A 72,089-nucleotide genomic window follows, 5' to 3' on the forward strand; every position below is an offset into this window, starting at 1 on the left:
TTTATCTGTTCTGGATGGTAGTCCTTGTTGTTAGTAGATAATTGCATCATTATGGAATAGCTCCCTTCTATTACAATACAATGGAAAGGTTCAAGTTGGTTCTTGAAATTATTTGATCTAACTTGTCCCAGATGTTTGTCTGTACTTGTTCCTAAAAGCAAACACTTCTCCCCTAATATTGCATTCCTCAGGATCCTCTGCATTGCAGAGGATCCTGAGGAAGTTTGTGCTGTACGCTGATGTTCCTAAAAGCAAACACTTCTGCGGACCCCTAGCCCGCGGATGCTTTTCGGGGTACCAGGAAGCTCCTTGGCCTTACACCTGTTTGTTCAAGACCCGGTGTGCTCACGGCGTGGCTTGGACAATCGCCATGCCAGCCGCTAGACTTTGTCATCGGGGGGGGGAGAGTGCAGTGATAAGTTTCTTTTGGCCTCCATGATGTGATGGATGCGATTATTTTGCAGATTGTATGGCTGCAGAAACGGCATTTCGTTTGGACCTCCACAAATGACAATTAAATTGACTCTTGACTCTTGACTCTTGACTCTTAATGAGTACCAGGAATTGGCCTTCCTGTTTGTTGCTGCTCACCTTGTATGTCTGAGGTCAACAGTTGAACTCATGAGAAGCGATATTTTGCAGAGTTGAGAACGACAATGAGTTGCACAAATCTCCCATACATTGTGCTCGATGGGCTGAAGGGCCTGTTTCCACGTCGTATCATTAAAGTCTAAAGTGAAAATATATATATAGAAACATAGAAACATAGTAATTAGGTGCAGGAGTAGAGGCCATTCGGCCCTTCGAGCCTGCACCGCCATTCAATATGATCATGGCTGATCATCCAACTCAGTATCCCGTACCTGCCTTCTCTCCATACCCCCCTGATCCCCTTAGCCACAAGGGCCACATCTAACTCCCTCTTAAATATAGCCAATGAACTGGCCTCAACTACCCTCTGTGGCAGAGAGTTCCAGAGATTCACCACTCTCTGTGTGTGAAAAAAAGTTCTTCTCATCTCGGTTTTAAAGGATTTCCTCCTTATCCTTAAGCTGTGACCCCTTGTCCTGGACTTCCCCAACATCGGGAACAATCTTCCTGCATCTAGCCTGTCCAACCCCTTAAGAATTTTGTAAGTTTCTATAAGATCCCCTCTCAATCTCCTAAATTCTAGAGAGTATAAACCAAGTCTATCCAGTCTTTCTTCATAAGACAGTCCTGACATCCCAGGAATCAGTCTGGTGAACCTTCTCTGCACTCCCTCTATGGCAATAATGTCCTTCCTCAGATTTGGAGACATTGTAGACATGGAGATATCTTGAGCGTAACCGTGGAGAAGTTGAAATAAAAGCTACTTTGGAAGCGACAACGTTGACAATGAACAGAGGAGGATTGTACGAATGTCTCCAAGAAGGAGAGATGTAGAGAAATGGAGACTCAGGCAGGGATTACGGAATTCTAAAGTGCAACACAGTGGCGCAACGGTAGAGCTACTGCCTTAGAACGCTAGAGACACGCGTTAAATCTCGACTGTGGGTGCTTGCCTGTACGGAGTTTGTACGTTCGCCCCGTGACCTGCGTGGGTTTTCTCCGAGACCGTCGGTTTGCTCCCACACTCCAAAGACGAACGGGTTTGGAGTTTTAATTGGTTTGTTGTAAAGTGTAAATTGCCGCTAGTGTGTGCAGGGTAGTGTTAACGTGTGGGGATCAGCTGAATTCATGGCCGCCAGTCACAGATGGATGAAAAGGAGAATGTACAAAGGATGGATTATGGAAGATTGCTGAAGGGTTGTAGAAGCAGGGGAGATTATAGAACTGGGAAAGTGGGAGCTGTGGAGTGATAAGCATTTTACAATTTGGACATTGGACCTTCTTCCTCTCCATTATCCAGTTTCTAAATGGTCCTTCCATAACGTTGGGTACTGTTTAATTCACCTTTACCCCTTGAGGACATTGGACTTTGTCTAAGGAACTGATGCTTGCAATGCTGAGAACTTAGTACGGGTGTCAGAGGTTATGGGGAGAAGGCAGGAGAATTGGGTTAGGAGGGAGAGATAGATCAGCCATGATTGAATGGTGGAATAGACTTGATGGGCTGAATGGCCTAATTCTACTCTCTGCAACTATATTCTGCCCTCTGCATCTTCCCCTTTGGTCTACCGACTGTACTTGAGTTTGAACTTAATGTATCTATGTATTGTATATCTGATATACGTTTGACTTTAGAGATAGAGTGCGGAAACAGGCCTTTCGGCCCACCGAGTCTGCGCCAACCAGCAATCACCCCGTACAACTCGCACTATCCTACACACTAGGGACAATTTACAGATGCCAATTAACCTACAAACCTGTACGTCTTTGGAGTGTGGGAGGAAACCGGAGCACCCGGAGAAAACCCACGTGGTCACAGGGAGAACATGCAAGTGCCTGTTTCCACACTCTAAACTGAAACTAAATGTGCTGGAGTAACTCAGTGGGTCAGGGAGCAAAAACCTCATTTTTATGTTCTCCAGAGATGCTGCCTGGTCCAGCACTTAGTGTCCTTGTTTGGAGAAAATTTCTGTTCATCGTGTATTGGATGTCCTACAATTAATGTAACCTCTGATACATTGGATCCAATGTGTTAACATCCACATCAAATATCTCTGGTTAGTGGAGGGGTTGAGAGAGGTGGACTTCTTCTTCTTGCGTATGGTGTGCACAGCCTAAAGTTGTAGGGCAACTTGTTCTATTTGATCTTATTTGATTGTGCACGTCGGGTTGATTGCATTAGTCGAAACAGGGTGGACCACGTGAAGGTTGCAATCTCCCACCCCAGAGAGATGGTTATGACTTAGGATTGGATTCCTCCTTGTACATGTTGAGTGTGAATTGGGAAGTTCATATGTAGGGACTGTTTCATAGAGCATAGCATGGAGAAAGGATCTTCATATAGTGACGCCACAGTTAAATCATACTAAACATAAGCACAATCATAATGATTATTGTGTAAAATATAATTGATTTCTTCTGAGGCAGAAGAAACACTCGCCATGTTTCCTGTGCCAGTTTATACCTTTCAAGTATTAAGTTCTCAACAACATTGTCATTAGGGCGGCACGGTGGCGCAGTGTGTGGAGTTGCTGCCTTACAGCACCAGTGATCCGGGCGGTGTTGATCCTGACTATGGGTGCTGTCTGTACGAAGTCTTTAAGTTCTCTTTGTGACGGCGTGGGTTTTCTCCGGGTGCTCTGGTTTCCTCCCACATTCCAAAGTCGAACAGGTTTAAAGGTTTAAGAAGCAACTGCAGATGCTGGAGAATCGAAGGTTACACAAAAAAGCTGTAGAAACTCAGCGGGTGCAGCAGCATCTATGGAGCGAAGGAAATAGGCGACGTTTCAGGCCGAAACCCTTCTTCAGGTTTAAAGGTTAATTGGCATCGGTAAAATTATAAAATTGTCCCTAGTGTGTAGGATTGTTTCAGTGTACAGATTGATCGCTGGTCGGCATGGACTCAATGGGCTGAAGGGCCTGTTTCTGCACAGTGTCTCCAAAGATTAATGGTATAAAGTCATATCTTGCCCTAAAAGTCCCGTTGTATTGGTAGCTGCTCTGGGTTGCAGATGTAGTGGATGGCCTGGCCTGGCCTGGCGATGCTGTCAGTGTCCTCCACTGTCACAGGTCACTCCTGATCTGTGTGCTCGTCTGACAAGGGTGGCACGGTGGCACAGTGGTAGAATTGCTGCCTTATAGTGCCGGAGACCCGGGTTCGATCCTGACTACGGGTGCTGTCTGTACGGAGTTTGCACGTTCTCCCCGTGACCACGTGGGTTTTCTCAGAGATCTTTGGTTTCACATCACACTCCAAATTGCCTTGGTACAAAATGTAAATTGTCCCTAGTGTGTAGGATAGTGTGTGGGGATTGCTCAGTGGGCCGAAGGGCCTGTTTTCGCACTGTATCTCTAAAACTAAAAATGTAGGGCTTCCAGCAGAGTAAGCAGAAGGTTGACACCAGTTCACCAGAGGTCAAGTTCTCAGATTCGGAGTTCGATGGGGCAGACTACAGAGAGAATCTGATAGGTCGGTAACAGCAGGTACCTGAAAATACTTGGGGCATTGGGAATCCTGGCAACGTGCTTGTATTTATTGTCATAAAGAACTTTGAGGCTACATCAACCGGCAGATACTGGTTAATACACAAAATGGCACAAAGTGCCGGAGTAACATACAGTAGCAGGTCAGGCAGCATCTCAGGAGAACATGGATCGGTGGTGTTTTGGGTCGAGACTCTTCTTCAGACTGATGGGAAGGAGGGGGGGGGGGGGGGGATAGGAGATAGAAGATAAAATGCTGGAGTAACTCAGCGGGACAGACAGCACAACAGTCTGACTGTCTTCCTGATTACATTTTACATTGCTTGCCTCATTGCAACCTTCCCCTCGCTAATCTATTCCCAATTTTCCTTGAACCTCGTCTCCTTTGATTTCTCGTTTTCTCACCTTACCCTCCCATATCTCCCGTTTCCCTCTCCCCCGAGTCTTCGTCCGAAGAGTGGTCGCATCCCGAAAGGTCACCCATTCCTTCTCTTCAGAGATGCTGCCTGCCCCGCTGAGTTACTCCAGCATTTGGTGTCGTCGATCTTTGGATTACAGAGGCGCTGTTCTGAGATCATAAAGCAGCCTGCAGTCCTCAAAGAGATGGGTGTTACTACATTCACCAACAATACTAACCTTAGCTCCTCGCAACAATGACGGAAAGGAACAACCATCTGTAGAATCACAGCAGCAGCTGGAAGAAAACAGCTGGAGCTGACCGACAGAAGGTGTTTGGTTCTCTCTGAAGCTGTGTTGGAGGCTTCTCTCCATCACTGGAAACCTTTCTGCTTGTGCATGTTGAGAGGAAGGCGCTATATGGTGGGATGAACTACAAAAGGGCAGTGCTGGTGACATGGTGACCTGTTCCACTACACCACGCAGATGTTCACTGCTTGTCCTAACATTCCCACCATCTGTCACGGGTCACCACAGCCCTGTGTCGCATGCCACGGCTGCCATTTTGAAAACTAAGGGCCATTTTACGATGCACCTGGCAGCCGGTACAAAGCGGTTACCTCAGGCTTACATAACCTCAACTAAACTTCCGAGTTTCTCCAGAGAGCACTTGTGCATTATGGAATATTGATTAAATTAAAAGGCTTGGTTAGTTTTTGTTGCATATCTACAGTTGTAACATTAGCTTGCTTACCACAGTGAGATTACGTTGGTCACAGCCTTCCTTGCAGGCGTTGTTTGCTTGAAGGGAAAAAGTTCATAATGTTATAAGCGATAGGAGCAGAATTATGCCATTCGGCCCGGCAAGTCTACTCTGCCATTCAATCTTTCCTTCTCAACCCCAGTCTCCTGCCTTCTCCCCGTAATCCCTGAAACCAGTACACAGAAACATAGAAACATAGAAATTAGGTGCAGGAGTAGGCCATTCGGCCCTTCGAGCCTGCACCGCCATTCAATATGATCATGGCTGATCATCCAACTCAGTATCCCGTACCTGCCTTCTCTCCATACCCTCTGATCCCCTTGGCCACAAGGGCCACATCTAACTCCCTCTTAAATGTAGCCAATGAACTGGCATCAACTACCCTCTGTGGCAGAGAGTTCCAGAGATTCACCACTCTCTGTGTGAAAAAAGTTCTCCTCATCTCGGTTTTAAAGGATTTCCCCCTTATCCTTAAGCTGTGACCCCTTGTCCTGGACTTCCCCAACATCGGGAACAATCTTCCTGCATCTAGCCTGTCCAACCCCTTCGGGAGCCCCCTTCGGGAATCGGGAATCTGTATACCCCTGGCTTAAAGATGTTCATTGACTTGACCTCCATAGCCATCTGGGGCAATGAACTCCACAGATTCACTGCCCTGTGACTAAAATAATTCCTCCTCATCTCCTTCCTGAAGGAACGTCCTTTAATTCTGAGGCTATGATCTCTGGTTCTCTCCCACTAGTGGTAACATCCTCTCCACAATCACTCTATCCAGGCCTGGGATGTGTAGTGAGTCTCTATGTACTTCAGCCTCTCTTCCGTTCAGGTCTGTGCATCATGGGAACTTCCGAACGATATTGTTATTGACAGGTTGACATCTTCTCCAGCTGTTTGAGGGGACAGATCAATCAATCCTCTCAGCTGGACGCAGCACTGCATGCTCTGTTATGGCTTGGTTTTTATCTGTTCTCCCACTCACTGAATGACCATGTCTTTAGAGGGGGTGGATTTCTGTCAAGAACGTCAGCCCTAGCCGGTCCCTGCTGGGCCAGGCCTAAAGATTCAGGCTTGTGCTCCACAGATTGGATCTTCCTTGCACAAAGCTTTGCACAAGGCCTGGGGCAGCACGGTGGCACAGCGGTAGAGTTGCTACCTCACAGCACTAGAGGCCCGGGTTCGATCCTGACTACAGGTGCCGTCTGTACGGAGATTATACGTTCTCCCCGTGACCTGCGTGTGCTTTCTCCGGGATCTCCGGTTTCATCCCACACCCCAATGCCGAACAGCTTTGTCGGTTAATTGTGTTGGTATAATTGCAAATTGTTCCCTGTGTGTGTTGGATAGCAATAGCCAATAGACAATAGGTGCAGGAGTAGGCCATTCAGCCCTTCGAGCCAGTACCGCCATTCAATGTGATCATGACTGATCATCCACAATCATTAACGTGTGGGGGTCGCTGGTCGTTGTGGACTCGATGGGCTGAAGGGCCTGTTTCCACGCTGTATCTCTAAACTAAACTAAACTTTCCAGATGCAACCGTCTGCCATTTCATTCATTTGCACAGAAATCTGAGCCCAGGGTTTTAAATGTTTCTTTCCACGTCCGTGCTGTAACAATTTATTCCTTGAATGAAGTTGCTCCTGGCATATGGTGTTCACCTGGAAATATCCTATAAGGTATCAAGACTGTCAAGTGGGATCCTATTAAATCTCATAAAATTTGGCATCAATCTTAGACATTTACAATTTGTCCTAAGGAGTCCTCTTGATCTTTATTCCCCTAAAAACTGTGAATGAATTCTCACAGGTTTGGCATCAATTTATCCCAAAGAGTTCAATTGATTTTTCCTTCCTTAAATTCTATGTATGAATTCTTGCAGGTTTTTATGGGCTTCCTAAATAGACTAGACGATAGATATTTTTATAAGGGTGAAGAATGATGATGAACAGATTTCACCTTAAAATAATACTTTAACAAGACCGTTAAACATCCATAATTTAGCTCATGATGAGGGTATAATGCTGTTAATAGCCACTTTAATGTACACAAAACCTTACTAAAGTTATACTATTCCCTGTTAATTGCAAGGACAATATATTACATTGATATTGTATAACGTAGGCATAGTAACTTCAAGTAATTTTCCAATTTGTTCCTGTTTCTATTATCCCACTTGTTGCTCCTCACTGGCTGTATGTGATTTAGAATAAGATGTTTAGTTACTACTTACCCCTCAATAACCAGACCCGAAACATCGCCAATTCCTTTTCTCCATAGATGCTGCCTCACCCACTGAGTTTCTCCAGCATTTTTTGTCGACCTTCGATTTTTCCAGCATCTGCAGTTCTTTCTTAAACTAAAATGAATATGCAAGTAGACATGTCGACTTCTGGGATACAGTGCGGAAACAGGCCCTTTGGCCCACCGAGCCTGCGCTGACCAGGGATCACCCCGTGCGCTCACACTATCCTACACACTAGGGGCGATTTATACTTTTTACCGAAGCCAATTAATGTACAACTGTGCGTAACTGGGACCAACCTCGTCCAACTGGGACCGACCTCGAGGCTCCAGAGGCAGAGCCAGGACTTACCAACGCGAGGCTGGCCGACTTCGGGGCTGTGGTTGCGGTGCGACCCAACTTCCCACCCGACTTTGGAGCCTCGGAGGCTCGGCCGCGGGCCCAGTGGACGACATCGTCGGGAGCTCACAGGGTGGTGACCTGTTTTTCCGGAGCTCCCGCAACTACAGCTGCGTCCGCTGGACTGGAGGGCGGCAGCTTCGGCAGATTCGACCGCCCCGGGCCGCGGAGTTTGAACCGGCCCGTTTGCGGAGCACGGATTCAGCCGTGGGACTTGCACACCATCACCCGGAGGGGTCGCAACATCGGAGGCTTGGATTGCCTCGGCGCAGAGGGAGAGCAAGGAGGGAAGAGACAATGACTTTGGGACTTTAAACTGTGTTGAGTGTTTGTTTTGTTATTATTCTATGTTATGACTGCATATTTTACTAAACCATTTAATAAAATTGAATCCAAAAAAATCCAAAAAATAGCCATCCAAAAACATTGTTAGGAGTGTGGGAGGAAACCAGAGCGCCCAGAAAAAACCCACATGGTCAAGGGGAGAAAGTACAAACTCTGTACAGACAGCACCCGTAGACAGGATCAAACCCGGGTCTTGTGCTGTAAGGTTGCTTCTCTACCGCGTCACCCTGTAATGTGAATGTGAATGTAAATGTAGTATACACTCAGAAACACACAGACTCACAGACTCACAGACTCACAGACTCACAGACACAGACACAGATACAGACACACACGTACCCTCATATATACGTATATTATAAATATAAGTAAGATCAAATTGTTGATCTTACTTATCCGCTCCCTCATCCGCATGTGCCGGCACCTCCCTAGCTGACGACCTGAACTCCTTCTACGCTCGTTTCGAGAGGGGCAACACCACTCCAGGTCTGCCGACTATCGACAATACCAACAGCGGGCTGGCTACCGAAGCTGAAGGGAGGAATATGCACACATTCTCGCTGTCCGAGCACGACGTGAGGAGGGCACTGACACGGGTGAACACAAGAAAAGCTGCAGGCCCCGATGGCATCTCGGGGCGAGTACTCAAGTCCTGTGCTACGCAGCTAGCTCCAGTGCTCACTACATTATTCAAACTCTCCCTGGACAAGTCCGTGGTCCCTGCCTGCTTCAAAAAATCCATCATTGTACCGGTACCAAAAAATGCCTCCCCAGCCTGCCTGAATGACTACCGTCCGGTGGCCCTTACCTCGGTAGTCATGAAATGCTTTGAGAGGCTGGTGAAGAATCACATCTGCGCCTTCCTCCCTCGGAACATGGACCCGTTGCAGTTTGCATACCGTCCGAACAGGTCCACGGACGATGCGGTCTCCCAGGTCTTGCACACCGCTCTCTCCAATCTGGACAGCCAGAAGGGGGGCTACGTGAGGATGCTGTTCATAGACTACAGTTCAGCCTTCAACACGATAGTCCCCACCAGACTGGCCGGGAAGCTACTGGAATTGGGGCTCAACACCTCCCTGTGTGCCTGGGTCCTGGACTTTCTCACCGCCAGGCCCCAGGTAGTCAAGATGGGAGAGAATACATCGAAGTCCCTCACCCTGAGCACAGGATCGCCCCAGGGTTGCGTCCTCAGCCCCCTATTGTACTCCCTGTACACACATGACTGTGTGGCTAGGTTCAGCTCCAATTCAATAATTAAGTTTGCTGATGACACTGTGGTGGTGGGCCTGATCTCAGACAATGATGAGAGGGCCTACCGGGAGGAGGTGGCTGGTCTAGCACTCTGGTGCCAGGAGAACAGCCTCCTCTTGAACATCAAAAAAACGAAGGAGCTGATCATGGACTTTAGGAGGGCACATCATCCGAGGACGTACACTCCATTGAGTATAAATGGGGATCCTGTGGATAGGGTGAACTGTTTTAAATATCTGGGAGTCCACATCTCTGAGGATATGACATGGTCATCACACGCCTCAGCACTGGTGAGTAAGGCAAGGCAGCGCCTTTACCACCTCAGGCAATTGAGGAAATTCAGAGTGTCTCCGAGGATCCTCCAGTGCTTCTACGCAGCGGCGGTGGAAAGCATCTTGTCCGGGAACATTACCATCTGGTTCGGGAATTGCTCTGCCAAGGACAAGAAGGCTCTGCAGAGAGTAGTGCGTTCGGCCGAACGCACTATGGGAACTTCACTCACCCCCCTGCAGGAACTATACAACAGGAGGTGCAACTCCAGAGCAAACAAAATCAGACCTCTTCCACCCCTGCAACGGACTGTTCCAGCCGCTACGGTCAGGCAAACGCCTCCGTTGCCACGCAGTGAGAACGGAGAGGTTGAGAAGGAGTTTCTTCCCAGAGGCAATTCGGACTGTAAACGCCTTTCTCACCAGGGACTAACTGTACAGAACGTTTTTCCTTCTATTATTTATTATGTAAAATAATATGTGTGTTATGATTGTGTTTATAATTTGTTTGGTTGTTTTGTTGTTCCGCGAGCATTGCCACTTTCATTTCACTGCACATCTCGTATGTGTATGTGACAAATAAACTTGACTTGACTTGACTTGATTGACAACTGGCACCAGGTATGGTCTTAACCTGTTGCAGGTATCAATTGATTCACCACTCATTTACTAACAATCATGTGATCAGATCATAAAAAGGCATTTAAAACTGCAACAATTAAGTTGCATGGGTGAAAGGATTATGCAATGTACAGATAATAGGCTCATTCCATGTTTGATAATTGGGAAATCCATCTCAAATATTATACTCCAATATTTTAGAACTTGCTTTTCAAGTGTGACTTTTGTTGTGAAGGATGATTTTAGACCCCTCCCACGAATGCTGAAGTCAACATGACACTGAGCACTCATGGGCAGGTGCCAAAAAATGCTGCTGCATAACTCTAACCAAAAATGCTGCTGCATTGGGATACTGATTTGGATGATCAGCCATGATCACATTGAATGACGGTGCAGGCTTGAAGGGCCAAATGGCCTACTCCTGCACCTATTTTCTATGTATCTATGTATAACTCGCTCTGAGGAAGTGGACAGAAATCACCCTTCTCTCCTCTTTACCCTTGTGGTCCAGTTAAATAAAAAGTTTCATACTGTCTGTGCTGTATGGGCTGGCACAGTGGTGCAGCGGTAGAATCATTGCCCTACAGCTCCAGAGTCATGAGTTTGATCCTTGCTACGGATGCTGTCTGTGTGGAGTTTGCACGTACTCCATGTGAACACGTGGGGTTTCGCTGGTTGCCCTCCCGTTTCCTCTCCAAATATGTACAGTTTCGTAGGTTAATTGGCTTCTGTAAGTTGTAATTTGGCCTTAGTGTGTAGGAGTGTGCTAGTGTACGAGATGATCACTGGTCAGTGCGGACTCGGTGGGCCGAATGGCCTATTTCCACACTGCATATCTAAAGTCTAAAGTCTAAACTAGTGTATGGGTGATCGTTGGTCGGCACGGACTTGGTGGGCTGAAGGGCCTCTTTCCACGCTGTATCTCTAAAACTAAACTATACATCCAACAGAAATTGTACTGGTTTTATTGAGTTGCCATCTATTTAATCTTCCTCTTGACAATAAGACCGAGATAATGAATTTGCTGTATATACACCATCAAATGAATAAGTACAATTTTTAAATTGCGATTCTGTGGAAAAAAAACATCTCCCAAAGTTTTCGTCAGGTTCAAACTGCAGATTGCCTTGTCTCTTGTATACTCAAGAAACATTTTCTGTCTCTGCGATTCATAACATTTTTGATTACTTTTCTCGTATGTAAGCCAAGGCTTGTGAGGCCTGGGTGAGTGAGTGGCTATCTAAGAATACAATATGCATATTCAGAAAATCAGCCTATACAAACATAATATAGAGAGCTGCGGAGGGGTGAGGGCACGGTGGAGAGAGGGGGATCAACTCGTGGTCCATGGGGAATCAGTAACGATGGCAGATAAGGGATGAAATATTTTATCTGTCCTGGGAATTGTTACCCCTCCCTCTCTCTCTCTCTCTCAGGTATTTTTCAAAGCGATCGGCAAATCTTGTTGAATTTCACATTTTGCAAATCACATTACCTCGTATTAAACAGCAAAGCGCGGCATAAAGACGTGATCCATTATTAATGGTAACCTCTGACTAAGTGAAAAAAAACCATAAATAAAATGTAAAGTTATTGCATTTTGAAAGCGGCCTGACAGTAATCCGTGAGTGTACAAAGAAAAATACAGTGCATTTTCAGAGCAAGTCGCTTATGCTTCATAAACAAGGCAAAGTATGTTGCCAGCACTATCATGCATTTGAAAGCACAAAGACTTTTTGTTTCTTGTAAGCGGCTTGAAACAAGTCAAAAATTCCATCCTTCTGTGATTGCCAGCTCCAGTTCCTTGAGTAGTGTGCTGAATAATTTATCATCATTGTTCAAATGTACCACATAAGATCTTTTCTAAAGACGAGGGTCATCTTTTCTGACTTCCCGACGCAGATGCATTTTTTTAAGTTTGTTTAATTATAGGAGCAGAAACAGAGATTCTGTTAAACTCGTTGCTAGATCTACCACGTACGGAGCTTGGTCTGAATGAGAATATTCTAATTCATTCACTTTTACTCGGTTGAGGTAGTGTGTCTGTGCATGTCTCCGGCACTGTTCACACAAATACTGTGACATCCCCTGGCAGAATGCGCTAAACAGCTTCTTATGATATCTTAAACTGAAAAGCGTACGCAGTCTGTTAGCTGAAACAATCGTGGGACTGCCATGCATTTCATTTTCGTGAATTCTTGCTAGGTTTGCTTCTGACGGAGGAATCTCACTTGCTTAATTTTCGTGGCATATGGCAAGTTGCACAAAGAATCCAAGATAAAGGACACGTGGACCTCAAGAGATTTATGATGGAATAAATGCAAAGAGACTGGTCATTCATAAAAGCATCATTTTTTAAATTATTATGAGATCAGCGACGACATATCCATCAGACAAGAAAACGCACTGTTAAATCTGACAAAGATCACACCGGCACTTTTCTCTCCCCTCTAAGGCAAATTTCCATCAAATTTGATTTGAAGTCTAAGTCAACAGCTTCATAGTAATATTTCTGCTAGAGAAACAAATGCACCACAATCACAATGACATTAATTTTGTCTTCATTTTAAATAGTCAACGTGAAATTATTTTTCATCGATTTCAAATCTTCAAATTGATTTCCAAAATGGTCACACACAATGGCGCAGCTGTTGCCTCGCAGCACCAGAGACCCCGGTTCGATCCTGACCCTGGGCGCTGTCTGTGTGGAGATTGCACGTTCTCCCTGTGACTGCTTGGGCCTCCCCCCAAGTACGCTTTCCCCCCACATTCCAAAGTTGTGTCGGCTGATTGGCTGCTGTAAATTGACCCTGAAGAGTGGGGAGTGGATGAGAAAGAGGGATAACATCGAACTAGTGTGAAAGGGTGATGTGGACTTGATGGGCCGAATGGCCTGTTTCAGTGCTGTATCACTAAACTAAACTCTAAACATAAACTAAACTGTTTACTAACAAGCTACTTGATGGTATCATGACAGGAAGTTTCATGGAAGGGGCCTGAAGAGATGTTTGTTGTATGTACAATTCTGCTCTCTAATTCCATATGGATGATGCAAAATGGTGATAAGGAAGAAAACTGATGTTATAGTTATGGAGAGAGAGAGGAATAGAGAGTTATGGAGGATAGGAACAGGCCACTCGGCCCACCTCATCTATACTGACCAAAATGCCACATCTAAGCTCATAGCATTTGCCCATGTTTGGCCCATATTTCTCCAAATGCTTTTTTAGAGATACAGCATGGAAACAATGCCTTCGGCCCACCGAGTCCACACCGACCAGCGATCCCCGCACATTAACGCTTCCTACACTAGGGACAATTTTTACATTTACGCCAAGCCAATTAACCAACAAACCTGTTCGGCTTTGGAGAGTGGGAGGAAACCGAAGATCTCGGAGAAAAACCCACGCGGATCGAGGGGAGAACGTACAAACTCCGTACAGACAAGCGCCCGTGGTCAGGATTGCTGTGAGGCTGTAAGCGCTGTAAGGCAAAAACTGTACCGCTGCTCCAGTGTGCCACCCTAATGGGAATTTGAGTACACAACGAACAGTGGCACGTAGGCTGAGTATTAAATATCCCATTAGATTTTCTGTTGCATCAAACAGATTGCATATTACATAGCCAATCCTCCGGAATTTATGTATATTTTCCTGGTGAGATTTATCACAATATCTTAGCATTCATGAGTTACATTACATTGATTGTCCAAAATCCTAAGTGCACGATTTAGAATTGTTCTGCTTGCCCCCATATTTTGGTTAAAGACCAATATGAGTGGAATTAATGAACTAGGAGGAGTCTTCACTCAGGGAACTGCAGAGTTCCATCAGTCAGTGGAAAACCATGCGCTGTTTATCAATCCCTGTAAGCCTTCCAAGCAAGAGGAATTGCTGCAAATCAAAATGCTAAAAATGAAATCCTCTGAAGTTTACAGATTCTTATTGAAATTCACAATTCATTAATTAATTCAAAACAGATTCTATAATACTATCTTCATTTTTAGTTGGGTCAAAACTATGTGCAGTAATTATTAGAAATTCTATCCACGCATCGACATTTTAGAGCTCTTATTTTACCCTGTCAAAGCTTAAACGCTCAAAAAGGATGTCTATGATGCTAAAAGGTTCAAAGGTTTATCTTCCAAATTCATCTCTGCCCTTCACAACTGTGACCATCTACACTGCTAGTTATTGTAGAGTTATAGAGTCATACAGCGTGGAAACAGGCTCTTCGGCCCAACTTGGCCATACTGACCCACATATCCCATCTACACTAGAAACATAGAAACATAGAAACATAGAAAAATAGGTTCAGGCCATTCGGCCCTTCGAGCCAGCACCGCCATTCAATATGATCATCTAAAATCAGTACCCCGTTCCTGCTTTTTCTCCATATCTCTTTAGCCCCCAAAAGCTAAATCTGACTCTCTCTTGAAAGCATCCAGTGAATTGGCCTCCACTGCCTTCTGTGGCAGAGAATTCCACAGATTCACAACTCTCTGGATGAAGAAGTTTTACTTCATCTCTGTCCTAAATGGCCTGCCCCTGGTCCCACCTGCCTGCGTTTGGCCCACATCCCTCTAAACCTATCCTATCCATGTACCTGTCTAAATATTTCTTAAACATTCCGATGGTACCAGTACCAGTCTCAACTACTTCCTCCAGCAGCTCGTTCCGTACACTCATGAATAATCATTCTATTATTGTCTGAATTTTTCCTTCTAAAAGAAAATGGAGCTTTCTTTTGTTATTTTGTGTTACCTGAGATTACAAACCTTTTATGTTCATAAGGTCATAAGGAACAGAAGTAAAATTAGGCCATTCGGCCCATCAAGTCGACTCCACCATTCAATCATGGCTGATCTATCTCTCCCCACTAACCCTATTCTCCTGCCTTCTCATCATAACCTCTGACAATAATAAGACTTTCATTTTCAGTACATACGACAATTAAACAGTCTTGGCTCTTGACTCTTGACTGCATGCTGGGCTGTTATTCCATGGTCATCTAAAACCCATCAGTGTCATGCCCAGATGACTGCTGTTCATGTTGGTTCCTTGAACGTGAAAGCTGGCAAAATAGGTAGTCTTTATTTAATATCCATATGCTTGCACCTCCTGTAAGATTGGTTGAGTTAGTTTAGTTTTCTTTATTGTCACGTGTACAGTGGGAAGCTTTTGCTGCATGCTAACCAGTCAGCGGAAAGATAATGCATGATTTTTACTGAACTCCATGCAATGATACAGGATAACCATGTTTGCTGAAGATAAAGTCCAGTAAAGTCTGCTTACAGATGGTCAGAAGTAGAGAGAAGCTTGGGACCACTCTCTAGCTGGTGGGTAGGATGGTTCAGTTGCCTGATAACAGCTGGGAAGAAACTGCCCCTGAATCTGGAGGTGTGAGTTTCCACATTTCTGTATCTCTTGCCTGATGGGAGAGGGGTGAAGTGGGAGCGACCGGGAGGGTGAGACTGGTCCTTGATTATGCTGCCGGCCTTGCCAAGGCAGCGTGAGGTGTAAGTGGAGCCAATGGAAGGGAGGCTGGTTTGTGTGATGGTCCGGGCTGCGTCCACAATTCTCTGAATGGGGTTGACGAGTGGCCATCCCCTCCTATCCCAATCTCCATGCAGGGAGCCCAAGGGGTAGAATTAGAGGAAAAGAATTGGACGACACGGAGGGGAGAGGGTTGTAGGGGGGTGTGGTGTTGGGGGAGAGGGAGATAATGGAAAGAAAGGTTTGCATGAAAGATCCTGTGTAGATGAGAATAGGAGGGGAGGGGGTGGTGAGGTTAAATCCAGTAGTTGATGATACAGTATTTAAAAAAATCAAGTTTAGAAGAAAACTTCCTATTTTCCATTATAATGGAGTAAATTACCATTTAAATCAAACCATCAAATGATGTGGAAAACAATTCATTTAAAACACAAGAGAATCATCCATGTTATAAAATGCACACATTAATATAATAGGCTCTGACACTTTGGACATTGCTAGGTTGAACAACACACTCTGAAGTGAAGCGAATGAACCTTGCAGGTTTATTAATGGTTCTCTTGTGAGGTGGAAGCTTGACAAGTTGGCCATTGCATCCTCCTGATTTTTCATTTACATATCGATTGACATCGGCGAGACCAAACGTAGACTGGGCAAACTTTTCGCTGGACACCTCCGCTCAGTCCGCCTGAACCTATCTGATCTCCCGGTTGCTAAACATTTTAATGCCCCTTTCAATTCCCACACAGACCTTTCTGCCCTAGACCTCCTCCATTGTCAGAGTGAGGCTAAACGCAAATTGGACGAACAGCCTCTGATATTTCGCTTGGGCAGCTTACAATACAATACAATTTTATTTGTCATTTGAACCTCATTGAGGTTCAAATGAAATGTTGTTTCTGCAGTCATACACACAAGAAAAAGACCCAAGACACAACACAATTTACACAGACATCCATCACAGCGCATCTCCTCCTCGCTGTGATGGAAGGCAAAACCTTATCTCTCCCCTGCACTCCCCATTCCCCTCCCGATGTCAGAGTCAAAGCCCCCGGCGGGCGATGGTAATTGTCCCGCGGCCATTAACGCCGCGCCGGGTGATGCAAGGCCGCGCTCCGGGTCTTGTTGTTGGAGCCCCCGGCGGGCGCTAGCAAAGTCCCGCAGCCATTCAAAGCCGCGCCGGGCGATGGTAAGTGTCCCCGCTCCAGGTACTCTTCGACCCCGCAACTCGGGCGGGAGAAGTCGCCGTTGCGGAAGCCCCGAAAAGCGGTCTCCCAGCAGGGACCCGCGGGCTCCCGGTGTCACTGTCCGCCAGACCTGCGGTTGGAGCCTCCGAATCCCCGGGGGTCGGGTCGCAGCCGCGCGTCACCACCGCTCCTCCCGCTCCAAACTCGGCCAGCTCCGCAATGGTGGGTAAGTCCGCAGCTCCGCGACTGGAGCCCCAGGTCGTTCCGGTTGGAGGCCGCTCCACGGTGCTCAGCCCCAACGACAACGGAGACCCGACAGAGAAAAGGTCGGGTTCTCCGTGCAGGGGAAAGATTTTAAAAGTTTCCCCCCCCCCTCACCCCCCACACACATATATACCCCGTCAAAACAAAAATAAAAACTACATTGAAACGAGACAAAAAATAATAAAAAAGACAGACGGACTGCAGAGGCCGCTGCAACGTGAGGAACTCATTCCAGTGGTATGAGTTATGATATCTCTAACTTCAGTTAGTCCTGGCATTCCCTCTCTCTCTCTATCCCTCCCCACCCAAGTCACACCAGCTTCTCGTTTTCACCTATCAAACAGCTAACAATGGCCTATTTCCATTATCATCGTTACCTTTCTGCATATCTTTCATTCATTGTTCTTTATCTCTCTACATCATCGTCTATATCAAAGATCCTATAGCAAGAAAGATAGACCACTCCTTCTAAATGCAATGGGTTGACGTGTAGTACGCAATGGAGCGGAAAGTGGGTCTTTCTTTCATCCATTTCAGTAGCCCGACCCGACCCGACCCGACTCGCAGTGTAACCAACGTTGCGGGAGAACAGTTTGTTTTAATAAGTTATAATTCTGAAAATGAGGAGAAGATTTTTCCCAAATAACTTTTATTTTTACGAGGATGTTTCCGTAACCGGCTTCCGTCTCCGCACTAGTATCCAATGGGATCGTTGGTGCGGAGACGGAAGCCAGTTACGGAAATGGGGCCGAAAATTACCCATGAATCTGCCCATGAACGTACTACATCTTTTTCATCGAGCGATCTATCTTGCTTGCTGTAGGATCTTTGGCCCATATCCCTCGTTTCCCTTATCCCTAACCAGTCTGAAGAAGGGTTTCGGCCCGAAACGTCACCCATTCCTTCTCTCCAGAGATGCTGCCTGTCCTGCTGAGTTACCCCTGCTTTTTGTGTCTATCTTTGGTTTATCTGCAGTTCCTTCCTGCACATAGACGCAATATTGGTTGTTTATCACTTTAAGAAACGTAGCATTTAACGTGACTTTGTTTATGTTTTGATGTTTTTGTGAAGGTTCCTGTAAAGGTTGCGAAACATTTTCCATAGAGAACAGTGTGTGCAATACTTTGTTGTACGATACAAGTATATTTATGATGAACTCTAACCTCTTTGGTCAGAGGGTGGCGAATCTGTAGAATTCATTGCCACAGACAACTGTGGAGGTCAAGTCAGTGGATATATTGAAGGCAGAGATAGATACATTCTTGATTTGTAAGGGTGTCAAGGTCATGGAAGGCAAGAGAATGGGGTTGAGTGGGAAAGATAGATCAGCCATGACGGAGTAGACTTGATGGGCCGAATGGCCTAATTCTGTACCTAGAACATATGCTACATATGAGAATTGAAGACTCTTGACTCATGGAGATAGGTAGGAGATATGGAATGGATATGGAAGCTGAAGAGGAGGAAAAACTTTTTTCATCCAGAGAGTTGTGAATCTGTGGAATTCTCTGCCACAGAAGGCAGTGGAGGCCAAGCCCGAGGCTGAAGACAGCGCAGTAACTCACGTGAGGGTGGCTGGGGAGGTGAACTGGCCCGGGGGGGGGGGGGGGGGGGGTCGCCCCAGCGCAGAGGGAGGGGGGGGGGGGGGGGGGGCCTCCCATAAAGTTTTTTCAAGAGAGAGTTAGGGGATTTAGCTCTCAAGAGAGAGTTGCAGACCTTTAGCTCTACGGGTTACAAGGAGATGGCTGGGTGGACTCAGGGATATGGGGAAATATAAAGCAGGAACGAGGTACTGAATTTGGATGATCAGCCATGATAATTTTGAATGGTGGTGTTGGCTCAAAGGGTCGAATGGCCTACTCCTGCACCTATTTTCTATGTTTCTATATGATAGTGTAGAGCAAGGCTCGTGCTTTGTGTAGGAAGGAACTGCTGATGTCGGTTTATAACAAAGATAGACACAAAGTGCTGGAGTAACTCAACGGGCCAGGCAGCATCAGGTCTGGCATCAGGAGAAAAATAATAGATGATGTTTCAGGTCGGAACCCTTCTTCAGTTTGAATGTTGCGTTGGGGGTGAAATAAACTGGAGGCGGGAAAAGGCCAGAAGAAATCAGGGCCGGCAACGAACGACCTCAGGAAGGGTGGAGCCCACAATGGTCCATTGTTGGCCGGGGAAGAGGTGATAACAGTGGTTGGACAGCTAGGGTGTGGGTGGAGGGGATAGAGGGGAGGGGAGGGGAGGGAATGCAAGGGTTACTTGAAATGAGAAAAATCCACGTTCAACGTTCATAGGCTTGTGCTTTCATCTGGTATTGCCATTTCAGACCCAAAAATGTATGCTTCCCCCATTAAGCCGAATTGGTTCCTGTGGTGCAAAAGCATCCTCTCTATTTGATTTTATAAGGTCTCTGGTGATAGGGAAATGAACGGAATAATTGATCGGCTCAATGCAATGTTCTGATTTACAACTCAATGTGAGTCCCAGTTACATGAATATTTACATGCAGTAAATATAAATTCATGTCAACATCTTGCTTACTTAACTCGAGTGAGCCGGGCAGCTTTAATGTCATTTCTGGCTCACACAAGTGGGCTGCACAGTGGCATCACGGTAGAGTTGCTGCCCATGTTTGATCCTGAGTGCGTGTGCAGTCTGTACAGAGTTTGTACCTTCTCCCCCATAACCTGCGTGGGTTTTCTCCGGGAGCGTCAATATCCTCCCACACTCCAAAGACATCGAAACATAGAAAATAGGTGCAGGAGGAGGCCATTCGGCCCTTCGAGCCAGCACCGCCATTCATTGTGATCATGGCTGATCGTCCCCTATCAATAACTCGTGCCTGCCTTCACCCCATATCCCTCGACTCCACTAGCCCCTAGAGCTCTATCTAACTCTCCCTTAAATCCATCCAGTGACTTGGCCTCTGTGGCAGGGAATTCCATAAATTCACAACTCTCTGGGTGAAAAAGTGTTTTCTCACCTCAGTCTTAAATGACCTCCCCTTTATTCTAAGACCGTGGCCCCTGGTTCTGGACTCGCCCCACCTTGGGAACATTGGGATCATTTTTCCTGCAACGTACAGGTTTGTAGGTTAATTGGCTTGGTCCTAGTGTGCGTAGGATAGTGTTGTGCCCCAGTCCCACAGGCGATTTTTTAGGCAACTACAGGCGACTAGGCTGTTGCCACATAGTCGCCGGGGGGGTCAACTGTACGGTCGTGAGTCGTCTCCTCAGTCGCCCAAAGAATCGCAGCATTTTTCTGGTCGTCGCTGGATTTTGAAATGTTCAAAATTTTTCGGTGACAGTGGGCTTGACGCCAATGAGCGTAGCTTGACTTCTCCTGACATAGGTGCTGTCGTAGGTTGTCGCAGGATGATGTAGGTTGTCGCCGATGCTGACCGGTGAATTCCATTGGCGACTACCTACGCCAACTGGCGACAGGTACCGGCGACTGAATTATCGTACCTTGTCGTAGCTTGTCCGTGGGTGGACGTAGGTTGTCGTAGGTGGAAGCCGGTTGGCGGTAGCTTCCAGTAGCTGGGCGCCAACTAGGTGGTAGGTTGTTGTAGACATTGTCGTAGGGGGGGGGGTCTAGTCGCCGTTTTTTTTGGCGACCTGCTACAACTAGGCCAGTCAATAGACAATAGGAGCAGGAGTAGGCCATTCGGCCCTTCGAGCCAGCACTGCCATTCAATGTGATCATGGCTGATCATCCCCAATCAGTACCCCTAAAAAGTCACCGAAAAAAATCGCCTAATTGGGACAGGCCCATTTATGTACAGGGATCGGTGGGCCGAAGGGCCTGTTTCCACTCTGTATCTCTGAACTAAACTAAACTAAAATTAACTGATGTAAATCTAAATTGATTTCAAGACCTTGCTGAGTTAACTAGAATGAGCTGAGCAGTTTTAAAGTCATTTTGGATTCCTGGTTCACACAAGTTGATGCCTTCAGTGCAAACATCTCTGTAAAGAGTCTGCAGTGGCACAAATTGTTGATTTACTGCTAGATGCAAACGAAGGACAGAGGATCATTAGAACTTTTAGAGAATAGGATAAAATTCGCGGTTGTGACAACAATGCGAAAAAACAGATTGACGTTTCGTTTATTTTAGTTTGGGGAGGCCCTTCGGCCCACCGAGTCTGTAGCAACCAGCGGAAACAGGCCCTTCAGCCCAATTTACAATTTTACCAAAGCCAATTAACCTACAAACCCCTTTGTCTTTGGAGTGTGGGAGGAAACCGGAGCACCTGGGGAAGACCTACGCAGGTTACGGGGAGAACGCACAAACTCCGCACCCGTAGTCGGGATGGAACGGGGGACTTTGGCGCTGTGAGGCAGCAGCTCTACCCGCTGCGCCACCGTGCCGCCCCTAAGATTCTCCGAGGAGATCTACTGAATCTTTTTGTGGGGAAGGTACATGTGTGTTGAGGTCAGGACCAGCATTCCAACGGCAACTGGCAGAAGGCACGGGACTGCCTGCTTTTCCTGATGTCTGTGTTTTCTTTTCGTGCATGTGGTGTGATGACAGATAAAGACATGTGCAAAAGCCGTTCTTGAGGGGGCTCCGCATTCGTCGAGAATATAGCTTAACCTTTTGAGTACTGGATCAGCTTAGCAGTACTCCTGCATAGATCTGCACCAGGGGGTTATTTACTTTCCAAATGCACAACAGATTGGACTAATTTCTGTTTTAAATCAGCTGCAGCGGTTATATTTAAGCAGAGACACATTATCCTTTTTCCTCTGATGTAATTGTTAATTTCAGGTCAATTGCATAAATTTAAAATCACAACCAATCGCAGAGCTCAATATATTTGGGATTGATTTAACAAGAGGGTTATAAGTAGATGGGTTATTTTAATATAATTTTAATAGGCTTTGAAGGAAATACGATCAGGATGAAATCATTTTGCAGATTCCAACTGGGAATAATGCACTTTAACCCATAGTGGTGCACAGGCTGGTCTGCCTCTAGTGCCATATGTTAGGGTTGACAGATATTATCTGGCCAGACGGACTCCTGTAACTCCGACCCAGGACAACGGGCCTTTATGGCCAAGTTAAGACTCTCCATTTTCAACAACTTTGAATGTGCACAGTGGTACAGTGGTAGAGTTGCTGCCTTACAGTGCCAGAGACCCGGGTTTGATCCTGACTACGTGTACTGTCTGTACGGAGTTTGTACATTCTCCATGCAGCTGCGTGGGTTTTGTCCGGGTGCTCCGGTTTCCTCCCACTCTCCGAAGCTGCACAGGTTTGTGGGTTAATTGGCTTCTGCAAAGAAAAATGGTAAAATGTCCCTAAGCGTGTGCGGGATATTGCGAGTGTATCTGGTGATGGCTGGTCGGGCACGGACTCGGTGGGCCGAAGGGCCTGTTTCCACGATGCATCTCTAAAGTCTAAAGTGTAAAGTGAAGGATACAATATGATGCCAAAAACTTACTAAGGTCTGAAGAAGGGAACTTATTATGGTCTGGCCCGAAACGTCGCCTATTTCCTTCGCTCCATAGATGCTGCTGAACCCGCTGAGTTTCTCCAGCAATTTTGTGTACCAGCAGAAAGACAATGCATGATTACAATCGAGCCACTCACAGTTTACAGATACATGATAAAGGGAAGAACATGAATAAAAATGTTTATACAGGATGAAGCCAGTAAAGTCTGATCAAAGATAGTCCGAGGGTCTCCAATGAGGTCGATAGTAGTTCAGGACTGTTCTCTATGGTTCAGTTGCCTGATAACAGCCGGGAAGAAACTGTCCCTGAATCTGGAGGTGTGCGTTTTCACACTTCTATACCTTTTGCCTGATGGGAGAGGGGATAAGAGGAAGTGGCCAGGGTGCGACTTGTGTTGTCCTTGATTACTGCCCTTTGTGTACTACCTCAGTGTAATCTACCCCTCTCACCTACTTTTGTACATAAGTATAACTGTGCCTAGGTACAATAACATTTTTACTGACTGTACGCAAAAAGGGAGATTTCGGGGGTTATGGGGAGAAGGCAGGAGAATGAGGTTGAGAGGGAAAGATAGATAAACCATGATGGAATGGCGGAGTAGATCCGATGGGCCAAACGGCCTACCTCTGCTCCTAGAACTTATGAATTTATCAACTTATTAATCCCATGTATCTTCAATCATGGCTGATCTATCTTTCCCTCTCAACCCTATTCTCCTGCCTTTCCCCGTAACCCATGACAACATTTTTTTTTTGACTAGAAACATAGAAACATAGACAATAGGTGCAGGAGTAGGCCATTCAGTCCTTCGAGCCTGCGCCGCCATTCAATATGATCATGGCTGATCATCCAACTCAGTATCCTGTACCTGCCTTCTCTCCATACCCCCTGATTCCTTTAGCCACAAGGGCCACTTCTAACTCCCTCTTAAATATAGCCAATGAACTGGCCTCAACTACCTTCTGTGGCAGAGAATTCCAGAGATTCACCACTCTCTGTGTGAAAAATGTTTTCCTCATCTCTTGCTTTCTTTCCCGCTTGCTTTCTAGCATCAATAGAAAGCAAGCTAACTGGGCATTTGCCTTATTTGCTGCCTAAAGGATTTAGCTGATTGCTAAAAATTTTTCTTTGTTGTATTTCTCTACCAAATAATTGTCAGTGCACTCAAACGTAATAGTGTCAGACCCTGCGTATGCTTTAGACTTAAGAGATACTGCATGGAATTAGGCCCTTCGACCCAGCGACCAGGAATCACATCGTATACCAACACTATCCTACACACTAGGGACAATTGACAATTTTGCAGAAGCCAATTAACGTACAAACTTGTACGTCTTTGGAAAAAGGCCACGTTCAGCCATTGATTCTACTTTCCCCAATAATATACTATGATCTTGACTACTTCTCCTTCCACTTCTTGCGTATGGCGTGCACAGCCTAAAGTTGTAGGACAACTTGTTCTATTTGATCTTATTTGATTGTGCACACCAGGTTGATTGCATTCGTTGAAACAGGGCGGACCGCGTGAGGGTTGCAATCTCCCACCCCATCTTGACTACGATTGAGGCAGATAGTGGCGTTTAAGAGGCTCTTAGATAGGCGCATGGAAGTGCAAGGAATAGAGGGATATGGACCATGTATGGACAGGTGAGATCAGTGTAACTTGGCATTATGTTCACCCCAAACATTGTGAGCCAAAGGATTCATTCCTACATTACTGTACCATGATCTAACATCTAAAACACAAAGTGCTGGAGGAACTCCACAGGTCAGGCAGCATCTGTGGAGGTTAATGGCTGGGCGACTTTTCAGGTTGAGACCCTTCTTCAGCCTCCTTCTGAATTGATGAGCAGATAGGAAATGCCTTCTGTTGGTCAACAAAATGATTTTGCTCTCTCATTTGAAAATGTAGTCCATTCTTTGCTCGAGAGAACACTGTTGAAAAGTCACACATTTTCTGTTATGGGAATTCCTGTCGTTCAAAGTGCCGGTGTAACTCAACGGCTCTGGAGAAAACGGATGGGCCACGTTTCAGGTCGGGACCCTTCTTCACTCTGAAAGTAACGGGGAGGGAATTGGAGGTTAGATAAGGCTAGAACAAAGCAGGGTCAGCAGCAGAAGACCAAGGAAGGGTGGAGCCCACAATGGTCCATTGTTGGCTGGGGAAGTGGTGATCTCGACGGGATACAAGGAGTGAACGGTGGAACTAGTAGGATGACTAGGTTGAGGGATGGGGGGGAGGAAGGGAAGGCAAGGGTTATGGGCCTGACCCACTTAGGCTATTTTTAGGCGACTGTCGTAGCCGCAGCAGGTCACCAAAAGCACGGCAACTGGACCCCCTTCGACATAAAATTTGAAATAGAATCATTACTTCAACAACAAAAAAACCAAGGTTAACCTACGTCACCCTGGCGACAACTTACGACAGCACCTACGTCAGGCGAAGTCAAGCCACACTCATTGGCGTGAAGCCGACTGTCGCTGACAGTTTTGAACATTTCAAAATCCAGCAGCGACCAGAAAAACGTTACGATTCTTTGGGTGACCGAGGAGACGACCCACGACCGTACAGGCGACACCCCGGCGACCATGTGGCGACAGCGTGGTCGTCTGTAGTCGCCTCAACAATCACCTAAGTGGGACAGGGGCATTACTTGCAATTAGAGAAATCAACGCTGGGTTGTAAGCCGCCGAAACGAAATGTGAGGTGCGCCGATTATTATTTAACTTTGCATTCCACGCACAGGCATAATAAATAATTCCCAAACTGAGCATGAAGGAACACGCTTTGCATAAGAACGTTATTCCTAATATTTGTTTGATGGGCCTTTTACTCAAGTTTACTGTGAGTGCAGCTGCTGTTCAAAAAAATCTACATGTGGCCTAACCCGCAGCGTTTCTATTGTGAACCGACTGCGGTGTCATTGAGTAACATGGAGGTACATTTTACTTCCCCCTTTCCCTCTCTTCTTCCTGGAAAAGGCATCAGTCGACCATGGATAGCACATTATCTTATCCCTCGAACCTGTACGACTGCCTTTGGAGTCTATCTTTGGTGAACGGAGCAATTGGAGGCAGTTTAGCGATACAGCGCGGTAACAGGCCCTTCGGCCCATCCAGTCCACACCGACCAGTGATCCCTGCACATTAACACTCCCCTACACATACTAGGGACATTTTTTAACATTTATACCAAGCCTATTAACCTACAAACCTGTACGTCTTTGGAATGTGGGAGAAAGCTGGAGCGCTTGGAGAAAGCCCACGTGGTCACAGGGAGAACGTGTGAACTCCACGCAGACAGCACCCAGAGTCAGGATCAAATCTGGGTCTCGGGCACCGTGAGGCAGCAGTTCTACCACTGTGCCAACGTGCCACCCTAAATGGTCTTCGTGCATTTTGTCTGACTAGCTTTTGGAACATTCTTCCCAATTTGCAATGAGCTGGACAGAAAGCTCTATCATGTCTTCATCCCGTGCCTTTGGTCAATGCAGCATTGTATGTCCAATTTTTACCTGACCACTTTTTAACACGAACATATTTGATATAATTGAACAGCTTGCTTGACTGTTTCCGTGGTAGTTAACAGCCACACATTGGTATGGTCAGGTAAGCAGACATTTCTTTCATGCAGGGAATTCATGGACTGGATGGGATTTTACAACAATCTGGCCGTGATCATTGGCATCATTTAAAAAAAAAAATCAAATTTAAACTGAATTTGAATTTCTTAACATCAGTAATGGGATTTGAACTCCTATCTCTAGATCAATAATCCAGAGTCCAGTCTGGTACATAGTCTAGAATACATCATGGACCACTAATCAGTGGGATACACACAGGCTTGGACGAGCAGCATTTGGCACCTTCTGCTTTTCGTGTCCATCTTGTTACCAATGTTGACCTTGCTGTCATCGCCCGTCCTGAAGCTTCCGGCGACAATCAGTGGGAGCCGTCACTTGTTGCAATAGATGATGGTGGTAGCAGAATTAGCTCAGGATAATTCCAGTTTCCATCCCCGCCATATGGACGCTTCTGCTATTGGGTGCAGTTGGCACCATTTTGTACTGTTGTAAGAATTTTGACATCTCAGGTTATCTCAGGTGCCGTAGAATGCAGCAGTTTCAGTTTCTGTGTAGTTTATTGTCACGTGTACCGAGGTACAGTGAAAAGCTTTTGTTGCGTGCTAACCAGTCAGCGGAAAGACGATACATGATTACAATCGATACATGATTGCAACCATTCACATTTGACAGATACATGATAAAGGGAATAACGTGAATATTGTTTAGTGCAGAATATAGTCAGTAAAGTCCGATCAAAGATTGTCTGAGCGTCTCCAATGAGGTAGATAGTAGTTCAGGCCTGCTCTCTAGTTGTGGTAGGATGGTTCAGTTGCTTGATAACAGCTGGGAAGAAACTGTCCCTGAATCTGGAGGTGTGCGTTTTCACACTTCTATATCTTTTGCCTGATGGGAGAGGGGAGGAGAGGGAGTGGCCATGGTGTGACTTGTCCTTGATTACTGCATCAGTGTAATCGGAGAGGATGTTTCCACAAGCGGGACAGTCTAGGGGGGGGGGGGGGGGGGGGGGTTATTCTCAGAATACCTATAACTTTTGCCAGATCAAAGGTCAAAGCTGTACATGTAGGAATACAAAAGCAGACACGTCACCCGCTGAGTTACTCCAGCATTTTGTGTCTACCTTCGATCTTATACAGCATCTGCAGTTCTTTCTTACACATGTATTGGTTGGTGGCAGCGCCTAACGGCAGCGGCTTGACTACAGTTGTCCGTCTTTTTTTTATTTTTGTCTTGTTAAATGTATGTTTTGAGCTTAGTTTTTATTATTTTTTAGGCTGTGTATATGTGGGGGGTGGAAGGAGGGGATGTGGGGGAAACCATTTAGTCTCTTCCCTGTACGGGGACCCGACATTTTTCCTGTCGGGTCTCCGGTGTCGGTGGGCCTAACATCGAGGAGCCGGCGGCGGCCTCCGTCCGGGACTAACCTGAGGGCTCCAGTCACGGAGCCTGCGGACCTGACATCGCGGAGCTGGCCGACTTGGGAACGGGAAGAGCTGTGGTGGCGCGCGACTGTGACCCGACTTTGGAGCTTCGGAAGCTCCGGCTGCAGGCCCGGTGGACGGGAACATCGGGAGCTCCAGGTTGAAAGGACACGGAGCGTGGCCTAACATCGTCCGGTGAGGGTTAGTGACCATTGTCCCCGGGGCCTCTAACATCGGAGCCCCAGTTCGCCGCCCTAGACGCTGCAGTTGGACTGCTGGACCGCTGGTTGGCCTGCTTGATCCGCGGGGTTTAAAGGACAGGGAGCTGGGGCCTAACATCACCCGGCGTAGCTAAATGGCAACGGGACTTACCATCTTACCAAGCGGGGGGCTTTAACATCGGAACCCCAGTTCGCCTCGATGCTGCAGTTGGACCGCGGGTGAAGAATAAAGGGAAGAGATACGACTTTGCCTTCCATTACAGTGAGGATGTGTTGGAGACTCACTGTGATGGATGTTTATGTAAATTGTGTTAAGTGTGGGTCGTGGGTTTTTTTGTAATGTAAAAAACTGTAGTAAATGTAATTTCGTTCAAACCTAGGTTTGAATGACAATAAATAGCATCCAACCGATGTAAAAGAAAAATAAAATAAATAAATAAGCTGTGTGACGTGACCATCCGACGGAGACAGTCCGGGGGGGTGGGGGGCACTCAGCAGGGCCGGTTCAGAGCCGCTATAGCTCTGGGAATAAAGCTGTTTCTGAGTCTGGAGGTTCGGGCGTAGAAGGCCTTATAACGTCTGCCGGAGGAAAGTAGTTCGAATAGTCCGCTACAAGAGTGTTTGGAGTCTTTATGGATGCTGACGGCCTTCCTGAGGCACCGTGTGTGGTAGATGCCCTCCATATGGGGAGAAGGCAGGACTGGGGTACTGATTGGGGATGATCAACCATGATCACATTGAATGGCGGTGCTGGCTGGAAGGGCCGAATGGCCTCCTCCTGCACCTATTGTCTATAGTCTATGTTTCTAAACCTTTAAATGGAGAATTGAATCTATGAGGAAGTATACAGTTGTGTGAGTTAGGAATGAGGGGAAGTGTTTCACACTGACACCACATCCACTCTCCCTGTCAGGCTGCTAGTACTCATTTCAGTAAGGATCCTTAATAGTTATCGTGGAGTGGAGACTACCCTCCCATCTGTTCCGTCTGGATTAAACCCAAGGCGCCTGAGGTGATAGGACATTGCTCTAACATACGTTGCCAAAGTGTCGCTGCGATTGAAAGAGCAGATCAAAAGGTAAAGCAAGCGTAATTCTCCACTTACGTGAATGATGTGGGGCCACGTTACATGACTGATTCACTTTGTCCAGAAGTATATAGTTGAGAAGATCTTGGAAAGCATCAGACTCAATCTAGGTTTCCCTCTGGGTATTTACTTTGTGCCAGCTCCAAGTCTGAAGACAGCCAAACCCTCTGCAGCAGAATTGAACATGCACTTCAGAGTAGATCAAGAATAATGGATTTGGCATTTTTATGTGAAGCTTTTTATCCACAATATGGACTTGGTTCCAGACTGGTGTTGGACTGAAACCGATATGCTTCAGAGCTATGTCCATTCTTAGCAGATATTTCTATTTTAATTCACTAGGACTCTGACTAGGAACAGTTTTGATGTCAAAAAGTAATTCAGTTCGGCAGACGCAAGAATCGTTTACTCCCCTCCATTCCATTGCTGTGAATTCAATACAAATGTTGCTCGTGGGAGGGTGGAGGGACTTTTTTTGTCTCTCTCTCTCTCTGAACAACCAACTGTAAAAAATGTAGCTGGCCTTACTGATGATAGGCACAATAAGTAACTCAGCGGGTCAGACAGCATCTCTGGAGAAAAGCAATAGGTGATGTTATGGGCCGAGACCCTTCTTTAGTCTGAAGAAGGGTCTTTACTCGAAACATGACCTATTCCCTTTCTCCAGGGATGCTGCCTGACCCACTGAGTTTGCTTCAGTATATCGAGTCTACCTTCCAGTTTAAACCAGCATCTGCAGTTCCTTCCTACACATGCTGTGGTTGGCTTTACCTACTTTTAATGAAGTGACAAATTGCTGCTTGGTTGCAAGTTGGAGCTATTTCTGTTATAACATGAGGGGTTCACATCGGGGAAAATCATTAACAACAAACTCCACTTCACAGCATTTTTCACGTCTTTACAATTGCAACAAATGTGACTTTAGTCACAAAATGCTGCACTTGTCAACAGTTTATTAATATGAATTCTTTTTTTCATAAAAATGGTTGCTGCGCTCCTTAAAATATATGAGAATTATTATTAAGGATTGCAATACATCTCCTCGTGGGAGATGAAAGAAGGCATTACTTTATTGTTAGCATGCATAAGCAAAAACAATCCTTTAAGGTTCAAAGGAGGGCTGTTAACACGAACACATTGCAGCGTTCTGAATTGATTGGAATCAACTCCATTCACGAATATTGCCATAGGTAACTGGGTTATCTCGACGCAGACGGTAATGTATGTTATTGACTGATGCAAGAATTTATGACTGACAATGGTCTTAGTGGGAGGACTGGATGCAAGTCAGGTCACTGCGGTTCAAATCTGCTCGTTCCATTAATGTTTTTGACAGAATTTGTGCTCCTTTCTTCAAAGAAGAAAAAAATCTTTTCTCCTTTGTGTTTTTTCTGAAACAATTAATATTTCTGCCTGCCCATGTTCTTTCGTGACCGGATTAAAGGGATTAGCCGGCAGAAGTGGCTCGAAACCAGTCAATGCAAAGATTTATCAATTGATTTCGAACGTCTATTGTGTCATGAACAAGCCTGTGGCAAATTTAGCGCAAACCCTCTCCAGTTTGCTGTCGGTACTGGGGCCATAGGTTTAAACCATTAAAACATTTCTGCACCTCCATATTAAAAATGTCATTTTCCAGATTGCACCTGGCAAAATAATGAAAATATTCACCTGGATACGATGATTAAAAGAAGAAAGGCAGTGATTTGTGCTTTAGAAGTCAATGGAGGAATGTCACTGTTGTTGAAAATCAATTCTATGTTCTTTCCAAGCAGAGAGTCCAATGACGTCAAATGCTCCTGCATTAAGTTTTGGGCAGCACAGTGGTGCAGCGGTAGAGTTGCTGCCTTACTGTTGTCCTGCTCCCCTTTCCCCTCAGCCCACCATCTCTCCCTCGGTTCTACAATTCACTCCCTACCTTCCCTGCTGATCAGATCCAGGTGCAGGAGAGGACTTGCGAGGAGAAAAACCACCGTTAGTGACACACGGAACTGCAGATGCTGGTTTACAAAAAGAAACACAATGTGCTGGAGTAACTCAGCAGGTCATACGATCATAAGATCATAAGTGACAGGAGCAGAATTAGGCTATTCGGCCCATCAGATCTACTATGCTCATGGCTGATCTATCAGCCAGGCAGCATCTCTGGAGAACATGCACAGGTGATGTTTCGGGTCGGGACTGATCAGTCTGAAGAAGGATTCCGGCCCAAAACATCACCTATCGCCGTTCTCCAGAGACGCTGCCTGACTCACTGAATTACTCCAGCACTTTGCGCTTTTGCTCAAGATTTCAGCATCTGCACTTTCTTACGCCTCCATTTTTCAATGATTCTATAGTTCTAAGCTGCTTGTGAGAAGCAAAGGACTGCTCTTGTTGATACAAGCAATTAGATTTCAACACTTGAAAGCTTGGTCATATTCTGCTTTATATCACTAAGCAATCACCACAAGTGTAAAATGGCAGGCTGTTCCCTACTAGTTCCGCTTCATTATGTCTGTTTTACATCATATTTGTCCAGGGCTGAGTAATATTTTATCTTGGCCATGAAATGTCAACAATTGCAGTTTCAGACGCTTGGATGAGGTTTGGATTTTGGGAGGGAAAGTGGGATGACTAAAAAGAACAAACCAGTTACATTCTGAGGACCATTTCCAAATTCCTATCACCGTGAAAATACAGGGCATAAAAACCTAGTATGTTCTGAAAGCCAGTCCAAGAATCTTAACTGTCAAGAGACAAAAGGCAGAGCATAAGTATTTACCTAAACCATATGTAAAATCTAGCCATTAATTGCTGGCTGAGTGAATGATCCAACACCTTCTGTGTTGATATAATCTTGCCTCGTACCAAACTATAGGGGCCCCACATTCTATCTCTTTCACATAATATCAATCTAAATGATGCCAAATATTAACATTTCACTTGGGTGGCTTACAACCCAAAGCTATGGACATTGAATTCTCCAATTTTAGGCAATATATCCCTTTTTTCCCTCTCTTTCTCTGCCCCACCCTAGTGCTCCCTCATTTCCCCCCCACTTGATATGATAGTGGCATTTCAGATGCTTTTTGTGAGGTTCATTGACATGCAGGGAATGGATGGATATAGATCACACGCTGGCAGAGGTGATTACTATGTTACTTGGTTACTATGGTTTAGTTTAGTTTAGAGGTACAGCGTAGAAACAGGCCGATTCTGGGCTGACTAGCGATCCCCGCACACTAACACTATCCTACAAAGACTAGGAACAATCTACAATTAAACCAAGCCAATTAACCTACAAAACTGTACGTCCTTGGAGTGTGGGAGGAAACTGGAGATCGATAGTCAATAGACACAGATCCTGGAGAAAACCCATGAAGGGAGAACGTACAAACACCTTACAGACAGCACCGGTAGTCAGGATCAAACCTAGGACCCTGGTGCTGTAAGGCAACAACTCTACAGCTGTGCCACCGTGCCCACCTATATACTTGCAGTGTATCTGAGATGCTTATCTAACATGTATCTAAGTGCCTATATAGAGTGATACATGTACTGAACTGTATACCAAAATGAGAAATGAATGTACAAATAAAGTACCATTGTAATCATTGTAGCCATTATGTTCGGCATGGACATTGTGGGCCAAATGGCCTGTTCCTGCCCTGTACTGTTCTATGTTCTATGTAATTCCATACTGAATTTCAATGGCAATGCATCTGGCATCCATCCAGCTTGTATGTATCCTCTTGTTCATCCCTCTAAAGATAATGCTTTGTGCTTTCCATTTGATTCTCATGCAGTTTTTTTGTCATGCCTGCATGGTGCATTGGGAAAGTCCAAGCATCATACCAATCCATTAATCATAATGATTGAAGCCACACCTTTTGGCCAGCATCCCTTGTGAGTGTGCAAGTTATACATGCAATTTCAAAATACACTACACACATTATACGATCACAATCTATGATCTCTTCAGCCCCAGAGTACAATCATGAACATAGCCTGCATGATCATATTCCTAGAACTGATGCCTTTCCTAATCAGAAATATGCCTGACTCTTGTTTGAAGGGTTGACACAGAGTGCTGGAGTTACTCAACGGGTCAGGCAGCATCTCTGGAGGGAAAGGACAGATGACGTTTTGGGTCGGGACCCTGCTTTCTGATCGTAAAGCTGGAGATTTCTTGACCAGAGTTGGAGAATCGAGGACCAGAGGACATGGGTTCAAGGTGAAGGGGAAAAGATTTAATAGGAATACCTTTTTCACACAAAGTGTAAGTGGTGTATGGAACAAGCTGCCAGAGGAGGTAGTTGAGGCTGGGACTATCCCAACATTTCAGAAACAGGTAGACAGGTACATGGATAAGACATGCTTTGGAGGGATATGGACCAAACGCAGGCAAGTGGGACTAGTGTAGCTGGGACATGTTGGCCAGTGTGGGCAAGTTGGGCCTGTTTCCACCCTGTATCACTCTATAAGCACAGGAGGGATCACAGAGGGGGAGAGGGTCTTGAGAACTCCCATCAGAGAGCGAACTTCTTCAAAGTAAGAAAATCTTGAGGAGATTTCGCAGTGGAGTAAACCAAGGAGTGCAGAGACGGTTCACCAGACTGATTCCTGGGATGTCAGGACTGTCTTATGAAGAAAGACTGGATAAACTTGGTTTATACTCTCTAGAATTTAGGAGATTGAGAGGGGATCTTATAGAAACTTACAAAATTCTTAAGGGGTTGGACAGGCTAGATGCAGGAAGATTGTTCCCGATGTTAGGGAAGTCCAGGACAAGGGGTCACAGCTTAAGGATAAAGGGGAAATCCTTTAAAAACGAGATGAGAAGAACTTATTTCACGCAGAGAGTGGTGAATCTCTGGAACTCTCTGCCACAGAGGGTAGTTGAGGCCAGTTCATTGGCAACATTTAAGAGGGAGTTAGATGTGGCCCTTGTGGCTAAGGGGATCAGGGGGTATGGAGAGAAGACAGGTACGGGATACTGAGTTGGATGATCAGCCATGATCATATTGAATGGCGGTGCAGGCTCGAAGGGCCGAATGGCCTACTCCTGCACCTAATTTCTATGTTTCTATGTTTCTAAAATGTGGAAACAAAGAACTGCAGAAAAATGGTTGTAGAATCAGAGAGCTGTCGGTGCAGTACTCTTGTTTGAACGGTTGTCGTTTGATTTTATCCATCAACTAATCCGCTTGAACAGTAGTCACAGATGGAAAACCCACGTGACCCCAGAGCCAACCACTGCAACATTCATCCTTTATCATAGCTGATACCAACTGACCAGATATTTGTGCCAAACATCCCATGAGCTGGATGTTTAGTTTAGTTTCGTTTGGGGATACAGCGCGGAAACAGGCCCTTCGGCCCACCGTGTCCATGCCGACCAACGATCCCCACACATTAACACGGCCCTACACACACTTTACACTTTAACCAGGTTAATTAACCTACAAACCTGTGCGTCTTTGGAGTGTGGGAGGAAATCGAAGATCTCGGAGAAAACCCACGCGGTCATGGGGAGAACGTACAAGCCACGTACAGACAGCACCCGTAGTCAGGATCGAACCCACGTCTCTGGCACTGCAAGCGCTGTAAGGCAGCAACTCTACCACTGCGCAACTGTGACAGCCCTATTTGAACCACACTTTAAAATAAACACTTTATCCCTAAAATCCCCTTTAGATCTCCTACCTCTCAGCTTAAAGCAATGCCTTTGTGTTTCTGATTCTTTGGTGCTTGCAACAACATGAATAAACTCTCAGAGGCTACAGATACTAATTTATTTTTTTTAAAGAAAGATCAGCACTCAATGTTCAGTTTGCCATTTACCCAAAGGGCAGCCCTCAGTCCGAAAAAAATGAAATTCCGTTCCCTTTAGATCTGACTGTGTCAGTGCGATTTATTGGTACAGATTAGCATTAGTTGTGTTCCAACTTTAAAATAAGTTTCCCATTTTGAAGAAAGTTTTGTTTAAATTCTACATGTTGGCATTGAAAGGCCCATTAACAGCAGTAGCATCAAAATCCATTGTGTTTATAGAAAAATCCAAATCTCCATCTGCTTCTCGATCGCAGTTTAACATCAGTGACACCAACAAATGTTTTTTTTCTCTGTAAGCTCCCTTCTCCACATCTTCTGGAATGTCCATTATATTAAGACCAGAACTGAACAAATTCAACTTGGCTCTGTTCTTTATCTTAGTTCATTGTGCATCTTTAGTCAAATCTGAGGTAGTCGAACTGGAGCCTCAGAGCCAGTCTTGGCTCCAAGTGCAATGTGAATTGGCTCTTGTACCCAAAGACAGGATTGTTGAATTGGCTTCAACTGAGCAAAGTATGTTCCACAATGCCAAACTCTTCGATACAGGCTTACAGCCTGAATTTATACAGTCTTCTCTCATCTTTCACACTTTCTCTCTTTCTCTTTCTCGTGACAAGCCCTTGGGAGGAATATACTGACTGATGGCAAAATCAGCCAATGACCCATGGCACAGAAATAAACACAGAACTCCTTCTTCTCATGAGGCAGCCAGTTCATATTTTCCCCGGGATAATGGCTGGAAGCTGAGTACTAAATAATACTAGCAACAAGCAGGCCAATAGTTTATCCAAGCTTCTCTCTGGTTAATTGACTGCTTTAGTTTAGTTTAGTTTAGTTTAGTTTAGTTTAGTTTAGTTTAGTTTAGTTTAGTTTAGTTTAATTTGGAGATACAGCGCAGAAACAGCCCCATTGACCCACCGAGTCCATGCCGACCAGCGATCCCCACACACTAACACTGCCCTACACCCCAGGGTCTATTTACAATTTACAGTGGCCAAATTAACCTACAAACCTGTACATTTTAAGAGTGTGGGAGGAATTTGGAGCACCTGGGGAAAACTCATACGGTCATGGGGAGAACTTGCAAACTGTGCAGAGACTGCACCTGAGGTCAGGATTGAACCTGGATCTCTGGTGCTGTTATGGTTTTAGTTATAAGGTGGGCTGGAATTATCAGGAAAAAATTAAAGAGCAGTGTGGTGCAATTGGCTTCTGCCTCAGTCACAGCGCTGAAACCTGGTTTTGATCCTGACTTTGGGTGCTTTGCACTTTCTCCCTGGGACCAGGTGTGTTTCCTCCGGGTGTTCCATTTTCTACCCCGTCCCAAAGACGTGCGTGTTTGCAGGTTAATTGGCTGAATGAATTGTCCCTGGTATATAGGTAGTGGATGTGAAAGTAAGATAACAGAACTAGTGTGAATGTGGGATCAACAGTTGGTGTGGACTCAGTGGAACGAAGGGTCTGTTTCCGCGCTGTATCTATAGACTGAACTAAACATAGAAACCTACAGCGCAGGCACAGATATTCAGTTTAGTTTAGTTTCGAGATATAGTGCGGAAACTGGCCCTTCGGCCCACCGGGTTCGTGCCGGCCAGCGATCCCTGTACATTAACACCATCCTATGCCCACTGGGGACAATTTTTACATTTACCAAGTCAATTAAGTGTGATTCTGATTCTGATTCTAATTCTAATTCTGATTCTGATTCTGATGTCAGGGAGCAATTAAAGGGCCTGTCCCATGAGCATGCGACTCCATGCGGCAAGCATGACCTAAGGGGCCGGTCCTACCATCTTGCGCCTGCATGCGGCAAGCGCAACCAAACCAGAAGCGGGAGCCACGTGGAGGTCGAGTGAGTGACACGGCGTCGAGGCGACTGTGGGCCGGCAGGCCGTTGCCGCGTGGAATTTTTAAACACGGTCAGTTTTTCGGGAGCCCCGCGCGATGTCGGGACCAACTCCGCAATACTCCATACAGCTCCGGCGATCGAAGTGGGACCAGCCCCGTGAGGCCGTACGGCTCAAACGACCACGTTAGGTCACGCTTGCCGCATGGAGTCACATGCTGGTGGGACCGGCCCTTTAGGCCGCGCTTGCCGCATGGAGTCGCATGCTCGTGGGACAGGCCCTTTGCCAATGAACCAGCAAATGCATGTATCTTTGGGATGCGGGAGAAAACCAGAATACCTGGAGGATACCCACATGGGTCACAGGGAGAACGTGCAAACTCCACACGGATCACACCTGAGGCCAGGATCGAGCCCTGATTATTGTTGCTGTGAGGCAGGAGCTCTACCATCTGCGCCACTGTGTCACCGAAGGCAATAAAATACATTCCTCTCTTCAATTGTCTTTGTACTCCAGTCTCTGCTGCTAGTGGCCTCCAAATAAATTGGAATTTGAGGAATTATTGATGGCCAGGCAGGCATTGAGAAGTTTCGAGTAGCTGATTAAATGTGAAACTTAACTAAAAAAGCACTTCTGGAGATTAAAGGCATTAAAATCATGACTTAAGGACCAATATTGAATTCCTGGATCCAAATGAAGTGCAAATTTAGAAGTCTTCAGCTGATGACTTGAGTTGGTTGGATCAGAAGGGCAACGTTTGACCATCAGAATTTCACTCGGTGGAAGAAATGGCTAGATGAAATTTGCCTGCAGTTCCATTAGGTAGCCATTAGATAGACACAAAATGCTGGAGTAACTCAGCGGGTCAGGCAGCATCTCTGGAGCAAAGGAATAGGTGAGGTTTCATGTCGAGACCCTTCTTCAGAGCAAGAAGGTAGCCATGGATAGACACAAAATGCTGGAATATCTCAGCTTGACAGGCAACATCTCTGGAGCGAAGGTGTGGGTGACGTTGCGGGTCGAAAACGCCACCCATTCCTTCTCTCCAGAGATGCTGCCTGACCCGCTGAGTAAAACCCCTGTCCCACGGTATGAGTTCATTCCAAGAGTTCTTCCGAGTTTGCCCTGATTCGAACTTGAAGATTTACGGTAATGGCCACTCGTCGGTACTCGGGCTCTCGTGGACATTTTTCAACATGTTGAAAAATCTTCACGAGTCTTCCCAAGTACCTGCCGTTAGCGAGTCTTCCCGAGTACCTGCCGTTAGCGCTAAGAGACGTCCCCGAGCACCAATGTATGCGCTGCGTTCATTCTCCGTGCTTCCAACGAGTTCATTTTTTTAAACTCGGGAGAGCTCTTGGAATGAACTCGCACCGTGGGACAGGGCTATTACTCCAGCATTTTGTGTCTATCTTCAAAGTAAACCCTCGTCTGCAGTTCCTTCCAACACAAGATGTGTCAGCCAGGGAGATATCTATGAACTGTGTTGCACTGCCAACCAGGTCTGAAATGCAAAGCATTTTATAGCAGACTTAAAACAGATTTAGCCCAATTTAGGTGATTTGCTAATTGTGAAGAATCCTTTGCGGATTAGTTTACTTGCAGCCACTTCTCTTCTGTATGTTCAGGGGAGTAACATTTCACTGACTGAGCAGTGAAGGAGATGAATCAGGCTAAGCATAAGCTGTTTGTGGAGCTGGGCCAGAATTATTCCCCATTATCTTTAAATGGAAGCAAAATTAGATGGATTGTCTTACAAAGAGAGTCATCTTCACTGCTTCATTTTCCTCTTTGTGATTTACTTAGGCAATGCAAAAGGCCCTGGCAGGGCAGAATTAACCCTTGCCCTTGACGCTGGCAGTCGGTAGGGAGCATGAGGGAGGGAGGCTTCTTTCTTGTTAAAATAAAAGCACGCGTTCGTTTTTGAGAGTCTGAGGGAATCTTTTTCGACTGCTGGTATTCAGTGCCATCAAGCATTGCAACAAAAGAGGTCGCCTACCATATCTGCTCGTCCTGGCGCACCTACTTGGCCGGGCGTGAGGGAAGTGAGAGCCAGATGTCGGAGCGCACCATCTGCTGCTCGGACCCCTGTAAATTCTGTGCGGCAGAGGACTGGCAGAGTGGAAAGACAGCGATGACTAGCGGGGAGCAAAAAACCTGGCCGCTCCATAATGTAAACTCGCTGTAAGGAGAATATGTAGGAGATAATGTCGCTCTTACATACAAGCTCAATTCTGCATCAAATACAAAAATCAGGTGTCAGGGTTTTAAATATATACTTATTCAAGGGCTTCATCAGCTGCCCACCCTGCTTGGTGCTGGCATTTTCCTGCTTCCAGTTCCCTCCCCTCTACCTTAGTGCCAACTCGAAACATCACCCATTCTTTTTCCCCGGAGATGTTGCCTGACAAGAGGAATCGAATATAGAAGCAAAGAGGCCCTTCTGCAGTTGTACAGAGCCCTAGTGAGACCACACCTGGAGTATTGTGTGCAGTTTTGGTCCCCTAATTTGAGGAAGGACATTCTTGCTATTGAGGGAGTGCAGCGTAGGTTCACAAGGCTAATTCCTGGGATGGCGGGACTGCCATATGCTGAGAGAATGGAACAGCTGGGCTTGTACACTATGGACTTTAGAAGGATGAGAGGGGATCTCATTGAAGCATATAAGATTGTTAAGGGCTTGGACACACTAGAGGCAGGAAACATGTTCCCGATGTTGGGGGAGTCCAGAACCAGGGGCCACAGTTTAAGAATAAGGAGTAAGCCGTTTAGGATGGAGACGAGGAAACACTTTTTCTCACAGAGAGTGGTGAGTCTGTGGAATTCTTTGCCTCAGAGGGCGGTGGAGACAGGTTCTCTGGATGCTTTCAAGAGAGAGCTAGATAGGGCTCTTACAAATACCGGATTCAGGGGATATGGGGAGAAGGCAGGAACGGGGTACTGATTGTGGATGATCAGCCATGATCACATTGAATGGTGATGCTGGCTCGAAGGGCCAAATGGCCTACTCCTGCACCTTTTGTCTATTGTCTATTGACCCTCTGAGTTACTCCGGCACTTTGTGCCTATCTTCGGTATATACCAGCATCTGCAGTTCTTTTATACAAATAGCGTTTAGTTTGGTTTAGTTTAGTTTCGAGATACAGCGTGGGGACAGGCCCACTGAGTCTGCGCCAAATAATCATCACATACGCTGGTTCTATCCCACACACTAGGGACAATTTACAGAGGCCAATGAAGCCACAAGCCTGCGCCTCTTTGTGAGGTGGGAGGAAACCAGAGTGCCCAGAGAAAACCCACGAGGTCACCGGGAGAACATGTAAATTCCATACAGACAGCGCCCGTAGTCAGGATCGAACCGGGATCTCTGGCGCTGTGAGGCAGCTGCGCCACCGTGCAGCGCAGGACTTGAGAGTTTAGTTATAGAAAGAAGGAACTGCAAATACTGGTTTACAAAAACGGACACAAAGTGCTGGAGTAAAGCAGTGCAACACTGCGGAGTTCACAGATGTCTCCATCGTAACGTAGCAGTTCAAGCAGCATCTCTGGACAATACAGATAGGTGCCGTTTCGAGTCGGAACCTTCTTCAGGCTGATTATGGTGCGAGGGTGTGGTGTGGGGAGAAGCTGGAAGAGTAGAGGGTGGGGGAGGGTGAAGCCTGCAAGTAATAGGTGGAGAACCAAGGAACCGCATATAATATTCTTTAGGGATTGGACAGGCTAGATGCAGGAAAAATGTTCTCCTAATTGGGGGAAGTCCAGAACCAGGGGTTCTTACCAAGTGTAAGAATAAGGGGTCGGCCATTTAGGACTGAGATGAAGAAAAACCTTTTCACCCAGAGTTGTGAATCTGTGGAATTCTCTGCCACAGAAGGCAGTGGAGGCCAATTCAAGACACAAGATACATTTGTTTGTCACATGTACCAATTGGTACAGTGAAATGTGTGGTCGCCATACAGCCATACGAATAATAAAGAGCACAGAACACGATAGTCTTTAACACAATTTGAATTTGAATGAAATGGAAATAAATTAATTTGAATGGTTCCTGGCCCAATATGTTTGTGATCACGGTTTCAGTTGGTTCATATCGCCTGCTGCTGGGAAAAAAACTGTACAGACCTTGGCTTTTTTTGATGCAGCCATTGGCCTTTTTCAATTCTGTGCAGTTCAAACAGCTGGTCTCAATGTTGTGCATTTTTTGAACTTGAAGGGAACACGATGACATCAGAAACGTGGCAACACTTGTTCCCCCAAATCTACTATTCTGACTCTCTTGTACTTAAGCATGATTGTGCCTATGCATAGTAAAATTTTTACTGAACTGTATGCAAAATAGGAATTTCACTGCACCTAGGTACATGGAACTATAATGTGCCATTGCAATAAAGCCAATTGCTGTTAAAACTAATTAACCTCAGAAGTTCAAGTTTAAGTAAGGTAGGCGGCGCGACTCTTGTCAGCAGCGGCCTCTGCAGCCCGTCCGCGTTTTTATTATTTTTTGTCTATGTTTCTATGTAGTTTTTGTTATTTTTTGTTGGGGTGTGTGTGTGGGAGGGAGGGGGTAACATTTAAATCTCTCCCTGCACGGGAGACCCGACCTTTTCTTGTCGGGTCTCCGTTGTCGTTGGGGCTGCAATGAGGAGCGGCCTCCAACAGAAGAAGCCGGGGGCTCTGGTGCCGACGACTCACCGTCACCGTCGCGGAGCTGGCCGAGTCCGGAGCGGGTGGAGCGGTGGTGGAGCGCTGCTGCTGCTGCGGCCAGACCTCCGGAGATTCGGAGGCTGCAACTGCGGGTCTGGCGGACGGCGGCACCGGGAGCCCGCGGGTCACTGGAGGAAGACCGCTTTTCAGGGCTCTCGCAACGCGACTTCTCCCGCCCGAGTTGCGGGATTGAAGAGCTCCTGGAGCGGGGCCTTACATCACCGCCCCGCGCGGCTTGGAATGGCCGCGGGACTCTGCGAGCGCACGCCGGGGGCTCTAACACCAAGACCCGGTGTGCGACCTTGCATCACCTGGCGTGGCTTTAATGGCCGTGGGACAATCGCCATCGCCAGCCGGGGGCTTTGACTTTGACTCTGACATCGGGGGGGGGAAGAGTGCAGTGGAGAGATAATTTTTTTTGGCCTTCCATCACAGCGATGTGATGGATGTTTATGTAAATTATGTTGTGTCTTGGGTCTATTTGTTTGTAATGTATGGCTGCAGAAACGGCATTTCGTTTGGACCTCAAGGGGTCCAAATGACAATTAAATTGAATCTTGAATCTAGAATCTTGAAGTGAGTTCATTGTCATGTGTCTCTGTATAGGACAATGAAATTCTTGCTTTGCTTCAGCACACAGAACATAGTAGGCATTTACTACAAAACAGATAAGTGTGTCCATATACCATGATATAAATGTATACACACATGAATAAATAAACTGGTAAAGTGCAAATAACAGAAAATGGTTATTAATAATCAGAGTATTGTCCGAGCCAGGTTTAATAGCCTGATGGCTGTGGGGAAGTAACTATTCCTGAACCTGGTTGTTGCAGTCTTCAGGCTCCTGTACCTTCTACCTGAAGGTAGCAGGGAGATGAGTGTGTGGCCAGGATGGTGTGGGTCTTTGATGATACTGCCAGCCTTTTTGAGGCAGCAACTGCGACAAATCCCCTCGATGGAAGGAAGGTCAGAGCCGTTGATGGCCTGGGCAGTGTTTACTACTTTTTGTAGTCTTTTCCTCTCCAGGGCGCTCAAATTGCCAAACCAAGCCACGATGCAACCGGCCAGCATGCTCTCTACTGTGAGAATGTGACAAGGAAGGCACCACTCCTGTGCGTTGTTGCTGATCTGCTTCCAGCCTCATGTCCAAAGCCTTTGCACATCTGTACTGTGAGTCGAGGTGTGTACCATCTCCTCCAGTGGGTGAGAAAATGGGATAACATCCAACTAATGTGACCGGGTGGTCGATGGTCGATGTGGACTCAGTGGGCTGAGTGGCCTGTTTACATGTTTACATGCTGTATCTCTAAACTGACCTAATATGTATATTTATATATACGCACATAGTGTGTATCTGTGTCTGTGTGTTTGTGTGGCTGTGTGGCTGTGTGTGTCTGAGTGCTTATGTCTGCATGATTGTGTACATGTGTGTGTTTGTGTGTCTGTGTGACTGTGTGTTTGTGTGCGTGTGTGTCTGAGTGCCTATGTCTGCATGTTTGTGTACATGTGTGTGTTTGTGTGCATGTGTATGTTTGTGAGTCTGTGTGTTTGTGTGCAAGTGTGTGTCTGTGTGTGTGTGTGTTGTGTGTGTGTGTGCATCTGTGTGTGTGTTTGTGTGAGTGTGTGCATCTGTGTGTCTGTGTGTCTGTGTCTTTGTGTTTGTGTGCGTGTGTGCATCTGTGTGTCTGTGTCTGTGTGTTTGTGTGTGTGTGTGTGTGTCTGTGTGCCTATGTCTGCATGTTTGTGTACATGTGTGTGCAAAAAAAAACGAACAAAGGTGATTTCAGGACATGAAAGGTGAGATACTTGCAGATGTCACTTGCCGTTGAATGTCAAAGGTCAGGTGGGTAGTAGACCTTCTTGATGGAGATAGTCATAGCCTTGTAGATCCTTGTGTCCAGAGTTTGACCTTCCAGAACTCTTCTGAGCCCATCCCATTCAATACAATGGCAGGGAAAGGAGACATCTGGGACAAACTGGGCCTAAAGGGTGCTGGTGTGTGCAGACATGTTGGCAAGGGAGCTGGGGTGAATACAAACATGTCTTTAGGTAATTGATCAAGTAGGCAAACCATGGTGTGAAACTGCTGCCAAGTACGACCACAACCATGCATCTCAGTTTGAATTTGCATGCAAGGTCTGGGCTTTAGCAAGAGGAGGCATTTGTTTCTCTTGTGCTATTTTGATCGTGCCAATCTCAGACCGAAATAGGTCATCGCTCCGTCACACCCTTTTCCAGTATTTTTGACGTGGCCCGTTCCTGTATCTTCTTGGGTGATGCCCCAATGCCAGGGATTGATAAGTAATCGGTGCAGAATTAGGCCAATATTCCCCCGGCTGTAACAGAAGGGAGCAAAGCACAACAATGGAAACTATAGGCCGGTTAGTCTGACTTCAGTGGCGGGTAAGATTTTAGAGTCCATTATAAGGGATGAGGTTATGGAGTACTTAGTAGTTGATGATAAAATTGGCCCAAGTCAGCATGGGTTTGTGAAAGGAAGATCTTACCTGACAAATCTGCTGGAATTCTTTGAAGAAGTAAATAGCAGGACAGACAAAGGAGAGTCAGTGGATGTTGTTTATCTAGATTTTCAGAAAGCATTTGAGAAGGTGCCATACGTGAGGCTGCTAAGGAAGATGAGAGCACATGATATCAGAAGGGCAGATACTAGCATGGATAGCAGGGTGGCTGAATGGCAGAAGGCAAAGAGTGGCAATAAAGGGGGCTTCCAGGGGCTCTGGTTGGCTGCCAGTGACTAGCAGAGTTCCGCAGGGTTTGGTGCTGGGGCCGCTACTCTTTACGTTTTATATTAATGATTTGGATGAGGGGATTGAAGGCTTTGTGGCCAAGTTTGTGGATGATACGAAAAGGTGGCGGGGGGGGGGGGGGGGGGGGGGGGGGGGGGGGGGGGGGGGGGATGGTGTAGAGAAAGGAGGGACTCTGCAGAAGGACTTGGATAGGTTGGGAGAGTGGGCGGAGAAGTGGCAGATGGAATATAGTGTACCAAAGTGTGGAGTCATGCATGTTGGTAGTAGGAATAACGGCGTGGACTGTTTTCCAAATGGGGAGAGAATCCAGAAACCGGAGGTGCAAGGGAACTTGGGCGTGCAGGTGCAAGATTCCTAAAAAGTTAATCTGCAAGTCGAATCAGTAGTAACGAAGGCAAACACAACGCTAGCATTTGTTTCAAGAGGGCTAGGATACAACAGGGATGTAAGTAATGCTGAGGCTCTAGGCCGCATTTGGGGTATTGTGAGCAATTGTGGGCACCGTACCTGAGGAAGGATGTGCCGGCTCTGGAGAGGGTCCAGAGAAGGTTTACAAGAATGATTCCAGGAATGAGTGGGTTAACTTGTGATGAGCAGTTGACGGCACTGGGCCTGTACTTACTGGAGTTTACAAGAATGAGGGGAGGGGGGGGGGGGGGGGGGGGGAACCTAATTGAAACATACCGAATAGTGAAAGGCTTGGATAGAGTGGATGTGGAGAGGATGTTTCCATCAGTGGGAGAGTCATAACCTCAGAATTAAAGGACGTTCCTTTAGGAAGATGAGATGAGATGAGAATGCCCCAGACGTCTGTGGAGGCCAAGTCAATGGACAGTTTAAAAACAGAGATCGATAGATTCTTAATTAGTACGGGTGTCAGGGGTTGTGGGGAGAGGCCGGAGAATGGGATTAGGAGGGAGAGATAGATCAGCCTTGATTGAATGGCAGAGTAGACTTGATGGTCAGGCAGCATTCCTGGAGAAGATGGAAGGGCATGTTTTGGATCGAATCCCTTCTTCAGCCTGAAGAAGAGTTTTGACCTGAAACGTCACCTATGCATGTTCTCCAGGAATGCTGTCTGACCTGCTGAGCTATTCCAGCATTTTGTGGCTATCTGTGGTGTAAACCAGCATCTGCAGTTCTTTGTTATTACCTTAGTTCTCGTCATCATGTTCGGCACAGACATTGTGGGCTGAAGGACTCATTCCTGTGCGATCCTATTCTAAGTTCATAAGTTCTAGGAGCAGAATTAGGCCATTCGGCCCATCAAGACTACTCTCCCATTCAATCATAGCTGATCTATCTTTTCTTCTCATCCCCATTCTCCTGCCTTCTCCCCATAACCCCTGACACCCGTGCTGATCAAGAACCTGTCATGACCTATGTTATTGATAGATGCAAAATACTGGAGCAGGCAGCATCCCTGGGGAGAAGGAATGGGTGATGCTTCTATATTGTTCTATGTTCTAGCCACAATGATCTCAGTAGCTTAGAGGCAGAAGCCATTCGCATATCTTATGGTGGTCTTTCAATTTTGTGCTCTCAACATTTTCCAGTTTGCATGAAGGGACATCAGGAACATCTCCCATTCTGTAGCACACTGTTACACCGAGCAGGTCACAGACGCTCTCAACCCCAAGTACAACTGAGGTCAACTTATTCTCCACTGCCAGAAAACAGCAGGTTAAGTGGCCGCAGAATGGAATCAGTATTGCAGGTTTCTGAACAGAACGGAGTGATTTTGACTGCAGTCTCTGCACATTCTGACCACTATATGGTCCAGGGATTCCCAACCTTTTTCGTCCCATTTGGATAGACTCGGCTTGTACTCGCTGGAATTTAGAAGATTGAAGGGGGATCTTATAGAAACTTACAAAATTCTTAAGGGGTTGGACAAGCTAGATGCAGGAAGATTGTTCCCGATGTTGGCGAAGTCCAGAACAAGGGGTCACAGTTTAAGGATAAAGGGGAAATCCTTTAGGACTGAGATGAGAAAAACATTTTTTTACACAGAGGGTGGTGAATCTCTGGAATTCTCTGCCACAGAGTGTAGTTGAGGCCAGTTCATTGGCTGTATTTAAGAGGGAGTTAAATGTAGCCCTTGTGGCTAAAGGGATCAGGGGATATAGAGAGAAGGCAGGTACATGATACTGAGTTGGATGATCAGCCATGATCATATTGAATGGCGGTGCAGGCTCGAAGGGCCGAATGGCTTACTCCTGCATCTATTTTCTATGTTTCTATGTTTCTATGTTTACCCCTGGCAACTTTAATAGCATATAACAATGTTATTTCACTTATTTATGAACAACTAATGATGAACAGATATACCAGAGCCAAACACAGTCAGTCAATGAGAAAAACTATGTACAAATCCAAAATCAACACATTTACCCCCTGGGTATGCAAAATATACCCCCTGTGGTAAGTTTACCTCAGGTTGGGAACCCCTGATATGGTTCATCCTAGGGGGTTGTGCAGAATGGAGAAATAAACTTACACGCAATGACTAAGTCAGGAGTTTGGTCAGCATAGGAACTCAGTAGAAAGCAGAAAGGAGGCATCACTATGTCCTTCAAACAAGAGCCGATTCATGAAAGGACACAAATTGCTGGAGTAACTCAGCGGGCCAAGCAGCATCTCTGAAGAACATGGATGGGTGACATTTTGGGCCGAGACCATTTAGACCAGACTTCACAGGCCCTTCGGCCCACCTTGTCCGCGCCGACCAGCTACGCACTTGGGACAATTTACAATATTACTGAAGCCAAGTACGTCTTTGGAGTGTGGTAGGAAACCGGAGCACCCGGACAAAACCCACGTGGTCCCAGAGAGAACGTGCAAACTCCTTACAGACAGCAACCGTGGTCAAATCGAAGCCGAGTTTCTGGCGCTGTAAGGCAGTAACTGTGCTGCCCTTCTTCAGAGCTAATTCATGTTATTTCCCGGCTTTACCTAAAGTTTGTTTAGCGTGACGTGCCGGTTGGAGTGCTTTTCAAAAAGAAAGAGCAAATCAAAAAGTATGCATAAGTAATATATGCTAATTGATTTTTTAAATTGTGAACCAATTAATTAAAACTAAACATCAAGTGAATAGAAACCCTCATCTGGCTGAAGAGTTGAAACAAGGTTTGGAAGAGATAGTGGAGCAGGTGATGTGTTGCAGCTGCAATGTGTGCAGGGAGCTATAAGATCCCTGGATACGCATCAGTCGGAAATATTCCCATCCCTGGGAAAATGCAGCTCAGAGCTGTTGTTTAGTTTAGCCTAGTTTAGTTTAGAGATACAGCGCGCGGAAACAGGCCCACCGCACATTAACACTATCCTACACACTCTTGGTACAATTTACACTTATACCAAGCCAATTAACCTACAAACCTGTACGTCTTTGGAATGTGGGAGGAAACCGGAGATCTTGGAGAAAACCCACGAGGGTCACGGGAAGAACGTACAAACTCCGTACAGACAAGCACCCGTAGTCTGGATCGAACCTGGGCCTTTGGCGCTGTAAGGAAGCAACTCTACTGCTGGGCCACCTTCAAGATTGATTTAGAGTTGATTAAAACTGCAACTATCAGCGTCAGAAAGAGGAAAAGGTGTCTGAACAAGTTGATTTGGGAGATAGTCAAAGCGAAACAGAAGCCAGGATTTGAGCAGCGTTTGGGAATGAAGGCTCCTAATAGTGAATCCCAGACCTTCATAGGTTCACAAGGTCTAGGAGCAGAATTAGGCCATTCGACCCATCAAATCTACTCCGCCATTCAATCAAGGCTGATCTATCTTTCCCTCTCAACTCCATTTTCCACCCTTCTCCCCATAAGCCCTGACACCCGTACTAATCAAGAGTCTATTAATCTCCACCTTATAACCATATAACCATATAACAATTACAGCACGTAAACAGGCCATCTCGGCCCTACAAGTCCGTGCCGAACAAAACTTTTTTCCCCTTAGTCCCACCTGCCTGCACTCATACCATAACCCTCCATTCCCTTCTCATCCATATGCCTATCCAATTTATTTTTAAATGATACCAATGAACCTGCCGACACCACTTCCACTGGAAGCTCATGCCACACCACTACCACCTTAAAATATCCACTGACTTGGCCTCTACAGCCATCTGTGTGACAATGACAAAATAAATTCCTCCTCATCTCCTTTCTAAAGCCCAGTCCTTTTATTTTGAGGCTGTGGCCTCTGGTTCTAAACTCTCCTACTGGCAGAGACATAGTATTTTGTGTTTATCTTCGACGTAAAACCGGCATCTGCAGTTCCTTCTTATGCATTATTATCCAAGTGCCCAGTTTCTACAAATGGAACTGATAACGGAATCAAGGGATATGGGGAGAAAGCAGGAATTCTGGATGATTAGCCATGATCATATTGAATGGTGGTGCTGGCTCGAAGGGCCGAATGGCCTACTCCTGCATCTATTTTCTATGTTTCCAGCCCCATCCAGTTTAGCTCCCACCTTATCTCAATGAAAATAATTTGCACGGCTGAATATTAAAAAAAAGCATTTGGCTCACTTTAGTATGTCGGTCACCTCGCTAAGTACATTTTGATATGTGGTATCTCACGGCAACATATTTAAAAGCCCAGCTTTTTAAAGACTCTCTCTCCATTGGCAACAGTTTCCAACCAAAATTAATGATTTTAATGAAATTTTAATGACTCTGGCATTGAATTGAATCACGCAATGCATATTTCTTCTTAAACAGCGGCCGCTTTTCTCTGGCAGTGTAAAAATATTTACCCTACCTTGTGCAGACAAACAAACGCTACCCTGTGTATTAATCTGAGTCGGCAGTCCTAACACCTGGGACCTGCTTCGGCTTCTCTTGTCTATGCATCTGTAATATTCCTCTGTGACTTTCTCATCAGGCTGGTCAGGGAGGCAACCACCTCTTTAAGAGTCCCCATAAATGCTCATAATTGTTGCATTAAACTTCAGTGTATTATTTTTCTTCCCTCTCTCTCTCTCTCTCTGTCTCTCTCTCCCCCGCCAGGTGCAGGAATTCGGATGATATGAAACCCAAGTGCATTTACATACAAATTGAAGTTTTTTTTTCTTCTCCCTTTTTTATTAATCAGCTGAATAACAGGAATAAAACGGCAATACTCCATCAGCTCTTTAAATACATTTGGTGACATTTTTACCGAGCATTAGCATGATAGGGCAAGCAGAATATAATGTAGCAGTGATTGCTTTTCTATTATGTGCACAAACGGTTTCAGTTTTGCTGTCATCTCAAATAAGTGTTAAGGAAGGCTTGCAGGGCATTGTGCAAACTCCGTATGCTGGCGACTTACAGGAGGTGATGGACATATTAAATAACCATTAGTAGCCAGGTTTAGATTGCTCTGACATCTTCCCCTCTTTCCTTTCATTTGTGTTTGTAATTTAGGCTCGGATTTAAAATGAACACAATCTGCAGTCGCTTTCGCCAGGACATGCAGCCACTCCATTTTCCTCAAACAAAATGCATTACAACAATCATTTTATGACTGTTGAGATAAGTGCCGTTAACAAGCACTTAATTAAAATGTACAATAAATTGCTGTCTGCAGCCTTATCTCCTCTTCTGAGCTGCAGCAGCCCCAGACTCTAAAGCACAGACCTGCTGTTCCTTTGCTCGTTTACAGATTAATTGCTTTTCAGTCTGCTTTAAAAAAAAACCCCGTTACTTCTACATGCAGATCGTAAATGACCAGATAGGGACTTTATCAATCAAGCCAGCTTGATGATCATCTCCGTTCAGCAGTGGGGCAATGGGATAGCGGGCTGGTGATGCACACACACACACACTCGCGAACTATCGGAAGGACAAGAGAATGCAGCCAGGTACGATTTCCTCCCCATTTTCCCTCTCGATCGAAAAGAGCCAGGAAAAGGAAAAGACGAAGGAAAAGTGAACAATCGACTTTGAAGTAAGATAGACGCGCAAACAAAGCTGGAGTGACTCGGCGCGCAGGAAGGGTTTGCAGATGCTGGTTTACACCGAAGATTGGCACACAAGGCTCCCGGAGCAACTCTGGAGTAACTCGGGGGTCTCTGGGGAGAAGGAATGGGTGACGTTTCGGGTCGAGACCCTTCTTCTTCAGAGAGAGAGTGTCGGGGAGAGGGGATGGAAGAGTATAGCGTTGAGCCTTTGATGAGCAAGATTGACAATGAACTATCTATCGCCTGCACACTTATAGGCTCTGGGGACGTATCTGGAGTTAGGATCTGTGGGAGTGCATGGACTGCCTTGCCTCTCATCAGGTTGGCCTGAATGATTTATAAACTGGGAGCATGATAAATGCTATTTTAATTGGACAAATCGGGCTGTGGACCTGCAATGTGACCACTGCTAGTCGGGGGGAAGAAAAACAATCACAGAGGCTGGTAATTGAAATAGGATCAGAAGCAGACATAGCCATTCACTCACATAACTCACTAGAAAAGACTAATCCTCCTTCTTATCTCTCCACTTGGCTGCGTTTCTTCTTTCTCCATTATTTTCTTCTTCAAGTTGATATATCCCCATTGCTTTTCCAGGCAGGAGCTTTCACTTGCAGTCACCTTTCTTCGATTGGTGTGATATGTCTTCCCGAGATCCCACCAAAGGGGCGCCGTTTAGAATCGTAGAGTGATACAGCACGGAAACAGGCAACTTCAGCTTAACTTGCCCACACCGGCCAACATGTCCCAGCTACACTAGTCCCTCCTGCCCATGTTTGGCCCATATCCCTCCAAACCTGTCCTATTCATGTACCTGTCTGTTTCTTAAACGTTGGGATAGTCCCTGTCTCAACTACCTCCTCTGGCAGCTTTTTACCATGCACCCACCACCCTTTGCAAGAAAAAAATCCTTATAATTTCTTGAATGATTGGATCCAAAATGTGACATCTGCACCTTTTAAACCCCAGTGCACGTTTAGAACATTTAGATAGGTACACAGATAGGACAGGTTTAGAGGGATATGGGCCAAATGCAGGCAGGAGGGACTAGTGTAGATGGGACGTTGGCTGGTGTGGGCAAGTTGGTCTGAAGGGGCCTGTTTTCACACTATGACTCCATCAACCTGTTTTCAGTCTTCTGAACGGTCCTTCCATAAGCTAGGTACTGCCCGATTCACCTCTACCCCATAATGGACATTGGACTTTGATTGGACTGATGAAGGGTCTCGACCCGAAATGTCACTATTCCTTTTCTCCAGAGATGCTGCCTGAACCGTTGAATTACTGCAACATCTTGTGACTATCTTCGGTGTAAACCGGCATCTGCATTTCCTTCTTACACACAGCACTGTTAATTATAAAGGCTCGTAAATCATTGAAAATAGGGTTATATGTTAGAGGTTTACAGCTTATACATAAGGATTGTAATGCAATGTAATTGAAGTCAATAGGAGTTTCTTTAAGATAGATACAAAAAGCAGGAGTAACTCAGTGGTGTGTAAGAAAGAACTGCAGATGCTGAATAAAATCGAAGGTACACACAAAATGCTGGAGTAACTCAACGGGTAAGACAGCATCTATGGAGAGAAGGAAAGGGCGACGTTTTGGGTCGAGACCCTTCAGACTGATGTCATGGAGGGGGCGGGACAAAGATAGAAAGTAGGCGGAGACAGTGGGACTAGTAGGGGAACTGGGGAGGGGAGGGAGGGAGAAAGCAAAGGTTATCTGAAATTAGAGAAATCAATGTTCATACCGCTGGGGTGTAAACTACGCAAGCGAAATATGAGATGCTATTTCTTCAATTTGTGCTGGGCCTCACTCTGACAATGGAGGCCCAGGACAGAAAGATCAGATTGGGAATGGGAGGGGAGTTGAAGTACTGAGCAACCGGGAGATCAGGTAGGTTATGACGGACTGAATGGAGGTGTTCAGCGGCATGTCTGGAGAAAAGGAATAGGTGACGTTTCGGGTCGAGACTCTTCTTCAAACTCGACCCGAAACGTCACCAATTTATTTTCTCCAGAAATACTCTCTGTCCCGCTGAGTTACTCCAGCTTTTTGTGTCTATCTTCGGTTTAAACCAGCATCTGCAGTTCCTTGGAGGGAAGGAAATGGGCAACGTTTCGGGTTGAAACCCTTCTTCAGACCCGAAACGTCGCCTATTTCCTTCGCTTCATAGATACTGCCTCACCCTCTGAGTTTCTCCAGAATTTTTGTCTACCTTCGATTTTCCAGCAGCTGCAGTTCCCTCTTGAACCTACAGTTCCTTCCTATGCCGGGGCTCCTTTAAGATGTCCTCATCGGTAAATGTTGTTTTTACCTACAGCGTAGGAACGCAATGCTTCTTTATGGCAATGGCTTGGTCTAATGTCCTGTGGTGATATTACCTTTTACAGATATGCTTAGTGAGAAAAACAGGTTGTGGATAGCTGTTAATTTGATGTCACTGGCTACAATTTAGAGTGACACCCATTTTCGACAGCCAAGTTGTCCGCGCCTATATATCTCTTGCCTCTTGGTGCTCGTGGCTTACTGTTACACAAACTGTGTGGCAGGGTGGCAGTGCCCTGTAGTCATGGCAGATGCTTTCAAATTATGTAGTGGGTCTTACTACAAGCATAAGGTGCAACAGTAATTTAAAAAATAAATGGTGCCAGGAACTGGTAACGGGGGATGAAAAATATGGTTGGTATATCCCTTTTTGTGTAGTTTTTTTATAATAGAGCGATTCTTTCTTTCTTTTCTAGGATCTATTTCTTAACTTTCTTCTCTAACTGTCTTCCTAATGGGCTTTTTTCCCCCAACACTATCATGACTTTCTCACTTTCCTTACTTATTTTATTTCTATCTTTCTTAAAGCTCAGAAAATGAAGGGGTACAACACATGTAATAAGATATATGTGGTGTGTATTATTGTAACTTATTGTGCTTCCAATAAAAAAAATAAAAAAAAATTTAAATAAAAAAATTATGTATTGGGTGAGCAATTGCCGAGCAAGGACAGGAAACCTTGCTGATTCTTCAAATGAAGACAGCAGTGGAGAGGAAAATAACATGATTATTAATGATTAGAACAGACCAGAACAGCAATTCAATCTCCCCCCCCCCTCCTCTCCTCTCTCCCCCTCCACTGTATTAGCTTAATTTTCCAACTCAAATTCAAATCCCAGGAAACTTGATCAGAACGTTGTATCACAATTGGATGACATTTCAAAGAAAGCTTTGCATTAATCTGGTGCTTTTTTAAACATTCCTTTCAGTAGTGTGGCAGTGGCAGCCAATTTGCACAAAGCAAGTTTCCTTTAAGCAAGGATGTGATAATGATCGGTTCAGTTTGACTGAGGGACAGATTCTGGCCACGGCACGTTGTTCAATACCTGCACTCTTTTATATATATAAAAAATAAAATTTAAAAAGATAGTGAATCTTTGCTTCTACAGGAGAGAAAGATGCTTTGCAGAGGTCTGCCTCAGCCTGTAGAGGTATGGAATAGTGGAGCAGTGGTGGAGGATATCGACAACATCACCAGGCCAGGCCGACTTCAGCCTCACCAACCCAGTGTTGTCGCCAGGACAACGGGCCTGTAAGGCCATGATTAGACCCCGTATTTTTAAGAACCTGAAACTTGGAAGATATAAGATGGTGCAGGAAAGCGTGGCGATCTTTTGTGTATTTTGTCTCTGTAAAAATCTACTGATGTTGCGCTCCAGTCAATGCACTCAAGATCTAAGTTTAGTTTAGACATACAACTCAGAAACAGGCCCTTCGGCCCAACTAGTCCACGCCGACCAGTCAGTCCCGCACATCAACACTATCCAAAACACGAAGGACAATTTTACAAGCTCAGTTAACCTAAAGACCTGTATGACTTTGGAATGTGGGAGGAAACCAGAGCACCAGGAGAAAACCCACGCGGTCACGGGAAGAACCGCACTGACCAGTGGTCCCCGCGCACTAACACTATCCCACAAACACTGGGGATAATCAACAATTAAACCAAGCCAATTAACCTACAAACCTGCACGTCTTTGGAGTGTGGGAGGAAACCAGAGATCCTGGAGAAAACCTATGTAGACCACGGGGAGAACGTACAAACTCCGCAAAGACAGCACTCGTAGTCAGGATTGAACTCTGGACTCTGGCGCTGTATGGCAGCAACTCTACCGCTGCACCACCATGCTGCTGGTCATGTGTAGTATACAGGTGCACAACCTTTTAACCGAAGATCCAAATAACGAAAACCTCCGAATAGCGACATTTTTTCGGTCCTTGAATAAAGGTCCTTGAAAACGTTCACCGAGGGCGGCCCGCAGAGGTGACAGCGGAACCTCCGGTCGGTCCTCGAAGAAAGGGGAACTAAATCCCCATTCATAAAAGAGAAGGTGAGGGTATATTGCGCGGGAGGGTTAATAATTGACAATATGCTGCTACCTGCCAGCTGAGTTAAAAAGTTCCCACGGTAGACTCACGATACACAGTGTATCGTGAGTCTTGCGTGGGAACTTTTTAACTCAGCGTGCAGGCAGCAGTAGATTGTCGCTCCTTTCAGTTTCACCCCACCTACACCCCTCTGCTTCCCGGCCATGTGTGTGACCCCTTCCCTCCCCTCTCCAGCTCCCCGCTCATTGCACCGGCGCGGGGGCATTGTGCAGTTTTGACGTCGGCGATGGCAGCAGGCCAGTGCCAGTCACCGGAGACGTCAGGACCAATTGGACGTCGACCACCAGGCCCACGGAGAACCCAGAGACCCACAGCCTGCAGCAGCCCAGCCCCGCTCCAACTACAGAGGAACCTGGGTTGCGGATGACGGGGCGCAGCTCGGGGCGTCGTAGGGGCCCATCGGGGAGCGGGTTCCTGTTGGTCCTGACGTCTCCGGCCACCTGCTATCCTCCGGGAACTGTACCGCCCTTGCAGGAGAGTGGGGTTGTTTGCAGTTGCAGAGGGAGGGGGCAAGGGCGGTACAGTTCCCAGTCTCAGCTCCAGTCCAGGGGGGTGGCCGGAGACGTCAGGACCAACGGGACAGCGACCCCCAGGCCCACTGCAAGCACGGAGATCCCAGAGACCCACAGCCAGCAGCAACTCCAGCCCAGCCCCGCTCCAACTCCAGAGGAACACGTAGGGGCAGTAGCTGATGGTGTGCAAGGTGTTCTTGGGGTGGCGCAACTCGGGCTGTGGGTAAACTGCCACTTGTCGCCGTAGCGGCCCATCGGGGAGCGGATTCCTCTGGAGTTGGAGGGGGAGGGGGGTATTGTGCTGTTTGATCGCCCCCTGCTATCCCAGGGACAGGGAGACACAGCGGCCTTTTAGACTGGTGGGCAATCCCTTCCAAAGTTCTGCCCACACAGTCAGTACACCTCTCCTACACTGCGTTTCATACAAACATTTATTCTGCAAGAAAAAACGACATTGAAGACTCAAACTCGCGACCGAGCAACTGCTGGGATCAAGGCGCAAACTCGCGACCTTGCGGATATGAGCCGAGCACTCTACCACTGAGCCAGCCATTAAAATCTACGCTAAAAAATTTCTATTCCGAAGACCGACAAATTCTGAATTACGAAAAGTGTCTAGTCCCAAGGCTTTCGGATAAAAGGTTGTGCACCTGTAATTGTAATGAATTCTGTGGAAAATCAAATCATTCCATTGTGTTGTGTCGAGTTCCATTGTAGGATAAAAAAAGTTTTTTTTGGAATGTTGAAAGAGAGAGGACATCATGTTTTTTCAAAACAGTTCCTATCATTAGTACAGAATTTCCTCACCAATATACTGGTGTGTTTGGGCAGGTTTCTGAGCTGAATCTCTCCTGAGTAGGACAAGGAGGTGAGAAATGATACCATCTGTGCCATAGCTGACACAATTACAGGCTTGTGTAGGAAGGAACTGCAGATGCTGGTTTAAACCGAAGATGGACACAAAATGCCGAGGTAACTCAACGGGACAGGCAGCATTTTTTTTAACCAAAAATTATTTAATCAATGATTTACAATATTTACAGTACAAAATAAATGAAAACAAAACACAGCATCATAATACAAGACAGACAAATATACTAAATAAACTATGGTATAACTATATTACAATCCTTATCGTGGATCCATTCGACTTCCGTGGTGCCCAACAGTCCTGGAAATCCCCCAGGGCGCCCGTGACAGCACGTAGTCCCTCGCAAGTACCACCCGGGCACAGACGTATCCCCGGAAAAGGGGCAGGCAGCCGGCTCTGCTGAGAGAATGGAGCAGCTGGGCTTGTACACTCTGGAGTTTAGAAGGATGAGAGGGGATCTCATTGAAACATGTAAGATTGTTAAGGGTTTGGACACACTAGAGGCAGGAAACATGTTCCTGATGGGGGAGTCCAGAACCTGGGGCCACACAGTTTAAGAATATGGAGTAAACCATTTAGGTCGGAGACAAGGAAACACTTTTTCTCACGGGGAGTGGTGAGTCTGTGGAATTCTCTGCCTCTGAGGGCGGTGGAGGCAGGTTCTCTGGATGCTTTCAAGAGAGAGCTCGATAGGGCTCTTAAAAATAGCGGAGTCAGGGGATATGGGGAGAAGGCAGGAACTGGGTACTGATTGGGGATGATCAGCCATGATGACATTGAATGGCGGTGCTGGCTCGAAGGGCCGAATGGCCTACTCCTGCACCTATTGTCTATTGGCTCGGGCAGAGCCCTCTTCCGCCTGGCGCCATGACTCGTGGATGGCCAGCTTGGCCAGGCCCAGGAGCAACACAACCGGGACATCTTCAGCCCTGCCCTCTCCCCTACGCACAGGGTGTCCAAGGATAAGGATGGTGGGTGAGAAGTTCATCCAGAAGGCAAGGAGCAGCCCCTTTAGATGTTGGAACAGGGGCTGCAGCCTCATAAATAGAAACATAGAAAATAGGTGCAGGAGTAGGCCATTCGGCCCTTCGCACGCCATATACACGTGGAAAATATACGTATCTTCCAGCCCGCAAAAGTGAACCGCAAGAGAAACAGGTTGCAAGGGGCTCCTCGGTGCACCCCACCCGATGTAGAGGGGGCGAATCCCTGCGTTGAGGGACCCACACTGGGGGGCCCTTTCGCGACTCAAAGGCAACACCGACCGCTACTTTGTGTCTGGACGGTGGACCAGGGCGAAGAAGTGCGGGGTGTGGAGGAGCAGCCCATACAGGAGACACTTCCCTGTGTCTATAGGCAGCATCTCTGGAGAGAAGGAATGGGTGACGACGTTTCGGGTCGAGACCTTTCTTCAGGCTGAGAGTCAGGGGAGAGGGAAACGAGAGATGTAGACGATGATGTAGAGAGATATAGAACAAATTAATGAAAGAAATGCAAAAAAAGTAACTATGATAAAGAAGACATTGTTAGCTGTCTGAAGAAGGGCCTCGACCCGAAACGTCACCCATTCCTTCTCCCCAGAGATGCTGCCTGTCCCGCTGAGTTACTTCAGCTTTTTGTGTCTATCTATGGTTTAAACGAGCATCTGAAGTTCCTTCCTACACATTGTTAGCTGTTTGCTAAGTGAGAACGAGAAGCTGGTGCGACTTGGATGGGGCAGGGATTAAGAGGATATTAAACGCACACTAATACAGCTAGCTGCAGATGATTATAAGATAATTATTACAGGCTTGTTTGGTTTAATTAAATTCTTCTGGATGAAGATTCACATTCTTCCTAAATGTATTAAAAAAAAACTTCAAATGAAAGCACAATATGGGTGCCATCTTGTTGCTCCTTTGGATCGCATAATGAAAAGAATATTGTATCATTTTGAGGATTAGAAACTGCTGTTTCCTTGTTAAATCTGAATGAGAGGGAGGCTGTGAAAACTCAAAGGGGGAGGAGGAGCAGCATTTGGAATTGAGATAGTGGCAAGAATTTAAATAAATGAAATTGTTGCTCATAATTATATTACAACCATCCGCAGCAGGTCGCGTTGTTGTGTGTTTAATCGCCTCCTAATTGCAGGCAGGGTTCAGTGTTGATGAGGCACAGGTGTGGGAAACCATGAAAAATTAAAGCCTTTTACCTATAATTACATGTACATTTTTGTTGGGTATTTCAATTGTTATTTTAGTTTGCACTTCAGGATCTACAGGAAAAATGTTAAAATGTTACACTCTATCATGTTGTAATATCATATGATATTGTACAACAGCACAGGTTACAAGAATGATTTTGTTTAGTTTGGAGAAACGGCATGAAAACAGGCCCTTCGGCCCACCCAGCCCGTGCCGACCATTGATCCGGTATCACTAGTTCCACTTTCTCATCAACTCCCTGCAGAGGTCAATTAACCCACAAACCTGAATGACTTTGGGACATGCAAGGAAATCAGAGCATCCATAACATTTTTACCCAGAGGGTCTTGGGTGCATTGAACAAGCTGCCGGAGGAGGTAGTTGAGGCAGGGTCCATCGCAATGTTTAATATACATATATAGTAAATATATATATATAGTAAATAGGAGTAAATCCAGCATTTTGTGTCTATCTTCAATTTGAACCAGCATCTGCAGTTCTTTCCCACAGGGGGAGGTTGGGAGAACTTGGTTGTGGGAGCGCAGGAAGATGAGGGATGATTGTATGGAGGGAGATGCACATAACCATGAGAGGAATAGATAGGGTACATGAACAGTCTTTTACCCAGAGTAAGTTGAGTCAAGAACCAGAGGACATTGGTTTAAGGTGGGAGGGGGAAAGACTGAATAGGAACATGAGTGGTAACATTTTCACACAGAGGGCATTTAAACGACGTACATGGATATAAACGGTTTAGAGGGATATGGGGCAAACGCAGGCCGGTGGGACTAGTGTAGAGGGGACTTCTTGGTCGGCGTGGACATGTTGGGCCTGTTTCCATGTTGCACGACTCTATGAATTGGAGATACAATAATGCCACACAAATATCTGCAAACATTTTAACAACACACTCAGAAAAATCAATGCTTGTATCTATTTTTGTAATCGACCAAATTTAGCGTCTAGCACCCAAGCTAACACTATGATCATTTTAACCTAAACACAGCTTGGAGATATGGCAAATATCGTCACCCAAGAACCCAGTGGCTTCTATACTTTAATTATCGGTAAGTCTGTCCCATGCACTTCTCTTTCACTTGGTCTGCTCATTATATTCTTTTTCTCAGTGCAATAAACAACCGCTCGCAAAGAACAGACTTGATTTGAACTTCTGTTCAACTAGCAGGAAATAAATGAGCCGGGCAGCGTGTGGCTGTTAAATGCAAGTTTGTGCTTCGTGGAGGGGTGTAAAGGTTTTTTTAATCTCATCGAGGTTATTGCGTAGACTTCCATGTACGTTCCACATTCTTGTGGCTTGGTTGCGCACATCACTGGCTTGTTTACTCCATTTTTTCACAATCAATTTCTTTGTAAGAACACTCCGAGACATAGTACGGTTTCGTACGTCCCAACAGGTTGGAGAATATCTTGGTGGGATGCACCTGCTCGATTCTTTTGTACAAAAGAACCAGTGGCCCAGCGGTAGTTGCTGCCTTACAGCGCTTGCAGGGCTAGAGACCCGGGTTCAATCCCGACTACGGGTGCTGTCTGTATGGAGTTTGTACGCTCTCCCAGTGACCTGCATGGGTTTTCTCTGAGATCTTTGGCTTCCTCCCACACTCCAAAGATGTACAGGTGTGTAGGTTCATTGGTTTGGTATAAGTGTAAACTCTTGGGAGAGTCTAGGACTAGAGGTTATAGCCTCAGAATTAAAGGACGTTCCTTTAGGAAGGAGATGAGAAGGGATTTCTTTAGTCAGAGGGTGGTGAATCAGTGGAATTCTTTGCCACGGGCTGTGAAGGCTGTGGAGGCCAAGTCAATGGATTTTTTTAAAGCAGAGACCGATAGGTTCTTGAATAGTACGGGTGTCGGGGGTTATGGGGAGAAGGCAGGAGAATGGGGTTAGGAGGGAGAAATAAATCAGCCGTGATTGAATGACGGAGTAGACATCCTCAAGGCTCCCGCCTTCTCCCCATCTTCAGACCTGACCTGAAATGTTCTCTAGAGATACTGCCTGACCAGCTATTACTCCAGCATTTCGTCCCTTTTTGTGGTAAACCATCATTTGCAGTTCCATGTGTCTGAGGTTGTTTGGTCGGTTAACTCTTGGCATAGTACGTTTGCTCACTCTTAGAATCACACGTTTTAAAATCGATTTAATTCCAAGACCAGGGAGCCAGACGTACAGTATAAGCTTTAGAACCTAAACTACATGGAAGAAATTTACGAGGAACAAATCACATGTAGAATGTGTATGAAAGAACCTACAGATGCTGGTTTACAATGAAGATAGACACAAAATGCTGGAGTAACTCAGCAGGACAGGCATCATCTCTGGAGAGAAGGAATCGGTGACGTTTCGGGTCGAGACGAGTCTGAAGCAGGGTCTCGACGCGAAACATCTCCCATTCCTTCGCTCCAGAGAAGCTGCCTGTCCTGCTGAGTTACTGCAGCATTTCCTGTCAAACAGGAGTTGGAGCAAGCCAGCTGGAGACAGTATGGTCTGTTCTGGCAGATGTATCAAACAGAGGGAAAATGAAACGTTCAAGGAATGGAAAGAAAATTGAGAAAATTACTTTGACTGATTTGATTCCATTATCAAAAATGAAGGCCACGGCATGAAATGTCAAGGGTTATGGGGAGAAGACAGGAGAATGGGATTAGGAAGGAGAGATAGATCAGCCATGATTGAATGACGGAGAAGACCTGATGGGCCGAATGGCCTGCTTCTGCTCCTTTCCTTTATGACCTTATGACCTTAAATGCCAAAGTGTGTGCAACTATCGTGAGGAGTAGCGATGTAGCAAAACTAATGAGAAACTTGGAAATGAAGATAAATGTGTAGGTTTGACAGCACATCTGAAATGCATCACACGTGTGGGAAGATGAACATGCCAGCTAAGTTGGGATTCAAAGCCACAGCACGGGAGGTGCACACAAGCAACAAGCTGGCTTCTTCAGCCATCGCCAACTCTAGTCTGTGAAGATGCTGTCTTTGTACTAAACTCCCACCAAAAGTTTTTTGGCCCAACACCTCCGCTCAGTTCGCATTAACCAACCTGATCTCCCAGTGGCTCAGCACCAACACCCCCTCCCATTCCGAATCTGACCTTCTGTCCTGGGCCTCCTCCAAGGCCAGAGTGAGTCCCACCGCAAATTGGAGGAGCAGCACCTCATATTTTGCTTGGGTAGTTTACACCCCAGCGGTATGAACATTGACTTATCCGATTTCAGGTAGTCCCTGCTTTCTCCCTCTTTCCCCTCCCCTTCCCAGCTCTCCCACAGCCTACTGTCTCCTCCTCTTCCTTTCTCCCCCCCCCCCTCTCCCCCCCCCCACCCCCACATCAGTCTGAAGAAGGGTCTTGACCCGAAACGTGGCCTATTCCTTCGCTCCAGAGATGCTGCCTCACCCGCTGAGGCTATTTTATTCTCATTAAATAAGTTTAGGGTTTAATTTGCAGGTTAGAAATTTGAAAAAAAACCTACTATTCTCAGAGTGTGTCTTAATTAATTGAGCATTATATAAAATTGACTCCAAGCTCCAAACAGTTGTCTAAGCTGTCATACAAAGCTGTTGTTTTTCACTACCAGGTTTTCCTTCCATTTTTCACTCTAAGAGCTGGCAAATTTATCTTCCAAGTAACGTTGGAAAACGATTTCACAGACAAATGACCTAAACGACCTACCTGCTTCGAAACGCAAGGCAGCATCCCCACATAAATCAGTGGATTTGCAAGAAGACAGAAAAGTTGGAAGAGGCTCCAATTTAAAACGTGGATATTTTCCAGTATTCTGTTGGAAGGAACTGCAGATGCTGGTTTAAACCGAAGATAGACACAAAAAGCTGAAGTGACCCAGCGGGGCGGGCAGCATCTCTGGAGAGAATGAAAAGGTGACGTTTCGGGTCGAGGTCTGAAGAAGGGTCTCGTGTCGAAACGTCACCCATTCCTGCTCTCCAGAGATGCCGCCTGCCCCGCTGAGTTACTCCAGCTTTTCGTGTCTATCTTTTCCAGTGTTGTCCTCCTCGCTTTGTCTAAAACCACCACCGAAACCTACGTAACTGCAGTGAAAATACAAGTAAATTCCATCCTATCGACACAGCTTTAGACATGCACCCTGGCCCACTGACTTCTGATCTGTTTTTAATCTGTCATAAACAAACCCTCCATCAGAGTATCACTGGTTATGTGACGTGAAGCTTGAGCAACTTGTGGAGAAATGTTTTGAAGAACCACTGGAAAGGATCATCTCCCTTCAAAACAACCATGACATTTAAGTTGTCTAGAATCATTGCAAACATACACCAGATATTTGTACAAGAATTAAGTATCCATTCACTGTCTTTATGCTTTACTGAAGCTTTAGAAATTTAGACTTGAGAGATACAGCGTGATAAAAAGAGGCCCTTCGGCCTGCCAAGTCCGCACCGACCAGCGATTCCCCCCTACACATGCATTATCCCATACACACTAGGGACAGTTCTAGATGAAGGCTGGATTTCTTGGACTTTATTCCTTGGAGCGCAGGAGGATGACCTTATAGAGGTGTACAACATATGAGAGGAATAGATTCGATAGATGCACAGAGCCTTTTGCCCAGAGTAGGGGAATCAAGAACCAGAGGACATAGGTTTAAGGTGAGGGGAGGGGAAGCATTTAATAGGAACCTGAGGTGTACCTTTTATAGTGTGTATGGAACAAGCTGTGGGAGGCGATAGTTGAGGCAGGTATTATTTTATAACGTTTAAGAGACATTTGGACAGGTACATGGATGGCATGGGTTTAGAAGGTTATGGGCCAAGCGCAGGCAGGTGGGACTAATATAGTTGGTCGGCATGGGCAAGCTGGGCTGAAGGGCCTGTTTCAACGCTGTATGACTCTATGACTCTCGATGTCTCTGTGACTCATACATTCTTTAGACAGAAAGGGAGAGATACTGATACACTGTTTTAAATCATGCATCAAGTGAAATATTTGCAATCTTGCCATTTATACCAACAACAAGTAATTGAAGTGAACATACCTGCATTTTTGCTGCTTCATATTACCTTACAAGTCCGCACCCCATTGATCATTTCAAGATATTGTGTAATAAGGAAATGCAGTCAAACAAAATGTATATGCCCGTGAAAAGACTCCGCTATTGATCAGAAGAGGCCGGGTTACTTAACTAATTACTGTATGTGGAGAATTTAAATCCCTTTGTGGCTACTGGGCAGTTTAAGTTCCGTTAATTAAATAATCTGGGGAAAAATCTAGCATTAGTAATGGTGATCATTACTCTAACTGGCCAGCCGTAAAAAGCCACCTGGTTCACTTTCGAACTTCACAGAAGGCAATGTGCCATTTTACCCAGTTGACTTAGGATCCCAGAGCCACATAACATGGTTGACTTGTAAGTGCCTGTGAAATACCCCATGAAACTATTGAACTCTCAGGCATTTTGAGCTATGCCATTCCAGACTGCAGGAGGACATGGAATTCAATGGGTATTTTTAAGGCAGAGACAGATAGATCGTTGATCAGTACTAGGCAACAGGTGATGGCTCCCACTGATTGTCACCGGAAGCTTGCGTCCTTCTCGGGAAGGACGATCACAGCGATGTCAACATTTGAAACATGGAGGGTGGACACGAAAGAAGAAGAGGTAGAGGTGTCGGGGGTTATGGGGAGGAGGCAGGAGAACAGGGTTAGGAGGGATAGATAGATCAGTAATGACTGAATGGCAGAGTAGCCTTGATGGGCCGAATGGCCTAACTCTGCTCCTATCATTTATGACCTTATGACCTATATACTAAATGATGCACTGAAGCTCTGTGCAGCCAACACAAAGGCTCTGTGGGGGAGGACCACAGTCCAGGGTCCTTCCGTTGCTGGACATTGAGGGACAGAGTCCGGAGGGGACACCCCTCAAACAAGGGGCGGGAATATCACCTCATGAGGGACAAGGGTTTAGCTTAGAGATAGAGTGCGAATGTAGACCCTTTGGCCCACCGAGTCCAGGCTGACCAACGATCCCTGCACATTAACACTGCTCAACACACACTAGGGACAATTTTACATTGATACCAAGCCAATTAACCTACAAACCTGAATGTCTTTGCAGTGTCTTCTTTAAAGGTAGGTATGAACGCTGCTGAGAATGACACTATTAAATAAATGTATGGATACTGAGAATGCATGAAGAGTTTTTGCACAGTTTCTGTTTTGCACATATTTCTTATGCTGAATAAAATTTATTTTTTAAATTTAAAAAAATGACAGATTCATTCCACCCTTCCTCGTGATGCTACAATGATAAAACTAATCTAGTTTATATGTGGGCGATGAAGAACATTGATCTAACTTGTCCTTTTTGTTTGTAGATGGTAAATGTTTAATCCAATATGAAACGCAAGAGTCAAATGTGTACAGGTTTGTAAATTGTCCCTAGTGTTTAGAATAGTGTTAGTGTGTGGGTTTTGCTAGTCAGTGCAGACTTGGTCTGCCAAAGGGCCTGTTTCCATGATGTATCTTCAGACTAAATCGCGTAAGTTTCACGAGATTGATCCCTGGGATGGTGGGACTGTCATATGAGGAAAGATTGAAAAGACTAGGCTTGTATTCACTGGAGTTTAGAAGGATGAGGGGCTCTCTTATAGAAACATATCAAATTATAAAAGGACTGGACAAGCTAGATGCAGGAAAATGTTCCCAATGTTGGGCAAGTCCAGAACCAGGGGCCACAGTCTTAGAATAAAGGGGAGGCCATTTAAGACTGAGGTGAGAAAAAAACGTTTTCACCCAGAGAGTTGTGAATTTATGGAATTCTCTGCCACAGAGGGCAGTGGAGGCCAAGTCACTGGATGGATTTAAGAGAGAGTTAGATAGAGCTCTAGGGGCTAGTGGAGTCGAGGGACATGGGGAGAAGGCAGGCACGGGTTATTGATAAGGGACGATCTGCCATGATCACAATGAATGGCGGTGCTGGCTCGAAGGGCCGAATGGCCTCCTCCTGCACCTATTTTCTATGTTTCTAAACTGAGCTCATTGTAAGATTCGGTTAATATCTGGTCAATATTTGTGGTCTTAATCCAGCTCTTATCTGTGGTAAATGTGTAGAAAAACATTGGTTCCAAGAAGGGTCTCGACCCGAAACGTCACCTATTCCTTTTCTCCAGAGATGCTGTCTGACCCACTGAGTTATTCCATCTTTTTGTGTCTGTCTTCGCTCCAAAGTAGATGTTCAACATGCCACGGGGAACAATGAAGTAAGAGATTTTATTTGATATTGTGAGAAAAAAAATAATGTGGATTTATTTTGCTAACTCCTTTTATTGTTGTTCTTTGTAGCACAGATATATCAGGTATCACACGAATGTAAGGGGAACCAACGATAGAAATGTGACATTAAAATGATGGATGTGACCCCATTACACAACAGAAAAGAGCAATCTTCACTTCACATAATTAAAATCAGGTTACGTACAAAGGACTGGCCACAGTATTCAACAATTATTCTTGGATGTGATAGAAAACCATTTTCAGCTGCATTGTTCAAAATGCACCAAATGACCACTCAAAAAATAATCAAGGATTTGTTTAAAATCAAATGTTTTAAAAAGAATTTATATTGTATGAAGCTGCTTCCCGATTAAAATGCATCCTGAGTACATTTTATGTTTGGTGATGAGAGTTTGAACGGAAATTTCATATCGAAAAAAAAAATATGATCTAAAATTATTATTTAAATTAATTTTGGGCACAGTTTGCACCTGGACTGGTAATTGTGATCATAATGGGAACTTTATCTACGCCACACCTCTCCTGAGTTTGGCTGTGAAGTTACACGGCCTCGTTAATATTGCTGTAAACATCGGCTTACATTGAAACGTTGCCAATCCAGCATCTAAAGGGCCTGTCCCACTTACGTGATTTTTTTTTTTGGCGACTTTCCGGCACCCGTCATAGTCGCAGCAGGTCGTCGAAAATGTTGAAAATGTTGAAAATCCAGCGACGACCAGAAAAAGGCACGACTCTTTGGGGAACTACTCACGATCATACAGGCGTCACCCCGCAACATGTCGACACATGACGCATGTCTGGTCGTGAGTAGTGGCTCAAAGAGTCGTGCCTTTTTCTGGCCGCCGCTGGAATTTCAACATTTTGAACATTTTTGGCGACCTGCTGCGACTATGGCAGGTGCCGGCAGTCGTGGAAAAAATCGCGTAAGTGGGACAGGCCCTTTACAATCAAATTTTTGTGCTGGGTAATATCGTCTGCAGTAATTGATATGAACTTGTTTAATAGTCTTTAAAAATTTGTCAAGGGAAGGCTTAGAAGACATCAGTGGGAAGTGGGGTGCGAGTATGTTTATTTATGGGAAATAGACTGTACAGGGCTCAAGTGCAGTTCTCTAGCCGGAGAAGTGATGTGATGACAACACATTCTGGACGAAAGTGACCCTGGTGCACTATCGTTTGTACACGCTGGCAATGTATTCCTCCAAGTGGATACACAATTGACAAGGGAGCTGTCAGGTGAAATGAAGGGGTCATCTGCTGCCCATTCTCAGAGCAGTGTACACAGCGTTCGTTACCAGTGGGGACAGCGAATACGGTTTGAATTGGTTTCAAGCGGATTCTGATGAAAATTCAAGAAGCCAGCCACCAAGCTAAGCGCGGGGAATTAGTGCAAAATAATAGAGAGAGTTGCCACCAGCAGTTTCGTGGTAAGCATCCATGGTCGATAATGAAGAAAATGAACGCAGTCAAGAGTATCTGATAGTCATGTGTCCCAAATAGTACAATGAAATTCTTACTTGCAGCAGCACAACAGAATATGAAAACATTGTACACCGTAAGCAATATAATCAAAGGAAAAAAAATCAATATGTATACTGTATATATATATGTATGTGTATATATATACTGTACGCGCGTGTGTGTGTGTATGTATATGTATGTGTGTGTGTGTGTGTGCGTGCATGCTTGCATGCATATATATATAACTCAGCGGGTGATGCAGCATCTCTGGAGAGAAGGAATGGGCGACGTATATCTCAAGGTGTGAACACAATAGGAATCTAACGTTGTCTTCCACCTCTACAATACGGTCTGAAGAAGGGTCTCGACCTGAAATGTCACCCATTCTTTCTCTCCCGAGGTGCTGCCTCACCCGCTGAGTTACTCCAGCATTTTGTGTCTACCTTCGATTTAAACCAGTATCTGCAGTTTTTTTTTACACATCTTAAACACACACAAGCACGCACGCGCGCACACACTCACACACACGCACACGCACACGCACACACACACACACACACACACACACACACACAAACAAACTATAATAGTTCAAAAAGACAAAACCGATGCCCCAAGTCTTTTGTAGTTCATAACTTATTTGGAGGTTGTAACGTTTAATAGCCTGATGGCTGTAGAGAAAAAGCTGCTCCTGAACCTGGACGTTACAATTTTCAGGTTCCTGTATCTTCCTCCCGATGGCAGGGGTGAAACGAGTGTGTGGCCAGGGTGGTGTGGGTCTCTGATGATACTGGCTGCCTTTTAGAGGCAGCGACTACTGTAAATACCGTCCCTTTTCATCTGTGCATTAATTGCCTCATACTGTGTTTTGTATTGAATTCTGTATTTACTTTGTGTACTAGTCATGTCTCTACTATTTATTTCATTCCCCTTACATGTTTTTCCTCTACCCTCTAAATTTTTGTAAGGTGTCCTTGAGACTCTTGAAAGGCGCCCATAAATAAAATGTATTATTATTATTATTAAATCCCTGCGATAGTGGGGAGGTCAGAACCTGTGACTTTGCTCCTGGGCACTCAAGTTGCCGAACCAATATATGGCTGGGGTTGAGAAGGTAGACACCTCAGGTGTCAACAGCTGCAAGAGGTACAGCAGAAGAGGGAGCAGGAAGGGTCAGAAGCCGCTGCGCAGGTTAAACTATGTGGTGATGGGGGGCTGGTGCCTTTCACAATATAATGCGCACACTTATAATTAATATCAAACAAAGTCAATGCTGACACACTGACGATCTGTCGTTTTCACACTTTACCCTTCCATATCTCTGTGCCTCCCTCTCCCCTGACTCTCAATCTGACGAAGAGTCTCGACCTGATACATCACCCATTTGTTCTACCCAGGGGTGCTGTTGTCCTGCTGAGTTACTCCAGCATTTTGTGTCTGGCTTCGGACATCCACAGAGTCGTGTGAGACTTCTTAGAGGTGATGGCGTGGAAGGTCGCTGGATAGAAGCTAAAAGTGCTGCGTCTGTAGCAAATCTCCAACACGTGAAGCTGCGAGAGAAATATTACTCGTTGCGTTTCATTCCTGAGGGCCCCGCGCTCTTTGACGCAATTAGAAAGCTTGAAATTTACCTTGAAATTGTTTGTCAGTTTAAGAACAGTCGGGCTTCACTCAGTTCTATTGTTAGTGAAGTTTTCGGTAGTCTGTGCAAACTGAACACATGTCCTCCCATTGTTCGGCACCTATCCATCACCTCTAGCTTTTTGTCGGCCCACCAAACGTGACAATTACAGCATTTCGTCGACGAGGGCTTCTAATCCTATTATTCATCCGACAATCTGGCTATGATAGCGGCGGGACAGATTGAAGAGCGTCCAAAAGAACAGTCAGGAACCCTCTCTACGGCTGTGAAACTGGGCTTAGCCGAGACACAATAGGTATGTAATTTAAGGTTTTGTTGAGATGAAATCCAATCACATACTTGACTGGTAGATCACAGAAAAACACAAGTGAAAAGAATGGGATAATTCAACCTCGCCCAAATACTCAGTACAACCGCTGGCTTGACTGCCTGCTTAGATCAACCTTATATTGTATTGATTGTTACCATTTAGTAACCATACCTGCATTATGCTACAAACCACTATTATTTTCTATCCGCCTTTTGTTCGAGGGGTTATAGTCATCTGCTGCTCGACTACATTCAGCCCAAAAGATTCTGTTTCACACTCGTGGACTATCATTCCAAAGCTTAAATAAAGGACTCGTGAGCACAAAGTGGAAATAACAATTGTTAAACAATTTTTGATTAGCGGACTTGGCAGTCCTTCTCTGCTTACATTTTAATTTAAAAAGAAAAATGTTGCTGAATAACCTTTCTTTTTCTCAAGGAAGAAATGCCCAATAAAATGTGTTTTTATTCCATTCAATATGACAGTATTGGCTTCTTTAACCTTTCACAGTCTCTTTCCTTCAGTCTTGTTTCAATAATGCTGATCTTAAAATATTTTTTCCCCCCACATTGGTCATAATGGAGTTGATTTCTTTCCCACAGATGTCCCTTTATCGTGCTTCAAGGATCTTCAACGTCCCCATTTCTGATATGCAGCTCAATTGCTTATCCATTTCTGATCTGGCAGCACCATATCCAGCACCTACAGGCAGCAATCTCCTTAGCCCTGCTGCCCACCCTGCCAAGACCACCCTGAAGTGTAAGAAAGCACTGAAGTGTTAGACGCACAGAGTCTCTTGCCCAGAGAAGGTGAATCGAGGACCAGACGACATACGTTCAAGGTGAAGGGAAAATGATTGAATAGGAATCTGAAGGCCTAAGATTCATGCCAGAGGTGGTAGTAGAAACATAGAAAATAGTAGGAGTAGGCCATTTGGCTCTTCGAGCCATTCAATATGATCGTGGCTGATCATCCAACATCAGTACCCCGTTCCTGCTTTGTCCCCATATCCATTGATTCTATTCGCTCTAAGAGCTATATCTAATTCTCTCTTGAATACATCCAGTGAATTGGTCCCCACTTCTGTTGAGGCATGGACTATCCCAACATTTAAGAAACAGTCGGACAGGTACATGGAAAGGACAGGTTTGGAGGGATATGGACCAAACGCAGGCAGGTGGGACTAGTGTAGCTGGGACACGTTGGCCGGTGTGGGCAAGTTGGGGCGAAGGGCCTGTTTCCATGCTTTATCACTCTTGACTCTATAAAACCTCTCAGCTGCTTAGCTCCGGCCTCCATGAACCTGTCCACACTCACCTCCAATCACAAGTGTAAGGAATTGCCAGACTACCCTAGATCTAAGATAGCCACAAAATGCCAGAGTAACTCAGCAGTCCAGGCAGCATCCCTGGGGAAATGGAGAAAAGGAATAGGTGACGTTTCGGGTCGAGGCCTTTCTTCAGACTGAGTCGTGGTAGAGGGAAACTGGAGGTGTGAAAAGGTACAGAACAACTCAGGACCAGCATCGATTGTCAAAGAGTCCACAATGGTCCATTGTTGGCCTTGCATGAGGTGATAACAGGGGGATACGAACAGTAAAACAAGATCTAAGATGGAGTCCGCAACTGACCTGAAATGTCACTTATCCATGTTCTCCAGGGATGCTGCCTGACCCAATGAGTTACTCCAGCATTTTGTGTCTTTCCTTGGTAAACCAGCATCTGCACTTCCTCGTTTCTAGACCTATTTTAGATTGCTCCAGCTTCCTGACCTTAGTTTAGAGATACATCACAAAAACTGGCCCTCCAGCACACTGAGTCCGGGCCGTCCAGCGATCCCCGTACATCACCACAATAGGGACTATTTACAATATTCGCTGAACCCACTTAATGTACAAACTTGTACGTCTTTGGAGTGTGGGAGGAAACCGGTGCTCCTGGAGAAAACCCACACAGTCACAGGGTGAACGTACAAACTCCGTACAGACAGTACCCGTAGTCAGGATCGAACTTGGGTTGCTGGCGCTGTAAGGCAGCAACTCCACTGCTGTGCCACCAGGCCACTCTGGGGCTATATGTGCCTGTCCTTCGTATGGGTCAGGTTTTGATCTCAGCAGTCATTTTTTTTTTGTCAGCAATGAGGCTTGATCCAAGTCACAAAGAACATTCTCAGGATTCTTGCTAATGATGCTCAGGTCATTGTCTTATGTTGAATCAGCGTGCGTGCAAGTTAAGCAGCTTAGCTGACCTTTGTGCCTCCAACTCTATATCCCCTCCCTTTTGAAAGGCATCCTGATTTTACCTCCGTGATATCATTCCACTTCACGCCTCAGTCGATCAGTTCTCAAACTTTCATCAAAGCCTCTGCTGCCGCCAGAGCTGACTACTCAAACACCTTGTGAACCGCGGTCATTTGAAATCCCGTGAGTTTGCATTTCAAGATTCAAGGTATTGTTAGTAAGGTCAGCAGCAATATGTGGATATGAAAATGCGAGTTAAAGGAAATCAAAAATGAGATACCGATTCTTTTTAAAAGGGCCGCATGGTGGCACGGCGGTAGATTTGCTGCCTCACAGTGCCAGAGACCCGGGTTCGATCCTGACTACGGGTGCTGTCTGTACGGAGTTTCTACATTCTCCCCGTGACCACGTGGGTTTTCCCGTGTGCTCCAGTTTCCTCCCACACTCCAAAAACGTACAGGGTTTGTTGGTTCATTTGGCTTGGGTAAAAATTGTAATTTGCCCCAAGTGTGCAGGAAAGTGCTAGTGTATGGGGAACGCGGGTGGGCGTGGACTCGGTGGGCCGAAGGGCCTGTTTACGCATTGTATCTCTAAACTAAACTAAATTGAACCAAACTCAACTACAGTGATCACCCCGCACACTAACACTATCCTACACACACCAGGGACAATTTACAATTTTACCGAAGCTAATTAACCTACAAACCTATACGTCCTTGGAGTATGGGAGGAAACCAAAGCACCTGGAGAAAACCCACGTGTACAAACTCCATATAGACAAGCACCCATAGGACGATCAAACCCGGGTCTCTGGCGCTGCAATGCAGCAACTCTACCACTGCGCCACTCTGCCGCTCCTAAATTTCCTTAAGCTAAAAGATTTTGGCAGTCTGATAAACGACTCCTGGAGTTTTCAACAAAGCTTTATTCGATAGCTCAAGTTGCAGCAGACAGGTTTAACAGACACGTTTGGCCACATC

The sequence above is a fragment of the Leucoraja erinacea genome, chromosome 17 (genome assembly GCF_028641065.1).
Source record: "Leucoraja erinacea ecotype New England chromosome 17, Leri_hhj_1, whole genome shotgun sequence".
NCBI lineage: Eukaryota > Metazoa > Chordata > Chondrichthyes > Rajiformes > Rajidae > Leucoraja > Leucoraja erinaceus.